The 63,491-nt window shown below is 53.5% G+C and overlaps 1 protein-coding gene across 1 annotated transcript; it reads right to left on the bottom strand.

Annotated features, from left to right (window-relative positions):
* Nucleotides 1-5,376: 5,376 nt before the first annotated feature.
* On the bottom strand, nt 5,377-42,836 carry FIBCD1 (fibrinogen C domain containing 1). The gene is made up of 7 exons (XM_023544832.2): nt 42,765-42,836; nt 32,124-32,603; nt 27,146-27,305; nt 26,504-26,640; nt 12,802-12,898; nt 6,306-6,485; nt 5,377-5,687 (listed from the first exon to the last, which is right to left on the bottom strand). The coding sequence occupies exons 1-7, from the start codon at nt 42,834-42,836 to the stop codon at nt 5,428-5,430; spliced, it is 1,386 nt and encodes a 461-aa protein (XP_023400600.1). The 3' UTR covers nt 5,377-5,427.
* Between the last annotated feature and the right edge of the window lie 20,655 nt (nt 42,837-63,491).

The raw sequence follows: 63,491 nt of genomic DNA, 5'->3' as shown, positions 1-63,491 counted from the left end.
GGGACCAGTTAGGATAGAGGGGGAACTACCCAAGTGAGAGAGGAGGGGCCTGGATGAGGCTGCTGGTCATGGAGGTGGAGACGGGGCAGATTCCAGAGCCACTGAGCAGGCAGAATGCTGAACATGGTGGTGGGTGGAAGGAGAAGGGAGTCCGAGAAGCTGGGGAAAGAGCAGGAGTGAACGAATGCAGTGTGAGCAGCGGGTTTATTCCAGTGGAAACTTCCAGTGCCTGTAGGAGAGTGGCAGAGGCTGGAGATGTAGGGAAGGGGCTGCCTCAGGGTGAGGAGCGCAGTGTTTGGTGACATGTTGCACACACAGCAGCAGATCCTGGCGAAGGACAGAGAGATGTGGTGGTGCGAATGTCCATCACTCCCTGGCTGGGTCTCTAACCTCTACACATTCCATGTGGAGAGCAGTCACGGTCAAGTGCGTCTGGTAGATGCCAGATGAAACAGCCACACGGCTCTTTCCCCGACAGAGCTGTGAACACATGTCTGCCCATGTGGCTCTCCACACTTGTTTGACCGAGAGCACGTCATGGAGGGGAAGAGATAGTGGGATTAATGTTCTCTGAACCTGGACTCGGAAACTGCTGACCTTGGTTCCTGAATCTCTTGTAGTGCAGACTGAGGCCTCTCTGCGCAGCAGGATTGGGTGTGAAGATGAGGCTCCAGCTGCCCCTCCCCATGCAGGTGCGGAGCAGAGGCCAGGACGTCAAGACTGCTGGCAGGCAGAGCTCATGACACACTCGTCATGGGTTCTTCCCCCCGGCACTGCACAGGGCCTCCAACACTGCACTTGATAAATATTGGATTCTATTAAATAAACTCAGGGGATTGTTTTGTCCTTAAGCTTCAGATTGGTTTTATGAATAAATAGCCATTAGGGACTGTTAGTTCTTAATAACAAGGCTTAACTCCTCAGAACTCCAGCCCTGGTCACAAGAGAGACCCACAGGGACAGTTTATTGCCCTCGGACTGATCAGATGCACAGATAGGGCATCCCAGAAGCCCAGCCTCAGGAGGATTAACCCTTGCAGTGCAGCTAGTGTAGAAGGCTGACCTCACTTCTACCTGCCAGAGCGGCCCCTGGGCTGCCAGCCAGGCCTGGGCACCATCTACCTTTACAAAACCCAGAGCTGGCTTAGCCAGAGGATCCTGGACCGTCCTGGGGGTAGAAAACTATCTAGGAAAGTTTGTTTGGATGCTGTAGTAAAAATTTCTGGGGAAGAGAGAAGGCAGTCTGGGAACATGAGGGAGTCTGACCTGGGCTCTCATGTGGGTGCCAAGTGGGCTTAGAGCAGGGAGCAGAGACAGGTCACCACTAGACTTTATTGGAGATGGGAACAGACACCAAGCACACACAGCCTAGACTAAACACTGCTCCATGCCAGCTCCACCATCCATCTGTCCATTGGGCCTCAGGTGCTGTCCTGGCCCTGGAACTTCCTCATCAGCCCTGTACCCCATGCACCAACGGGCCTTGTGTGGCCAGGATCAGGCACTCCCATTGGTGCCTTGGGAAGGCTTAAGTAATGGGTCTCGGGTCAGAGCCCCTCCTCCACCCTTCCCGACAGGGATTTGATCTCAGCTCTGAGGTTTTTTTTTTTTTTTTTTTTCTGAGTTAGCAGAGTCCTGCCAGCTGCTTGGCCCACTCACAGTTTGGGGAGTGGTTTGAGAGAAACATGTCCCTGCAAAGAGATGAAGAAACTAAGGCCCCAGTCACCTGAGTGTCCCATCTCCTTGCTCTGGGTTCTGTGTGCCCTCCTCCCAAAACTCCACAGGTTAGAGCTCTGTGACTAGGCCACGGGCCTTGCATACATCCCCCCTGCCCACCATCTCACAGCCACGGCTCCCTTCCTCCTCCCTCCCCTCCCGGGTGCCAGGCTGCATTGGCAGATGCGGGTTGGTGGTTCATGTTGACGCGCCCCCACTAACCCTCCAAATCTCTGCTCAAAGACATCCCCCAGGATGACAGGGCATCGTGCTCCCAGTTCCCAACTCCCAGACAGCCAGAGGGCCTGCATGGGTGAGGGCAGGCCAGGAAGAGGGTGAGGGCGGGCATGACATTGTTTCTGCCCCAAAGAAAAACATTATAAAACCTATTTACGTGCAGCTTCAGGGGGAAAACGCAATTTTAAAGCCACTCAGAGCTCTGTCCTTATCTCCCATACTGAGGCCACTAGGGTAGAAACTAAGGGTCCCTCCACCCTCTGGATTCTGGAGCTCAGCCAGCTAGCTGATGGCCTTTGGTTCAACTCTGAGGTGTGTGCTAAGTTTGGGGGCAGGAATGAGGTCACTGGCTCACTCCGAACACCATACCTGTGCTTGTCAAGAGGAAGCTTCTGGGGAGGGGGCTAAGTGCATCGCCTCAAGATCTCAGTATGGAGCCCCCCACCACCACCTTGGTGTGCTCTCGACATCAGAGGAAGAAGGAAAGGGGGAGGGGACTTGGTCAGGGGACCACAGTTGCCCTATCATTAAACGTCCGACTGGGCCCAGCGAGACAAAGCCTGGGAGCGGTGACCGTGGTCCCAGGTGAGCCAGGTTGCTGGGCCTGGTTGCCAGTACTCATCCCTCAGGGCTCAGTGGAGCTCCCCCTCCCTCCCTGCTTATCCTAGAATCTCCTTCTTCCTCCTGGTCAGAGGATGGGGCAGGGCTAGCCAGGGGTTGCAGCCAGCAGTGGGTCACCAACGCACTGTGAGGCCTTGGACCCTCTCTGCACCTCCTTTTCCTTGGATGTAAAACAAGAGGATTGGGCCCTGGTTCCCAAGCTGTGTTCTGCAGAACTCATGTGTTCGAGTGTCTCAGGTGACTGCCATTTGTGCTGACCACAGCTCCAGGTCAACCAAGGTCCAGGTTGGCCTTGCTCGCTGCAGCCTCTCTGGCTGAGAGCAGGTGTGTGGTGAACATTTGTCTCAGCACCAGCCCTGGAGGGACTGCCCTTTAGGAAGGTGGCGGGGTGCGGGTCCCCTGGCCTTGGCTCTTCCCACCACAACCTGGGGGAATATGTTCATCCAACCAGCGTTTGGCCCTAGTGGTGCTGGCCCTGAGCTGGGAGTGGGGTTGGCGTTCTGGACTCTGGAAGGAATGGGGGTCTCATGCAGCTAGATCTGGATCCCAGGCCCCTGAAGGCCACCCCACCCGTCCCTCTGCCAGGCCCAGAACTGCAGCACGCCTGTTCCACAGCCAGACCCTGGCACCACCACTTTGTGTTTCCTGATGCAACACACATCTGTGAACTCATTAGCATCACACTCACCAGGAGTTTGTTTGATGACAGATCAGAAAACACTTGGTACTTCCAAAATAGCACCTGGCATGACATAGCTGGCAGCAGCAGACAGCTCCAGCCTAGGGCCAGGGGCAGGACAACCTCATGGGACAGGAACTTGGGGGCCCACCTAACCTCTGCTCTGGGATGAGAACAGGGTGCCGGCAGCCAAGCTGGGCTGTCTCTCTTGCTTTCTAGAAGACAAGAGAGGCGCCAGAGGGTGGGAATTTCTTCTGGCCCTTGTGTGGTCCTTCTGCACACATCTTCCCCTGCCTCTACTCCCACCTCATCTGCCCCTGGGCATCTCTCCCCTCTTCCCGCTCTGGTCACAGTGGTCTGTAATCGCCTGTTCCTTGGCCATCTCTGCCTCCAGCTGTGAGTGTCCAGAGGGCAGGGACTGTCTTGTCCAGCACCCAGATCTCTGCCCGATACAGCACATGTCCAGCAAATATTTGCTTAACACTGATGACCAGGCGGGGCTTGAAGGGACTGCCCAGGCTCCGTGGTGAGGCAGAGGCACCCTGGGTCTTTCCTGGTGCCTCTGGCCGACCCCAATTTTATTCTTATTCTTATGTAAGCACAAACTGATGGGAGGGTAGGGAGAGCAGGACCACCTGTCATCACTGCCACCCCCCCGCCACCTGCCTGCACTTGCCTTTAAAGGACAGCACTCACTCCCTTCTGCCTGCAGAGGGGTCAGCTGGTGCTACCCATTGTTGGGGACCCTGCCTCTCCTTCACATCAGGTCTCCACAAGCTGGAACCCAAGGCTGTTGGGCAGGCGATTAAGGGCTGGAGTTCTGGACTCAGACCAGGATCCCAGTCCTGTCCTTGGCTGGTGGCCTTGTCACTCCCCCTTGGAGCCTTTGCTTCTCACCTATGTGGGTGGCAATAACAGTACCTCAGGTGTTGGAAGAGTTAAATGAGAGAGTGTCTATGGGGTGCTTGGCCTTGTGCCTCAGTCCCTCCACCACCCCTGCCCCGTTTGCCCAGTGGGGCCCTCCCTTCCCCCTGACCACTGGGCCAGGTTTGGCAAAGGTGGCAGTGCGCATAGCCACCAGCAGGGGGCAGCCTCTTCGCAGACACAGCAGCCTGTCGGGGTGGGGAGCGGGGGATAACAACCAACAAAACCCTCCAGGCCCAGGCCTCCACTCTCCAGGCTTGTGCTCCCAAGGATTCTGGAACCCCTTTAAAGCAGTGGTGAGGGGTGGTACATGCCCTGCCCCAGCCCGGAAAATCAAAAGATTCCTTACGGTTCAGGCCAGACCAGAGTTGGCGGGATCTGCCCCTGCCTTCCAGAGGGAGGAGGAAAAACATGGCACTGAGGTCCCCTGCTGCCCCAGGCAGGAGGAAGGCAGGAGGCTGGGTAGGAGCTGACTTAAATCTCAGTTGACAGGTACAGCAGCCAAGTAGGCTGGAGACCTCCCTGGCCTGCAGGACGTAGGGGTGGGTGGGCTCCAGAGAACCAGCCTCCACCTTGTGTCCCCACAGGCAGCTGTGCCCCGGCCTCGTTTTAGGGGCATGGTGGGGCATGGCAGCCCAGTCCACGGCCACCATTGGTGGCCCTCAGCACCAGCCACTCCACAGTCCTCCAGGGTGAGTTGGGATCTCCAGGTACCATGGAAGCTGAGCGTGAAAGCCAAAGAAGCCTGGCCTAAGCGAGGCCCAAACAATCCCTCTCTAATTTGCTAGAGGAAGTCCGGGGGTGCGGTCACTCCCTACTCTCTGTACCCCCATAATGTTGAGTGCATGGGCTGGCAAAGTGAAGGTGTCACGGGAGGTGGAAGGGAGGGGGAGGCACCGGCCTCTGGCCATGTGAAGACCTGTTTGTCCTGGCGGGAGACGTCAGACACTTCGCGGAGCAGTCTGGCCAGGTAGAAAATTTTGGTAGTCAAGTTTGCCTCCCACGAACAGAGGCAAGAGATAATGCTTGCTGCCAAATTGCAGGATGAGAGCAGTGATAAGGTGAGGTGTGACCTTACCCACCCAGGGGGCTTAGTGTCGGGGGCTGGCCTGCCTCACCCCGACTGGAAAGTGGCTCAGCCATGCGTGGACCAGAGGGCAGACGAGCAGGAAGGGGTGGGTCGGGACGGAGTGGGCGGGGTCGGGGCGGGACCGGAAGGTGGGCAGAGCCGGAAGGTGGGTGAGGCCAGTCTAGCTGTCCTCCCGGACCGGCCGGATCTTCATCTCCGAGAACTTGAGAGAGTACTGCCAGCCTGTCCAGGAGGACCACTCGACGCCATCAGCGTAGGAGGCGTGGGCGCCTCGCAGGTACTGCCCGTTGAGGTTGGACGTGTGGCAGTTGCGGTACCACCAGGCGCCACGGTAGAAGGCAGCGCAGTTGTTCTCTGAGTGGTCACTGTCGCGGTCCTTGGTGGTGAACCTCATGCCGCTGTGCTTCAAGAGGGAGTCACCTATGCAGGCACGCACACAGGTGTGATCACATGGGGCACATGTACGCACATGCCAGCATAGACACGTGTGCACTCCCACATTGTTACATGCATGAGCACAGGCACACCGTGTGTACACACATGCCCCACTGACATGTACACCACTGCACAAATGTACACCCACACCTGCATTCCACACCTGAGTGTGTCCATGCAGGCTCACATGCACACACGGTGTCCTAATGGAGCCCTGGGGTCTAGGCAACCTCGATTTTTCCTCCTGACTTTGACACACTTCCTTTCCTGCTTTCCTGACACCAGCTGAGAGATGAAAAACCTCAGTCCAAAGAGGTTGAGCTACTGCACTTTAGAAGCCCAGCAAAGCCCAGACCCCACATCTCCTGATTCCTGCCACTGGGCTCAGTTTCCTCATCTGCAAAATGGGTGAACAATCTGGCTCTGCTTTGTGGCTTCATGTCGCTGAGGTATAGACCAGCCTCTCTGAGTGAGAGGCTTTAATCCTGACCCCAGAGGGCAGAGATGCTTGGTTCAGTGGACCTCTTTTGTCCTCCCAGGTGAGGAGACTGGTGGTCTACCCTTTTCCCTTCCCCCATTCCCTGCTACATCCTGGAGCCTTACCTGCAGTACCTGAGTAGTCGGCCACAGTGAGTGGGTACCCGTCTTCCTCCGGGTCCACAGAGAACAAACCTACGCCAAAGCTCCCATAGCGGGCATAGGCCGTGCCGTTGTCAAAGTCCTCCAGGTCCACGTGCAGCTCATAGGCAGCCTGTGTGGTCAGGGCGTGGATCCTCTTGAGCCCTGCAGCAGGGGAGAGAATGGCAGGAGAAGTTGGGGAGCTCAGAAGGTGACCCCCCTGGAGAGAACAGAGGAGAGATGAGAGCTATGCGTCTGTGGTTGGTGACAGGAAGGGACAACCACCACCAGGTGCTTGAGTTTGTTCCTGAGCTACTTCTTTCTTGCTGCAGGTCTGTGTTTGGCAAAAACTGAGGACTGACAGTTGATGGTTTTTGGCTTTCTCTATTCTCTTTAAGCTGAGCTATGCTTTCCAAACGTGGGGGTCCCTAGCTGATTGCTGGTGGAAAGATTGCAGGAGGAGTCTGGAGGATCTTCTGCGTTGGGGGTGACAGCCCCTTATCCTCCCTCACACTCTGGGCTCCAGCCAGACCAGGTCTGGTACTTGCACCTCCCTGAACCTGGCTTTGAACCTGGCTTTGCACATCCTGTTCCCTCTGTCTGGGACACTTCCTCCCCACCTGCCTACCTCCTGTTCATTTTCCAGGTCTCACCTCCTCAGGAAGACTGCCAACCCTCTGCCAATCCAGGTGTTCCCCTAGGTGTCCCAGCTGCCTGTTTCTGTGTCTGTCTTCCCTCCAGGCTGGACGCTCCATCAGAGTAGCATGTCTGTCCTATGTTGCTGATGGGGTGGGACCCAGCACATTACAGGTGCTCAATAAATGCTTGCTGGCTTAGTGGAGGAGAGGTGGAAGGCCTCCTGCTGTCTCCAGGGGCTGATTCTGCACCCCCATCACCCCTCATCCACTTTCTCCCCCTTCTCCCTCTGCTCCTCACCAATCCTATACCCATCCTAGGGTTCTTACTCCAGCCACCCCCCCAACCCATACACACTCTCTCAAGGTACTTCCCTGTGGGTCTGATTACCTCTTGATTAAGAGGGTATTTAATTAAACGCCTTACGAGTTAGCAGCAGTGAGTGACATTTCATCAGCCTCTCCCCACTGCCTGCCTTTCCCAAGCTCCAAGCCCCCCGTGGGTCAGCGTGTGCATCCCCAAGGGGCGTGAAGGCAGGGGTGGATTATTCAATAAGCAAGGTAAGCATGGGTTTACTTGTGCTTACTTACTAATCCATAGTGGACAGCTTCATGTGGGTTTCGCCACGCCACATCAAAGTGAAACCCATGTGAAATTGTTCACTACAGATTAGTAAGCCCAATAAAGTCCGAACTTACCTTGTTTACTGAGTCATCCGCCCCTGTCAGGGACTGTAAATGTGAAAAGCGGTTTTGATTCTGTAGGAAAGTGCTGTGGGGTTGGGAGAGAGACAGATGCCAGCTATACCTAGAAGCAGAGACTTTGATGTGGTGAAAAAAATGTGAAATTGTTCACTACAGATGATTAAGTAAGCACAAGTAAGCCTGTGCTTACCTTGCTTATTGGATAGTCTTCCCCTGTGTGAAGGCAGTGTGTACCCGTCCCATCCCCCAGCCACTGAAGGAAGTAAGTCTTTGTTCTGTCCCATCCTCCAAGTCCAGGGAACAGGAGAAGGAGAGGTAGCTGTGAGCAGTAACAGGGATAACAGCAGACTGCACCCAGCACTCTCCCTGCACTCCCAGGTTCCTCACCTAGCATCTGGCCAGGTAGTGAGGACATAACTTGGAGAACATAAGGGTCTTGTCAAGGTCCCTGTCTCCCTGCCTCTCCTGCCACCCTCTAGGCTGGAGTCTCCAGGCGAGTTGCTCTCCCTCTCTGGGCCCCCAGCTCGAACACCTGTAGAGTGTGCCTCACAGGGTCGAAGGGAGGGGGGAAGGTGGGAAGGGCCAGAGGGGCTTCTTCACAGACTGTATAGGGCAGAGAGGATGTAACGATGACAACCACAACCAGGCGGCTGGCACTTAGGCTGGCCAGGCACTGTGCTGAGTACTTCACGCAGATTAATCAAAGCGAATTAGAATGAGTCAAATTTAATTAAAGAGTCCCTGCACAGCTCTTAGAACTGTGCTGGCCCATCACACGTGTGATCCCAGTGTTTGCTGCTGCTGTCATTATGATCCGATGAGGCAGGTGCTGTTATTACCCCCTTTTTGCCACTGAGGAAACTGAGGCACAGGGAGGTTAAGTGACTAGCCCAGGACACACAGTTGGTAAGTGGCAGAGCTGGGATTTGAACTCAGGCAGAATGGCCCAGACTCCTTGCTTGTATTCCATTTGTACACAGGGCAAATGATATCCACGAATAGGGCAAGAGGGAGACTAACCCAGAGAGGATTCTGGAAGACTCTTTTCCTCACCACTAAATGGTAAATGGTGGCTGGTGCCCAAAGGTGCACCATTAGCACACAATTCCTTTGGGTTAAGCAGTGCCCTTCTCCTGACGTACCTCCCCAGTCTCCATGAGGGGCTGCCAGGCTGTGTCCCCTGAGGGAGGGGCAGGATGGAGATGCTGGGGCCTCCAGGTTCCTTTATGATTCAGGGCTCACTCTCATCTCCACCCTTCCTCCAGGTGGGAGGTTTCTCCAGTCCTTTTTTTTTTAGTATTTTATTGTGTTTTTGGTGAACATTTACATAAGAAATTAGGTTCTCATTTAACAATTTCTATACTTATTGTTTAGTGACATTGGTTACATTCTTTGCAATATATCAGCATTCCTGTTATTTCCATTTTGGTTGTTCTGTTTCCATTAATCTAGCCTCCCTGTCCCCTCCTTGCCGTCTCATCTTTGGTCTAAGGTAAATGTTAATCATTTGGTTTCATCTAGATGATTATTTTGAGGAACACAGTACTCACAGGTGGTATTTATTTTATGGGCCAATCTGTTATTTGGCTTAAAGGTGACCTCTGGTTGTTTCAGTTCCAAGCTTAAAGAGTATCTGAGGGTGATAGTCTCAAGGGTTCATCTAGTGTCTACTGGTCCAGTAAGTCTGAACGTTTTTTAGGAATCTATTTTGTTCTACATTTTTCTCCCATTCTATCCAGTACCATCTATTGAGTCCCAGGTCTCTCCAATCCTTATTGATCTGCCAGGATTACTACCCTCCATGTTAACTGCATCTCCCCACTTCCCTAGGCCCTTGGATGGTGAGCAGAGTGCAGTCCCCACCCTCCCTGAGAGTTCAAATTATAGAGGGCGAGGGAAGAGCCAGCGGGCAGACCAAAAGAGAGAAAAAAAAAAACCCTTAGACCCATGGCATTCCCCACACCATCACCCCAGGTGAACTTTCTAATAGATTAAAGAGCTGAACCTAAAAAAGAAAAATAAGAAAGGGTAAAAAGATACAATAGGAGATATTTTCTAATAAAACCAGTAAAGGGAAAGCAGAGCCAAAAACCCAGAAGATATGAAGAAGAAAGACTGGCCAAATTGACCATATAAAAATTTAAAACTTCTAGGAAATAAGTAATAATGTTACAAAAAAAAACAGAAAAAGCTGAAAGATGAATGGCTGGGAGTACGTGTACATCATGTGTATCAGACAAAGAATCAATAACCTTAATATATAAAGAGCTCTGATAACTCAATAGGAAAAGACAAAATGCTCAGTGGGAAGGTGGCAGGGGAATGTGGAAAGCAGAAGGGAGGCCACAGTGCAGGGAAATTGAAGGGCTGGGTCTTGAGTTGACACTCTTGTCAGGGCTCCCCTTCTAGCAGCATCTGCCAGGGGCTAATCAAAAAAAAAAGGACCCACTTAAATGCTTCCTCCTGTACCTTCTGTGGCTGCTGAGAGATTTCAGTTAAGATGACAAGGAGCAACAGAGACACCAACACTCCTCCAAGGGGGTGGGAGGCGATGCGGGGACAGAGCCCCCACCTGTCCATCTTCTCCCTGTCTTTACACACCCACTTGGGTGGGGTAGGGGAAGGAATATCCCCACCAGAGAAGCTTCTCTCCCTTGACCCTCATCTTACCCTGGCTTTTCATTCATTCAGTACAGGGTAAAAGCTTGGTTGGGCTCTGGTGTGTGAACCCTACCTGACTTCCCCACCCCAACATGAGTGCATACACACATGCATACATTAAATATACACACACACCTATACCCAGACACATATGCACACATGTGTATATACCCATATAGGCACATATATCCCCCACACATACCTATACACACAAAGACACATACCTGTACACACAAAGGCACATATGTACACACACGTACACACTCATATTCCCACACATATACCATACACATAAAGGCACGTACACGTACATAAGCACATACACACATGTACACACATACACGCTCACTAGCACTTTTCTGAGCCTGTTTCCTCACCTATAAAACGGGACACAGTAGGTGCACAGTGAGTTCACACAGGGATCACTAGGTCACACATTTATGTGTCTGGCATCTCCTATAGCTGGTACCCATGTGGATACCAGGGACACAGTGGAGGTCAGGGCAGAGAGGATCCTGCCCTCAAGGACCCCAGGCCAGGGCAGATGAGCATTAAGCAAACAACAGCACAAATCACTACCCAACCTCTGCGCATGCAGGGGAGGGGTGAGGACCACCCACTCCTCTCTCAGGGGTTTCTGTTAAATCCCACAGACCAGGACTCCTAAGCCCCCACCTGGTGCCCAGACCTCTTACTCAGCCCTTCCAGCTGGTGCTTCCTGGCAGCCACAATGGCCTCTGCCCGTCCCCTCATCGGGGAACTTCCCAGATATCCATGTGGAGAAGCAAGAGGGTGGGGTGGGAGGTGCACGTGGGACATGGAGGTGATTCACGTGAGGCTCGGGCAAATATTTCATTCCAAGGCCTATGCATTTATTTTAATGTCTATTAAAAATATAAATGGGGATCACCCCACCTGGAGCAAGGGAGAATGAAGAAAACCAAAGACATAACGGAAAGATTAGTCCCAAGGACTAATGGACCACAACTACCACAGCCTCCACCAGACTGAGTCCAGCCCAACAAGATGGCACCCAGCTACCACCACTGACTGCTCTGACAGGGATCACAATAGAGGGTCCCGGATAGAGCTGCAGAAAAATGTAGAACAAAATTCTAACTCACAAAAAATGACCAGACTTACGGGTCTGACAGAGACTGGAGAAACCCTGAAAATGGCACCCCTGGACACCATTTTAACTCAGTACTGAAGTAACACCTGAGGTTCACCCTTAAGCCAAAGATAAGCCAGGTCCAGAAAACAAAACGAGGCTAAATGGGCACACCAGCGCAGGGGCAAGGACAAGAAGGCAGGAGGGCACAGGAAAGCTAGTAATGGGGAACTCAAGGTCAAGGAGGGCAGAATGTTGACATATTGTAGGGCTGGCAGCCGATGTCACAAAACAATACATGTATTGACTGTTTAATGAGAAACTAATTTGCTCTGTAAACCTTCATCTAAAGTATGATTAAAAATATATATATAAATGAGGAGTAACTGCTTATGGGGTTTTTTTGGCGGTAAATATCCTGGAATCCATGGTGATGGTTGTGCAGCCTCACGAATATACTAAACATCTCTGAATTGTATATTGTAAAATGATGAATTGTACTATATATGATTCAATCTCCAAAAAATCCACCTCAGTTCAAGCCACAACTCCCCCGCCCAATACACCTATATATAATTAGGACCTCAGACCTATGATTTTTTAGGACATTCTTGTTTAGAATGAAATTAAATAAGGCATTTAAATGTTTCAATAATGAATTTAAAGATAAATATGAAGTAAATAATAGTAATAATTGCAGTAACACTCATGTCACTTCTTGAGCCCTTGCTTAGTGCCAAGCACAGACTATGTGGGGACGTGCAGACGGGCTGAGCTGGGAACCAAGTGAGAGCACCGTCCAGCCCCTCTGTTGGCCACTATGCCCTTGGTATCCATTGAGCCACCAGGCACTGCACATTCTCCCAAGTTTAGGTCTTGCTCCCCAGCAGGAGCCCTGGGGACAGAACAGTACTGGGTCATCAGGGGCCTCCAGCTGTTGGGAGGATGCCTGCATCTGTCCATAGCCCACTTGATCCAGGATAGTGACTGCATCCCAGGGCATCCCCAACAGGCAAAGATCCCACTGCTTTCTACTTCAGGTCACTCCAACAGCTCCCACCCAGTTTAGAGGGTGTGAGATCCTCACGCTCTCATCTTCCTTTCCCCCGTTCATGTTTATAGTCACACATCACCCTTAGCTCATTCCCCACCAGCCATATTGCCTTTGGCTTCATTCTCATTGACCTCATTCATATCAAACTTATTTCTCACCTTTACATGCAGCACACCTGAGCTGACTCTGGTATGGCAAGGCCGGAGAAACCCACATGCACAACACTGATAGAGGGGGTTTCAGTCAGACAGGAATGGTCCTGCTCCCCCCACCTGCCCTGCTGCACCGGGAGAAGGGGTGGTCCGGGGGTCTCACCCAACCAGTGCTCCCCGGTGAGCCTGCCGAAGCCTTCCCGGTACGCCTCCCAGCCACGGAAGAAGTTCACAGAGCCATCCTCCCGGCGCTGAAACACCTGCCAGGGGAGAAGATGGAGGCGGACAGTTATGCTAACCATCCTAGGAACCCCAGCCCCCACTCTGCCCCATACTGTCCCCCCACTCTACTCCCCACCTGCCTGCTTGGCAAGGGCAGGGGCTGGGTGACTCACAGGGCCTGGGACAGAGGAGGGGCTCAGGAGCCTGGTGGTGCCCCATGTGGGACTGACCGGATACCCCCAAGTCCCTGAAATGTCTTCTCAGGAAGGAATCACTGTGGCTGGGGTGGAGACCTGGTATCCCGCCCCCCCTCTGCTGCCCCACCATGGGACCCATCCAGGTCCCACCCCTGCTCTGGGCCTCAATTTCCCCACTTGTAAGAGAAGTGGGGGGTGGGGTGGGCAAGAATCCTGTTTTTTTTTTTCCAGGTCAAAACAAAAGTGAACAAAAACCCATTCTTGAGGTTTTAAAAACCAAAAACACCCCTTGAGTTTGGCCTCCGGAGTTCCATCTCTCCACATGTCCATCAGCGTCATAACCGCCCCCCCCACACACACAAAAAAAATTTTTTAAAGTCTAGGCAAAAGGATGAGTGGGGGCTTGGGAAACCAGAGCCCATGCCACCTCTCGGGGGAAGACGAAGCATCCGCAGCCGGGCTGGGTTGTGACTCGGGTGCCAATGAGCCTCTGAGCTGCCTCTGTTCTTCATTTTAATAACATTCTTGATTTGGGAGTCAGGAATCCCATCGGTTAAATTGCTTTGAAATAAGTACCATGATGGTCCAGGCCAGAGCTGCCTTGAGTATTTACAAGATTCGCTGACAGTCCTGTTTCCGGCTGTCTCCTCGCCCCCTCCCCACCGCAAACTCCCTGTTTAACAAGCTCATTTGCCGAGACAGCAGCCCATCCCTCAGCCTGACCTGCCTCCACCTGTGTCAGTGTTTGATGTCTTAGAGATTTGGCTGTGGCAGCAATGAGCTGCCAGTTTCGTTACTAAGCAGCCTGATTTCAGTCGCTCGGAACCGCCCCGGGTGCTAGTCTGACCAGCAATGTCTGCTGGGTGAGTGTTTGCCGGATGCTTCGCATCCGCGGGGACATGTCAGTCACAGCATATGGGCAGCTTTGACGTCAAGGAGCTGGAGGGAGATGACACCTCTTTTTTCTTGCTCCACTACCTCAAACGAGGCCCAGCCCTGGAGTCTGAAAGTCTTCAGAAGGGACCAGCTCGGCGGGCGCGAAAGGAAATTCGATAAGGCTTGGTGAGATCTGAGAGGCAGTGGAGAGCCATATTGATGGCTGCACATTGGGACCCTGAGCACGCGCCCTTTGAAAGGCCTAATCCTGGTAGAGACTCAGGTGCTCCCAGGAGAAGGAACTAGGCAGCCAGGGCTGTTCCCGGCCGGAGGAGGGGAGCTGGAGGGACCAGCGGGGCTGCAGGGCCACTGTCCTGGGGACTCCGGCCCTCCTGGCATCTGTCAGGCCTCTGAGCACCCCTGGTGCTGAACGGAGGCCCATGACAGGTGGAATATCACAGCGGTTAAGGACTTGGGTTCTAGTCACTCCACCTCTCTGAGTCCCAGTTTCCTCATTTGTAAAGTGGGGGTCACAAGCACATCCTTGTGGGCTTTGATAATCCTCCAAGATTAAGTACACTGCACATAACTGTACCTAGTAAGTACTCAGTAAATTTGAGCTGATGATCAATATCATGGAGATGAAGGCCTGGCCACTGCTGCTGATGGGGCCCAGCCCTGTTGAGGCACACTGGTCCCCTCTCCTTCCCGGTCCCTCAGCCCCCTGACCCAGGTCACACCCTACTCCTCCTTCTAGAATCGATGACAAACCACAGGCAGCTGCTGCAGTGGCTCTTGACCGCTCCACCTGACCAGCCAGGCTGGAGCTCCCCGACCCCAAAGGCCCTGCATATCCCCTCCCTGGGCCTTCCTGAGGGGTCCATCCAAGCCTCTTCATTCATTCAAACGTTCCATTGAGCACCTCCGTGCCAGGCACTGGCTGGGGAAACTGAGTCAGAGGACAAGTAGCCAGAGCCCTATCCTTAGGGATCTTAGAGGCAGAGGAATGGAGGGGAGAGGTGTGTCCTCAGGGGGCCTCCCGCCCTGTGGGAAGCAGGACAGACCTGGGGGGTGAGGAGAAAGCTCAGGGTGCCAGGCTTTCGGGAGGGAGTCCAGGGTGAACCTGGAGGAAAGGCAGGGTCCTATCCCAAGTTTGCCTGCCATGTGACTGGGTGAGTCACTTCATCTCTGAGCCTCACTTTCCTCACTTACTGAGAAGCCTCTCAGGGCCTCCTTAGCATTGAATGAGGAAATGTGTAAAGCACACAGCACACGGCTGATATTAGTACCGCTGTCCTTGGTTATTATTTTTCCTGCTACTACTGTTACAAAGTAGAAAGGGGTGTACTAGCTTCCAGGCAAGGGCAAGGGATGAACCCTGGGTACTGGGAAGTCCAAGCCAGACAGGCAAACACAGGGGATGTGAGGGGAATGGAGGGGTAAGGCTGAGAAGGGCAAATGGGGGTCTGCAGCAGCCAGCACCATGCCCAGCCAAGGCTGTGAGCAGGTAGGACCCGGTTACACGGGTGTCCAGCTGTGCCCTCCTGAAGGCTCAGGGTGACTGTGTAGCCTTCCAGAAAGAGGGCAAGGAGCCCTGGTAGTCCCAGACTGAGCCTCCAGGGCTGTGCCTCCTACTCAGAGCTCAGTGGAGGCCTGGCTCCTTACCCCTTGCCATCTCTCCCCTTTGTTCCTCTGCCTCTATGGTCTCTGAGGAAAGGGTCCTGGCCACATGCCCTCTGACTTGTTTCCCCTGCCAGCACCTGGCACAGAGGTGCTCAATGGGAAGTGTGAATGAATGGAAGAGGCTTGGGCCTCTTACGATGCTGTAATCCAGGTGACTCACCCAGACCCTATAGACCAAAACCAGTTGCCATCGAGTTGGCTCCAACTCATGAGGACCCCATGTATGTCAGAGTAGAACTGTGCTCTATAGAGTTTTCAGTGGCTAATTTTTCAGAAGTAGACCACCAGGTTCTTCGGAGGCACCTCTGGGCACAACTGAACTGCCAACCTTTAGGTTAGCAGCCAATCCCATCAACTTTGTACCACCCAGGGACATATTCCCTCTGATGAGCCCAGTCTAAGAGTCTGAATGAAGCAGCAGGAGGGGCCTTCCAGGTCAGGGAGCTCAAGCCAGGCTTGCTGGACATAGTGGTCAAAAGCCTATCACAGCAGCAGCTAGGGTTGAACGTCCCTCACTATGTGCACGCATTCACCAAACAGAGCTGGGGGTCTGTTCCCTGTGCCCCCTTATAGGTGAGCAGACGGAAGCTTAGACACAGGTGGCCATGAGTAGAGGAGTGGATGGTCAGACTCGGACCTCAGGTCCTCAGCCTAAGGACAGACTGGACTTGTCCTTACTGCCAGCATCTGAAGACCCAAGTCCTGCCACCCAAGTCTATGCCCGTGTTTGCCACTGGCCAGGGTGTCTGAAGTCTGGGGCCTGTCTCCCTGCCCAGGCCTCTCTGCCAAGAGCTGACCTCCAAGCCTGCAGTCCTGGGGTGGGTTCCAACCACAACATGACTCCTGAATCCCCCCTGGGGCTCGGCACATGTAAGGGAGGTGCGTGATCTATAAGCGTGGGCACATACTTGGGGGCTGCCTGGGCCTCCCAGCTTTTCTCCTTCACTCAAGAAAAACCAAAAACCAAACCTGTAGTCATCGAGTTGATTCCGACTCATAGTGACCCTATAGGACAGAGTAGAACTGCCCCGCCTTGGGTTTCCAAGGAGTGGCTGGTGGATTCAAACTGCTGACCTTTTGGTTAGCAGCTAAGCTCTTAAGCACTGTGCCACCAGGGCTCCCCACCTAAGAAAGTACATCTGAAATCAAATGAGCAGGATATACATTCTTGTTGAGATAGTTTGACTCTACCTCAACTTAGAAACCATAGCGATTGTTTGCTAGTGTGGGCACCAATTGTGACCCACCCTCCTCAAGGGGCTGAGCCACATCCAGGACATGACTTTTAAACTTTCTGACCATGACCCAGAGTTAAAATACAGTTTACATCATCATCATCATCACACACAGACATTTATATATGAAACAAAAGCTTCCCGAAATACTTACCTTACTAAGTGTATTCAGAAAGACACCCTCTAATATTTTGTATTCTGCTCTATTTTATTTTAAAAAATAGCACTGATCACAACCCATCAAGTTGAGTTCACTACCTTCCAATGGATCACGACCTGCAGTTTGAGAAACACTGTATTCCATGTGGCCGACCTTTGCACCAAGCTGTCCTCATTCATTGGTTCAAACACCGAGTGGCTACAGCGTGCTGGACGCCACGCTAGGATCTCAGAATCCGCAAACCCTGGGTTTGCCCTCCAGCCAATTATGGCCCAATGTGACCCAACAAGTACCAGGTGCCTCAGTGCCCATAGAAGGTCAGGTGGGTTCTCCGAGGCTCCCAGGCACATGGGCATGCCTTGTCTGATTCCGAGGCCCAGGGTGAACTGCAGCTGTGGCTTCTGATTTCTGGAAAACATCTGGATGTGATGCTGGATGTCAGGATGTCACCCAGTGGGAAGGCCTTTAATTACAGCAGCAATCAGCCGGCCAGGAAGACACCAAAAGAGGGGCGAGTAATGACCAGCGTGTTCACCTCTCCCTCCTCTGCCCTGCCCATAAAATGTTTGCTTAGGCAAAAAAGGAAAAAACATAATTATGAGTTTTGAGGCTAAAATATTCACTTGTCCAGCCTGGGGGCTTCTCCCTTGGGTTCTGCTACAAAGCACCCGCTGCAGACGTGCTTGTCCTGGACACCACCGCCACCACCCTCTTGGGCCAGAGCCACGAGTGGGCAGACAGACAGTGTGTGTTCTCCTGGTGTGGATTCTCAAAAGCCAGCCACCTGCCACCCGGCGTGTCTTCGAAGTGCCTGCTGGGGGGCTCTGCCAAGGGAGCCTTGGGCCCACATGGTGCTGCAGATGGTGCTGGGCGGCTTCAAAGGAAGGAGCAGCTGACGTCCGTGTTTGCCATACGGGCCCGCGGGCCAAGGGGACTTGGAGATGCTGAGTGCCTGAGCCGGGGTCTGCGGTCATCAAAGGCACTGGCCAGTGCTTTACAGACAGCCACACCCCTCCCCAGCACAGTCCCTGAGGGAGGGGTTTTGATCCCATTTGGCAGACAGGGAGACTAAGGCCTGAAGAGGTAGGGCAACTTATGCATAACTGGAGGTGCCTGAAAAGGCTAAAAGGACAAAACGGTACTGGAGGTGCAGAAATGCATCAGCTGAAGGCAGCTGAGGGGTCCCCAACTGCTCAGTAGGGATGGATGGTGCTCCCCCACGCCTGTGATTCTTTTTTTCCCACTGAGCCCATCCCGGTCCTCATCGTTGGTTAAGCCAGCTGGTCCCAGAAAGCCCTTGGGTGGCACCCAGAAGACTCGAGTTCTATCAAGACTCCAGCCAAAGGCTGGGTGACTGAGTTCTTGACTTCCCCTTCTGCAAACCAGAGGGCACTGGGTGCATAATTGGGCTTACAGGGATGACTCCAGCCCTCAGAAAGCTCACTGCCCCAGGACAGATGGACACACAAACCAGCTAATCACACAGCAGAGCAGGTCCCCACTCCCCTGCACCTCGGTTTTCTCATCTGTGACATGGAGATTGTAACAGCCTCTACTCAGAAGGTAAGGAGCTTGGTGCAAGCAGTTTTTGATTAGCCACTAACCTAAAGGTTGGCGGTTCAAACCCCCTCAGAGGCTCCTTGGAAGAAAGGCCTGGAGAACTATTTCTGTAAAAGATTACAGCCAAGAAAACTCTATGGAGCAGTTCTACTCTGTAACACATGGGGTCGCCATGAGCTGGAATTGACTCCACGGCAACAGGTTTGGTTTTGTTTACTCAGAAGGGTATGGTAAGGGTTAAATGACTGGGCTGGCCCACTCTTCATAAAGGTCCCAGCCTTGTTGGCAAACCATGTTTGCCAGGAGCTCAGAGGAGGAGCGAGCCATCCTGCTGGGGTGAGCGCGGGTGGTCCCAGAGGGCTTCTGAGAAGGCTGGACTGCAATGTGAGCAGGGGCTTGCCGGTGGTCAGAGTCGTTGAGGCCCAAGGGACAGGGGCTGGTAGGTCCAAGCCCTATGAGATGGATTGGGGGGTCACTGCCAGCTTAGGAGGGTCCCCAGGAGGCAGCGTGTGGGATTTTTTTCCTAGATCTGATGAAGTGGCTGCAGAAACCAGTTACAGGCAGGACCATGTTGGTTGTGTAGCAGAGGCCACCAGCCTCTCAGGCCTCCTGGGCAGGCGATTCTGGGAGGGGAGGTGGAGAGACCATGCAGAGGCAGATTCTTGTTTTTTACGGAACAAAGAACTTGGACATGTGGGCAAAAACAGTCCTTCAGAGGCAGCCCCCAAGGATGCTCTGCCCATATTCCTGGAAGGCTGCTGCTCCTTAAATCCTTCCTGGACACCTCTAGGAACTGCCCTCTGGAGGCCGCTGGGCTGTCTTCACGGGCACAGGTTCCGGAATAAGGCAGAACTGCATTCAAATCCTGGCTCTGCCTCTCACTGGCTGTGTGACCTTGGACAAGTCACTGAACCTTTCTGAGCCTCAGTTTCCCTTCTACAAAAAGGCACCATAAGCAGCCCCTCCAGGGCTGCAGTGAGGATGCACCAAAGGTTTAGTCAGCTGGGCAGCGCACAGTAGGTCTAACTAATGTCCCCCTCCTATCCCTTCAGAACCAGCTGCCAAGTCCAGAAGGAAATCGGGCCCACTCCTTGTTTTTGACTGAAAATGGTACCCCCAGGCTTGGCACCCTGCCACACTTCCCAGGCTTGGCAGCCAGTGCCTGCTGGCTCTTGGCAAAGTACCCATCAGAGTTGCCATTTATCAAACACTGAGCCACGTGCCAGGCACTGGGCTGAGCACTTCACATATGTTACCCCATTTACGCTAAAAGCTTGAAAAATCCAAACCACTCTCCACGGAGGCTGGCTTTCTCTGCATGGATTGGTCAAGGAACGTGGGGTGTTGTCAATGGTCACCGTGGTCATTATTAAGGAGTATGGGCTCCAAGGACCACTCCCCCAGAGCAGTGAGGGACCAGTGTAGAGCCAGGCAGCAGTGTGGGGACACCATGGCCCTTACTGTCACACCAGGTCCCTCTCCCAACCCAACCTCAGGACAAGGAGGGTCAGCTGCAGCCTCGGCCTGAGCAGGGAAAGCCAAGGTCTCATGTGGCAGAGTCTGCATCCGCCTCTGCCTGGGCTGGGGAGTTTTTTACCTCCAGGGCCTGGTTACAGCAGTGGCTGGCCAGGCTCCGCTTAGTGGCGGCTCCTTTGATGTTTTCCAAGTGAGAGAAGGATTTTCCTCCCCTCCTGGAGAGGCCAGGTAGGGAGCTGGGGGGCCGTGAGGAGGGCGCTTTGCTCACACATAACCAATTAGAGGAGAATATGAACCTGCTGACCCCACACGAAAATAAAACGCCCAGTAGACACAGCTGCTGTGCAGAGAGGGCTGGGGCCACCGGCAACAAGGAAGCTGACCGAGCTGCAGCATGAAGCGTATCGATTCCGCTCACAAATCCCTGCTGTAAAGCGATGTGGAAATGGACCTGATCTGTGTGACCCTGGCCAGTGATTATGCAAAGACGAAGGCTTGGCAATTAGGCCCCGGTGCTAGCACTGCCGCCTTGGGAGGGTCTTGGCAGGGGTAGGCTGTGCTGCAGTCCAGAAAATGGGACTGGCAGGCCCTGGGGCAGAGAGGCAGGGCAGTGGGGGTGGTGGGGCATCCACTGACGCAGAGCAGAGATCCTCCATCCTCCCACCCAACACCTGCAACTCCACCTGAGCACAGCCACCCTGTTCCCCAGTCCCTCCGGGTCGGCAGCGCAGGGCATGAGGCTATCCCAGTGGCCAGAGGAGGACCGAGGACAGGGACACTCTGCGAGGGGATATGACTGCCCAGTCTCACACAGTTGGCAGGAGGTGAGGTGGAAATGGCCCACTTCATCCCACCATCACCTGCAAATGAGGAAATCTTCCCTGTGGCTTTAAGAACACAGCTAGATTGCAAGATCCTTGAGGGTGGAGCTGGGTTAACTGAAATTCCCTGTGTTCACCATGGCCTTCCCTCCTCCTCTTTGTCCCTCACAGATGAGCAGCCTGAGAACTCAGACTCTCCCCACATCTGTGAAACAGCACTGTATTACCCCATTTTACAGATAAGAAAAGTAAGGCTTACAGAGATGAAGTCGCACTGCCAAAGGATGCCAATATTATCCAGCACGTGTTTAGGGAGTACCAATGGTGTGCAGTAGTTAAGAGCTCGGCTCCTAACCCAAAGGTTGGCACTTTGAATCCACCAGGTCCTCCTTGGAAACCCTATGGGGCAGTTCTACTCTGTCCTATAGGGTCGCTATAAGTCGGAATCGACTCGACAGCAATAAGTTTTAATGGTGTGCAGGCACAGTGCTGACCTCTATGCTATACCGGCCGTGTGATGATGGGGTCCCTGCTCCATGAACTCACACTCTGGCTAGGAGACAGACAGGTAAACACACAGACAGATGGGTGACCAAGCTGGGCCTGGAGAAGAAAGCCTCTTGCCCAGGGTCACACACCCAGCCTGGCCGCAGACATGCAGGAGTGAAGGGTTTACTACTCGAGGCCAGGGTGCCTTCTGCCAAGAGGAGCAGGCCCCTCTCCCTCCTCCCTTCCTGGGGCAAAGGTGGGACGGGTGGGAATGTCAAGTTCAGGGGTGGCCTTGATGAGCGGCGTGACTTGTGGGGCCTGGGCCACCGTGGCCTTTGATGAGTTTGGAGAGGGGGCTTCGGCTAAGCCAAGGTCAGCAGCCACATTGGCTGAAAGGCCACCTTAAGGCGTTTGTCCATTAGCCCTGAGGACTCCCCACCCCAAGGAGCCATATGTGGCCCCATTCCCACGTGGCAGCTCCTACTCTCTGCAGCCAGGACTCAGGGAGATGTGGAATTCACACTTCCTGAACTGCCCCCTCACCCGCAGCACCCCTAGGCCCCGTCTGTCTGGGTTACTTTCTCTACTGGAAATCCAGTGGACAGTAGGAGCCCACTCTGCTTTCAGGAGAAAGCCCAACTCCTAACGTGCCTGCATCACCCACATGCCCCAGCCCCTGCCTGCCTCCCAGATCAGAAGCCCCCTCATACTCAACATACCAGCAGCACGCAACCACCCACGGCCCCAGAACAAGCTACATCATCAGCACTTGCTGTTCCCGTTGCCTGGAAAACTCTTCCCCATCTCAGTCAGCCTCATCCCTGGGTGGCAAGACCCCGCTCATCTGGGAAGCCTCTCTTGGCTGCCCCAGGCTGGGTTAGGGGCCCCTCTTCCAGCCCTCATGGCCCCCAGCCCTGCAGCCATCACACTACTTGGAAATTGTCAGCTAACCTGTCCTTCTCCCCACCAGACAGGGAGCTCACTGGTCCGCCTTATCCCCCGTTGAATCCCCTGTGCTGGGCACCTTGCTCGCACTCAGTGGTTGAACACCCAAATAAATGACCCCTACCATGTGACAGTTAATTCTACTGGAGGAGGCCTGGGTGCTGCCCTAGCCTGGACACTTGCTTGCTGGGTGACCTTGGACAAATCTCTTGCCCTCTCTAAGGCTGCCCTGCCAGCCTCCAGGGATTGGAGGGAAGTCAACGCAATGCCAGGAAGGACAATGATACATGAAGTATAAAGGGTCCCTTGGGTTGACAGGACTGCTAGCCTGCCTGAGGCTCACGGCTGTCCTTGCCCACTCAGTCTCACTGGATAGCAGGTGTCCAGCAGCCCCATGGTCTCTGGGGCACAGCTCTAGGCAGCCTGTCCACTAGGGAGGATGACCTGGTGTGGGCACTTGAGGCCAGGCAGTTTGGACATGAGGCCTAATGGGGATAGATGGTATTGGGGTTCAGAAAGGCAGCAGCCCACTCCCTCCTAAACAACAATTGAGTTTCCAAGAGATTCCATGTGGCAGGGCAGTGATGCTGACAGATGCCCGTAGGTACCTGGGAAAAGATTGCTTTTGACAGAAGCCCAAATGGATATTAACGTTTATCGGCCGTGCGAGCACTTCTCAGATGGTAATGGCGCTTCTTCCGTGGCAACTCAGGGCCCAGAGCCCCTGATCCAGGTGTCTGAGCACCAGGGTTCGGTGGGGTGCTGTTCCTCATCAGCTCCTCTCTACCCACCCCGAAGCCCGGGCCGTCAGAATTACCACCTCCTGGCCCAAATCCTGATTGACTTCCCCAGAGATTAGTTTCAAGTCCACCCAAGTGGAAGACACATGGCCTTGACTGGTGTCTCGGTCTTTCATTAATTCTATCCTAACCCTCAACTCTGATGTCTGGGCTCCAGCTGGTATGTTTGCACTGTTCTACCCACCAAGGGGTTTCCGGAGGCAAATGCCGTAACTCAGATGCTCTCAGAGTTAGGAAAACAAAGAGCTTTTAACCCCCAGACACAGATCCAGCACATTTAAAAGCTCTCCGTTGGAGTCTGAAGACAGGTTTAGAGATATGTCTATCTTTGGGGTCTTTGTGGAATTCTCATCTGCTCTTTCACTGGCTCCTAAATGGCTGGCTTTGCCCTGTCAGCTCACCTCGCCCCTGCGGCCCACCTTACTCATGTCTCACCCCTGCTCAGACCAGCTAACCCCTTTCAAAACTCACCCAGGCTGCCCTCGCCCTAGCATCCCACCATGTAATCCTCTCACAAGGCTTCCCTCTCCCCTCTTCTTCTCAGTCACTTGTTTTATCTGAAGTTAAACTCTTCCTCTGGAAATCAATATGCTAAAAATAGTCAACACCAAGATCCTTGGTGAGAAGGTGATGCATCCTGCTGGCCTCCCTCATGCCCAAAGTGTCAAGATGGAAGGCTGGGGAAACTTCTAACTGAACACCTCTGGAAGCAAGTGAACCCCCAACTCCCATCTCTTCATGTCCCCTGTGAGGAATGTGGACTGTTCCCTGGAGCACTGTAGACTCCTGCTTGGTAAAAGCTCTGTGAGGGCAGGGTCACATATCTTGGTCATGGTTGGGTTGCCAGTGTCTTGCACAGGGCATGGCTCATTGTGATAAATCATAATTGAACAGTTACCAGCTCCTATGCTAAATGCTCCACAAACATTTGGTAATGGAAGCCTAGGTCAACCCTATGGACCTCTAAAGTGGACAAGTGTCTTTTTGGTTGTCCTTCCTATGAGGAATTCCCCATCTTCTGAGGATTGGTGGGAGGCAGAGACCAACCCCCACTGTTAAAACCCGTTGTCATCAAGTCAATTCTGAGTCATAGTGACCCTACAGAGCTGCCCCATAGGGTTTCTAAGGAGTAGCTGGTAGATTCAAACTGCCTACCTTTTGGTTAGCAGCTGAACTCTTAACGACCAGGGCTCCACTGCAGCTGCTAAAAACACCAGCCACTTGCCTTCCCAGCCTGCCTTGCAGTGAAGGTTATAGTCATGTGACCTAGGCACCAATCAGAAACACCCAGTGACTTTGAATTAAGAAGCAGTGACAAAGGGAATCCCTTCCAAAGAGAACTGTGAGATTTTGCCCCAGGTACAATCTTGGTGGGGGTATTCGTGTCCAGGGTCAGCTGTGTCCAGTGCTCAGTGGCAGCAGCCCCGGGGAAGTGGGGTTCTCACCAGACCAACGTGTGACCTGGTATGGGGGGCTCTGCTCCAGGCTGCATAGCCCTGAGCTGGTTTCTCAGTCTCCCTAAAGTACATTGCTTTTCTGATTAAATCAGCCACTTTCTGTTGCTTGCAGTTAAAACATCTAACTGATGTAAGTGGGTATCCCCGTTTCATAGCTGGGGAAACTGAGGTTCAGAGAACTTAAGTAACTTGCCCAAGTTCACACAGCAGGACTGAGAGCCACAGCCCGTTCTCTCCGTGGATGATGGAGCCCAAGTGTGTAAACCTCTCTGGTGGAAGGGCTCTTATTAAATGCCTGTCAGCTGAACAAGTGAACTGCCTCTTCCCCTTCTCTCTCACCACTCTAGGACAGGCACAGTCCAGTCATGGTTCTGAAGTACAGTTCTCATCCCATCTTTCCTCTTTCCAGCACCCTCAATAGCTCCCCAGTGTCTGCCCCAAACCCCACAGCCTGGGATACTGACCACCGTACCCTCATCCCTTCTGTGCGCCACATATCCCAGAAGACTCCCTGTTCCCTGAATACGCCATGTGCTTTCTGACTCCCATGGCCTCATTATGTTGTTTCCTCTTCCTGGGATATCTTCTTTTTCCTGCACACTCAGAAACCTTCCCCACCCTCTAAGGCTCATCAGAAACACCTCGTTCTCCAGGAAGTGGGTTCAGAGCCTCCCCCACATCTGCTAACAGTGACTTCCTCTACCCCAAATCCCCAAAGATTCTAAGTTTCTTGGAAGAACCGGGACTGAGCTTCCCTATTTCTGTACTTGTCTAGGACCCGGTACCCAGTAGGTGCTCAAACATGTATGTCCAGTCGAAATTACATGTGAAGCTGAGAATCCTTAAAGAACCAGTTCCTACTGGTCCTGCTTCCCATTGTCACTGGGTATCCCAGCCACAGCCACCTTGGGTTGGGGGGTGGTAAACAGCTTTCAGGGTGGTGCACGGGCCTCCGGGGATGGTGGTACAGGTTGTTCACTGCTTAAGGGCACTTGGCACAGGGGACAAAGTGGGTTCAAATATGGCCCACATCTGCCTCCTTGCCAAGCCATGCACCGAGTATGGTCTACTCCTGCCCAAAGGTAGGGATATGGATTTTTAAAAATGTGCACAAAGTCACCTGATGGTCAGTGGTAGGTCCACCTCCAAGCCTGAGCCACAGAAGAGGGTCAGAAGCCCACCAATTCCTCACATCCCTGTTAGGAATCCTCTGGCTTTCAAAGGGGGCTTGCAAACCGCCTATGGGCCAAATCCTGCCTGCTGCGTGTTTATCTCGATATCTTTATTGAGGTATAATTCAGATACCATAAATTCATCATTTAAAGTGTTCAATTCCATGGCCCTCAGTATATTCACAGAGCTTTGCAATGATCCGCACAGCCGGTTTTAGAAGATTTTCATCACCTCAAAAAGAAACCCCATATCCTTTACATGCTGCCTGTTTTTGTAGTGCCTGTGAGCTCAGAATGGTTTTTACCATTTTTTAAAATGACTTTTCAAAAATTCAAAGAATATATGAAATTCCGATTTCGGTGTCCGTACATACAGTGTTACTGAACATAGCCAGGCCCACGTGTTTCCATGTTGTCTCTGGCTGCTTTGCCACTACCACGGCAGAGGTAGGTAGTTGCAACAGAGACTGTCGAGTCTGTGTGGACCAAAAGCCTCAAAAGTGGACTATCTGGCCCTTTGCAGCCAGAGGTTGCAGACCCCTCCACTCTTTCCATTTCAGAGCTCTCTGGAGAGATTATGACCAAGCCATGTGGAGGTTGGGGCAGTAGTACCTGCGCAAAGCCCGACCAAGGGAGAAACACTGGGGAAGAGGCTGCTCAGAACACCCTGGGTCCAACTGCATGGCCTTCTAGGCCCCTCCAGGGCCCCCACTGTCTGCAGAGCCGAGAGGAAGCCAGGTCTGGCTGAGCCGCCACCAGCAGGGAGACTCACCGTCCAGCCGCCACCGTCAGTGCTCATGTCACAGTAGACCTGGAAGCCAGCGGGATAGTGGGTGGGGAAGACCGAGTAGATGCCGTCTTCCTGCTGTCCGCTCAGGAAGACGTCAAGACAGTCGCGGGGCCTAGAGCCTGCAGCAGGGAAGACTGGTCAGGGGCCACTGGGCCTAGGCTCCTGAGTGCCTGCCCACCTCCCTCCCTCTGAACCTGTCCTGGAGTCTCTCTGACTTGTCTGATCATTGGGCAATGTCCTGAGTGGCTGAAAATGCAGGCCTGGGTTGGGAGCATTGGCTCTGCCATTTCCTATGTGAGTTTGGGTGAGTGAATTACCCTCTCTGAGCTTTGCTTTCCTCATTTGGGAAATGGGCATCATGACTCCACCTTGTAGGGTATGGGAGAGGCTCCATGGGAGGGTGCAGATAATGTGCTCAAGTACTGCCTGGTCCGTAGTCAATGCTCAGTAAAAAACACAGGGCTGTGGGGTGGGTTGGGGAGGCTAGAGGGTAAAAATGTGGATGGCCGTGGGACCCAAGTTTGGGCTCCACATGTCTTGTGACAGGGCAACCATCACCCCAGCTTTCCAGCTCCCCAGGGCTGGGCACCCAAGTGCCCCCAGGGAGGCAGCCCCCCCACTCACCATTGGCACAGCCCCGGGGCCGAACTCCCCTGGCAGGCGCCCTCTGAAGATCGGCCTTGACTCGGGGTCTGCCCAGCCCCCGGTCTCTCTGCAGGGCATCCAGAACATCGCTGACGGAGTTGACCAGGTGAGCCATGTGGCCTTGGCTCTCAGAGAGAAGCTGCAGGGCACAGGGGGTGAGGCTCTGGTGGACCTCAGGGACCACAGCATATCACCTCCCAGGCTGCCTTCCTGTGCCTTCTGTGCCCTCCCCGAGACAGATGTGGGCTCCAGGTGTAACAACAGCCCTGGCCCTGCTCTGGGTCTGAAGGGCCAGCTGTGCTGGGATGGAGCCTACTTGTCGGGACAGTGAGCACTCCGAGGACAGACGGCTCAGGTAAAAAGGGACAAGGTGGCTCCAACAGGCACCTGCTGCTCCTGCTGCCCCCCAGCTCTGTTCCTTTTGCCATTTCTGTGCACGGCCCAGGTGAGAATAAACTGGTAGGGGGCTGCTGTGCAGCTAAGACAGCACCTGGCACCAGGTAAACGTGGGCTCAAACCTTAATTCATCCCTGTACCAGTCATATGACTTGGGGTGGGTGGCTTCTCTCCTCTGCAAACAGGGGTAATGTGACTTCCCTGGACAAATTGCTACAGGGACCAGTGACACCATGGGGGTGGTGCCTGGCATAGCGCTGGTGCCACAGTCCATCTCGTTATGTGAATTTGTACGGCACTCTGCAGGTAACGAAGCATCCTCCCTTCCTTGGTCTTTCTGGGCCCCATTCAAGGTCATGAAGGCAGGGTGATTCATCTGCACCTGACAGATGGGAACCCTGAGGTTTGGGAGGGCGGGGGCCTTAGTGCAGCCCCTGTGCTCAAGCTGGGCCCAGAAATGAGGACAGTGATATCCCATCTACTCCCATGCAAACCTCACTTTGACTGTCCTCCGCTTTCTGATGTCCACGACTTCACCAGTCCACCCCCGCCCCCACAATGTTTTAAACAGGTAGGACTTAAGTTGTCTCCTTGATACAAATGTGGAAACTGAGGCCCAGAAGAAGAGGCCATGAGAATGAAGGACAACACGGGACCAGGACTCACACCAGTTCCCCAGGGCTGATTGGTAGAAACGGAACCCAGGGCTGAGGTCACTGTGTAGCGAGTCCAGGCTCCAGGCAGCACAGGGCCTGGGGGCAGTGGTTTCGAGCCAGACCCTAGTGTTGGTCACCTGGGTTTTGACTCCAACTCCTTCCCTCACTCACTACCCATGTGATTCTGGGAGCGTGAACGAAGCCCTCCACACCTCACTTTCCTCCTCCCATATACCAGAATAATGAGACTTATTTTTCTGGGGGGCAGAGATTTATGATAACCTGTGTTGGAGCCTTTGTGCTCAGCAGCGTTACCTATCTTATTGCTCCCACCACTGCGGCCCCCTCCCATCACCGGAGCCTGTCTCTTCTCACAAAGTGCAGCACAGTTTCTCCCTGGCGTCTCAGCTGTGCCAGCTGCCCGAGGGGTCTGGGACTCTTGCCTCCCCACTCTGGGCCCCAGGAAGCAGCAGGGGAAGGCAGGGTCACGGGCAGACCGCAGCTGGCTGCCCAGTGAGCATGGAGCTGGCTGGGTCTTTACACACCAGATCTGTCACTGGGCAGATAATAGCCCATCCGAGGAAGGAGACTAGAAATACACAGTACCGGCAGTTTACAAAATATAATACTCCAGCTTATCGCAGGCAGGCGCCCTGCAAAGCTTTTAGTTTCCCTGCCAGTTTCCCCTCTGCTGAGCAGGTGATACAGTGAGGGCTAAGCCTGGGGGCGCAGAGGTGTGCACAGGGACAGGGAGAGCCTGGCCAGGTGGGGTTCCTCCCTGGGCTTCACTGCACAGTCCTGTAGACAGGCCCTCAGGGGAGCCCTGCAGAGGGACGCGTGTGGGTTGGGGGTGAAGCCAGCCTACAAGGCGTGGGTGGCAAAGATCTCCTCGGGCTCAAGATTCACTGGTTTCCACTACACCTTTCCTGTCTGAGAACCATCCTTCTGAACTGACTCAGCCACAGAGGAGGAGCTTGGCCAAGACACATTCTAGAAACTCAGGCACAGCCCCTTCTTGCTAACGGGCAGGAAAGACCTCGGTTTAAATAAGCAAATGATTAAACTTGAAAATGTACATATAAGCATGACCCCATTAATGGGGAAGTCAGTCCCTGAGTGCTGAGCTGTGGACTTTGATAAGGCTTCTGGAGGCAGCGAAGTCAGAATCACTGCTTCTGGCACTTAGTTGTGGGGCCAAACTTAAACAAGATACTCTGCTGCTCGGAGCCTCAGTCTGCCCCTCCATTGAATAGGGGCCATAATTCTACTTACTTCCTGGGGTTATTGTGCAGCAAAGAGTATAATACATGGTGTGGGCTCCAAACCCCGTTGCTGCCAAGTCAATTCCGACTCATAGCGACCCTAAAGATCAGAGTAGAACTGCCCCATAGAGTTTCCAAGGAAAGGCTGGTGGATTTGAACTGCTGACCTTTTGGTTAGCAGCCATAGCACTTAACCACTATGCCACCAGGGTTTTCTTAAGTGGTAATTTTCACCATTACTGTTATAAAATCGAAGGAGTCCCTGGGTGATGCAAACGGTAATGCACTCGGCCGCTAACTGAAAGGTGGGAGGTTTGAGTCCACCCAGAGGTGCCTCAGAAGACAAGCCTGGCGATCTACTTCCAAAAAACCAGCCACTGAAAACCCTATGGAGCACAGTTCTACCCTGGCACACAGGGGGTCACCGTGAGTCGGAGTCAACTCGGCGGCAACTAGTAAACTGGTCTTATAAAAGGGATTTTAAATGGTATCTCCCCATAGCTCTAAACTTCAGCTTACAATTTCCACCCTAAGAACAGAAAATAGAAAATAATAACAGACAGGAAACGTCTCTCCCTGGCCAGACGCTGGCCAAACCCATTTGCACAGTATGGTGCTCAGAGCATCTCATCAGAGGTGTACCACATCATCCCCATTTTACAGGTGGGAAAACCCAGCCCAGAGAGGAGACGGGACCTACCCGCGGTCCCACAGCTGGAGCCTGGATCGGATCCCACGTGTGCTGACTTGAACTCGCAGTGGCCTCAGAGGTTAGTGCATATACGAATCACCTGGCGCTCTTGTTAAGATGCAGATTCCTGCCCTCTTCCCCTACTTAGGATCTAAGGGATGAGGCCCAGGAACTTGCCTTTTAATAAGCACCCCTGGCAATTTGGCCCAGGGTACCCAAGGGCATATCTTGGAGGAGCCCAGGTCTCAATCAGCTGAGGGTCTGGGAAACTTGAAGTAGAGGAGTTAGGAGCTGGCTGGCTGCCTCTGAATGAGACACAAAGACAAACTGTCTCTGAAATCATCCTGAGTCTGTGCGAAATGAGTCAAATTAAACATTCCTTGAGAAATAAATACATCAGGTGAGCCGGAGCACTCCTGTGGCCCAGAAAAGACATTAGTCTTTCAAGAATAGTTCTAGGCCTTTTCATAGGTTATGGGGCTGGGGATTCCAAGGCTCCACCCCTCCCATCACCCATCCATCATTAAGAGTGAGCATTTATGGGCTGACCTCAAGCTGACCTGGGAATGAGCTTTTGGAGAGAATGGTGGGGACTCAGATCACCCAGAAAGTTTGGAGGTCTCCCCGAGCCTTGCTGACAATGCCTGGGGAAGTCACAGATGGAGGGGGCAGCAAAAAGGCCGACTAAACACCCCCACCCCACCCCAGGAGCGGGAAGCCGCCTTCCCATCCGTCACTCAGACAGGGTGATGAGGACTGTAATTTCTCCAGCTGTAGCCTTCAGAAGGGGGGAAAGGCCTCATTGCTCACCAGCTGTTGGGTGACCAGATTGCTTGGTCATCGGAGTGTCTAGGTGGGGAGGCAGGGGGCAGGCAGAAAAGGATGGGGCAGCTGGGCTGGCAGGACTGCGGGGCAATGTGGGAGGCAAGCCTCCCACCCTCTAAGAATCCAAGTTAGAGGGATGACAGGGTGCAGGGTTGGAGGCTGGGCAGGGCACCGGCAGATTAGATTCTAGGCTGACCTAGCCACTGACCCTTGAACAAATCACCACCCCTACCTGGGCCTTAGAAACCCTGGTGGCGTGGTGGTTAAGAGCTTTGGCTGCTAATCAAAAGGTCGGCAGTTCAGGCAGTTCTACTCTGTCCTATAGGGTCACTAGGAGTTGGAATCAACTCGACAGCAACAGGTTTGGTATTTGGTTTTATCTGGACCTCAGTGTTCTCTTCTGGAAAATGGGGAAGGCAAATGAGATGATCCTAAACCCCTGATTCCATGAAGGGGAAACTTATTAGCACTTTGGTGTGGTCTCTGAGCCAAGATTGGAAACCTTTCACCTACACCCACCTGATGCTTGCCAGAACCCTGGCTTGGCTCAGGAGTGGGGCTGGGGATAGTTTAGGACTGGCTAAGGGTCCAGCTGGGCTCTCTCAACTGGTCTCTCCTTGCCTGGAAAACCGTGGGCATCACTTGGCAGTAGACAAGAGGAGCAAGGGAGAGGGGGTGCAGCTCTCTCTGGTATGGTGACATTGGGAAGAGGGCTTGCCACTGCCCAACCTGTGTCCTTGAGCAAGTCACTTCCCCTTTGGGCCTCAATTTTACTTACCTATTGATGGGTCACTGTCCCCCTCACCTGCATCTCGGGGCACCTGGGGAGCAGACCTTGGGGTTGGCCTGACTATTGAATGCCCCAGGGCCACCAGGGCAGCATGAGAGCAGAGAAATTGGGTTTGAGTGCTGGCGCTGCCAACCAGGAGCTGTGTGGCCTTGGATAAGAGTCTTTCCCTCTCTGGCCTCATTTGCTCGTCTGTGAATGGGAATAACCCCAGCCCAGTGCCCAAGCACTTAGGGATTTAGGGAAGTTGTGGACATCAGGTGCCAGCACAGGGCCAGCATGCGGTGACAGCAACCCCATGCCCCCGCCAAGACCCAGAGGTGCAGAGCCTGTCCCTTACCTGGATGAGGCGACCCTGCTCACTTTGCAGGGTGTTGAGCCCCTGACCCAGCATGCCATGCCCCTTCCGCAGCCCCACACACTCTGCCTGCAGCTCCGAGGCCCGGGCCAGCAGCCGAGGCAGCTGGTCAGCCAGCGTGTCCAGCAGCGCCTGCTCCTGCTCACCGCCCAGCTGTGGCCTAGCCTGGTGCTCGGTCAGTGCCTGTAGCACCGAGGCCTGGGCGCCCTCCAGGCGGGTGAAGCCGTCAGCGAGGTCAGGGCAGCGCGGGTCGATGAGGATGCTGAGGCGTGAGCTGTCGGCCCTCTCCACGGTGACCAGGGCGCTGTTGGGCCCAGCCGGCCCGGTGCTGACGATGGGTGGGGGGGCCGTGCCCGGCGTGTGTGTGTGGTTCATGAAGAGCACGGCGCCTGTGACAGCCACGGCCAGCAGCACAGCCAGTGAAAGCAGCACGGTGCACAGCACATACCCGCAGCTCGGCCGCTACGGGCCCGCACAGGCACACAGACAGACAGACAGATGGAGAGAAGGGACACCACGTTAGAGGCAGGCTGGGCATTGGCTCCACTCAGGAGGGTGCAGGCAGCCCCAGGGATGAGCCTCTGGCCTTTGTGAGGCCGGGACAAGGCTCAGAGGACCTCCTTCCTGGGGTTAGGGGAAAGGAGTTACAGAAAAGGCAGAGGTGAGAGAGAGAGTACCAGAGGGAGACAGATAGGGCCACACACCAGGATGTAACAAGAGTGAGCAGGCAGGACCACAGGTGGACAGAGAAGATGGAGAGAGACACCCAGAGGGAAAGAGACAGAGAAGAAAGGGAAAAATCCTGCGCGAGGGATACAGGGAGGCAGAGATGGAAAGGGACGGAAAAGAGAGACTGAGGCAGAGAGACAGGGAGACCGATGGAGAGAGATGCACCTGCCTTGCCCCGTGTGTGTCCCACATGGTGTGAGCACAGTGACCCCTTCCCTCCCCTCCCTTTTGTCGCTTCTGGCTCCTGCAGGCCACAGATATTGGGGGAAGAAACACAAAACTGCAGACATAGTGTCTGCACGCAGGAGCAGCCCCGCTTGCTGGGTGGGAAGACGGGCACGCGCCTGTGACGTATTTAGGTGGCCAGTAGGGACCAAGAGCATCAGGTGCTCTGCAATGGCTGCGTCCCTAGCAGGTGTACAGGAGCTGAGGGTTTGAGGAAGCCAGGAAGAGGCCAGGGAACTCTGAGGGTGGACAGGAGGCAGGCATGGGTTTAAAGCTATCCCTCGAGCCCTACCAGGTCTGGTAAGGGCTGGAGGTGAAGACTCTGGCTCTGTAGCCAGATGGGACTGGGTTTAGGACCCTGCGCTCCCATTTCCATCTGTGTGACCGCAAGCAAGGGACCTCACCTCTCTGAGGCTCCGTTTCTTCACCTGTAAAATGGAAGCAATAATGATACCCACCTCTCCGGGTTATTGAGAACCCACGAGTACCTGTAATTCAGACTCAGGAAAAGAGATCAGGAATGGTGATGATGTTAAAGCCATCACACTGTCACAGCAGGATGACTGCCTTGGAGGTAGTGAGCGCCCATCACTGAAGGTCCCTTCCAACCTGGGGTATCCACGTCCCAGGAATCCCCAGCAGCCTCAGCAGGCCCCCGAGGCTGGCTCTCCCGTCCCGTGGGCACAGTGTGGCTGACTGAACCCCTATTTCCTTCACTTTCCTCCTCTCCTTCACAGAGCATGCCCCTGGCAGGACAAATACCAAAGGGCTGGGCAGAGTGGCGCTATGGCCACTGTGGAGAAAGGGGCGTCCCCACCTCCATCCAGGCCAGGGCTGGCCAGTGGGGCACGAGGAATCCCAGAACAGAGCAATGAGGCAAAATGGGAGAGTGGAGGCAGTGCAGGCGTGATAAAAACTGGCTCCCGGGACTGGCAGGGCTTACATGGGCCCTAACAGCAAAGGAAGTCTAAATGCAACTTGCAATTAAATTAGGTGTCGCCCCTAAAAGGAGCCCTGGTGGCACAGTGGTTAAGTGCTTGGCTGCTAACTGAAACTGAAAGGTCAGTGGTTCTAACCCACCAGCTGCTCCGAGGGAGGAAGACGTGGCAGTCTGCTTCCATAAAGGTCACAGCCTGGGAAACCCTCTGGGGCAGTTCCCCTCTATCCTACAGGGTCACTATGTATCAGAATTGACTCAATGGCAGTGGGTTTATGGATGGTCCCCAAAGCATGTAGCAGGTAGCTCGATCTACAGGCAGTACCACATGTGGAAGCAAATGCTTTGGGGGCCCAGATTCACTGGATTGAATCACTCACAGCCCAAAGGGAGCGTGGAGAGCAGCTACTAAGCATTTGGCACCTGAGGAACCTGAGGCCCAGAGAGCTCAAGGGGCTTGTCCAGAGTCACACAGCAAAACTGGAGGCAGAGCTCAGACTGGGCCCCACGCCTCCTGCCTCTCTCCCAGGGCCAGGCTCTATTTCTTCAATTCTAAGACACACAATTCCACCCACATTTTAAACTTTCTGAATCCGAGATGCATCTTTAAGTGAGTTAGTATATTAAAACACTTGGAGCTGAGCCCAGCACATTGTGTGTGAGCGATAAATATTAGCGGTTTTTATTATCTCATGATCAATGTTTACAGCACATCTGGAGGGGATTTTTTTTTTCCACCCAAAGTGTTAGTTCTGTGTGTGTTTGATGCTGGAGTGCACCTTCTTCTTTTGCACATCCCCAATGTTGGGGAGCACCTTACACTTGCAACTGGCAGCTTTTTTTTGGAGACGTAAAATAGTAATGCCTCTTACATCATCGCAGCTTACTACTGAGGAAATACGGTAGCACAGACAGCTTCCTTTCGTAAATCTGAATTGTACAAGTCTCTCCTGAATCCCCTACTTGGCACCAGAGGTGGATGGGGCATGAGGTGAAGGGGACAAGCAAACCCCAAGGAAGGGGTCCTTTTTGTTGGCAGGGGAGGGGATCCCTTGGCCTGTCTCTGCAGTGATAGTGCCCCCTGGCTCAGTGCTCCACTCCTCCTCTCTCCACACACTGCCCAGGTTCCTTGGGGCCCACGTTGGTACCAACCAATTTACACCAGCCAGACCAGAACATGTTACGGTTTCCCTCGGTTGGCTCTGCACACTGCATCCTTTGCCTGGAGCATGCCCGTTTCCATATTCCCCCGCCACAGGCCCTACTTATTCTCTTCCTTCAGGTCTCAGTTGACGAGATATCACCTCTACCAGGGAGCCTTCCTTGCCTATCTCATCATCCCTCTCCCCAACTTATAAGGGACTCCTCCTCTGTGATCACAACCCTCTGTGCTTCCGCGTAGCGGTGCTTATCAAGACTGATATTCATTGTCTGTTTATTCATTCAAACATCCATTTGACATTCACTGGGTCTCACCATGAACCAGGCTCTAGGCCACTCTCTGAGGAGGTAGCAGTGGACAAGTCAGATCTGGCCCCTGCCTGAGGGAGTTTATATCCCATGGATCGTGACCCTTAACCTTTTGGGGAATGTGGATCCCTTTGGAAATCTGATGAAGACTGTGGACACAATTTCTGGGGACTGAAGGCCAGTGAATCCCAGGTCCAAGAACCTGGCCATATATTGTGAGCCCCCCGAGGGCAGAGACCTGGTGAGTACTGTCCTGCTCACCACTGGGTACAGAGCAATCCTGAGGGCTGTTTGCTGGAAGGATGGAAAAAAGAGAGGAAAAGAGGGAGGGAGAGAGAGCAGATGGACTAGGTCATGTCTCCTAGACGATGCTGGCAAGGGGTGGAGGTGGAGGCATTGCTGGGACCTGCAGCACTTGCCATGGCAGAGGCTCAGGACCTCCCTGCTAAGCCCTGGATTCCCAGGCAAAGCCACCTCTGACTCTGTGCCCAGATGGCATGGCATGGAATGAAGGTAGCCTCCAGGCTGCCCCAAGTCCCCAACCACCACAAGACAGCAGCTTCCAGACAGGCTGGCATCACAATCTCGCCACCATCCCTTGGGCAATTACTATGTTCCCACCATTGAAACCTCCAAAACCCTCTGCGGTCGGTGCTACAGCTGAATTCATTTTGCAGACAGGAACACTGAGGCTCCGAGAGTGGAAGGCCCTTGCCCAAGGTCACACTGGGAGCCAGTGATAAAGCCGGCACTTGAACCAGAGGCTGGGTGGCTCTGGAATCATGCCCATCTATGCCAGGGCTGCTTGCCGAGCTATCTCCTCTGTCTAACGTATGGCTGGGATTTGAGTGACAAAGCTCTGTGTCAGCAAGTCCCTGTTTTGCCCGCTCCCCAGGTATGTCCATCCAGAGAGACACCTTGCCCCGAGCAAGCGGCTCTGAGCGCATCCTCAGACTGAATGGCATTAAGGTCCCCCAGCCGGTGAGGCAGGGGTTGGGCTGGCAGAGGGGCCAGCATCTCTCCTCTCTGTCTCCATCTCTGGGATGCCAGCCCTATCGGGTGTCCTCTTTCCACCTCCATCCCAGCCACTGGGGGAAGGGCAGAGGGTGAGGAGGAGGAGAGGGGCTGGAGAAAGCCACAGGGGGTCTGTAGAGGGGCAGGCGGGTGAGCAGAGGATGATGGAGATTGGCGATGAAACAGGCCACTCAGCAGAGGAGAATTAGTCTTTGGAGACCACCTTAAAGATGAAGTACTGTTCGCTTTTATAGGCTTTTACGTGCCTCGCAAAGAAATCTGCCTGAGATAATAAGGGGGGGCTTTTGCGGTTTGCAGCCCAACTGAGTCTGGAGCTTATTAATCAGCCTTCGGCCTCAGCAGAGCGAGGTGCACAGCCTGGGGTCTTGGGGAGGCACACAAAACACTCTGCCTCCCCAGGAAGGCATTTTGAGGCAGCGTGATGTGGGAGGAGTCAGAAGCCCTGGGTTCAAAACCCATTCCTACCACTCCTGCCTGAGCTCCCAGCTGGGGGTGCCTGGCTTTGTTCCCTGGGTGACCCCCAGCCCCTGGCCCAGGGTCAACAGCTCCCCAGGAAACCCTGGTCTTAGTAAGGACAAGGGCGGCTGGTGACAGGGTGGAGGCAAGAGGCAGGCATCCCCAGAGGGTCCTCAATTGCAGTATGACATCTGCAGAGGCTGCCTCCTCTGAGTCCCCAGCCTCCAGCAGAGACCATGAGGGTCTGGCAAAGGAAGGGAGGGCTCAGAAGAAAGAGACTGGGCACCAAAGTGCCCTGCTAAACAATCCTACCTAGCCCCACACCCTCCCCTTCTTCCTTGTTTTCTGAGGGAGCTGGGCTGGGTATCCCCCTGGGCAGGACTGAGAGATCAAATTCCTTGGACTCAAGTGAGAAGAAAGTCTCCTCCCCCTGCTGGCCTTGAAAGGGAGGCCAGGCAAGGTTTGATCTAGGTGCAGGCTGATCTGAACACCTCCCCGCTCTGTCTCCCAGGAGTACCCTAGCCAGGGCAGGATAGCTGCTCATCATAACAAAAACACATCTTGGGGCTTTGGGTTGGAAAACTAAGGGGGTTGAGCAGGTACTCTGGCATGGCCTGTGGGATCAGTGGGGAGGGTGGGCACCAATCCCTGCCCCAATCCAATGCCCCTGGGGTTCTTCCTCACCTCTCCCTGGACAAATGGCTGGAACCCTGGTTGAAATCCGAGCCCCTGGGCCCCAGTGGGAGGTCCTGGAGAGCCCCTGAGAGTGAGGGGCTGGCTCAAAATCCTAGGGTCCTAGGGACTGAAGGGGGGAGGGTCTGTAGGCCTTTGAGGGAGAGCCCCCTGTCCTGCTGGGCCTTTTAAATGGAACTGATAATTAGGGACATCTGAAGCTTCAGGTCCCAGGGTGGGTCCTGGGAGAAGTAGCTGCAGGTGTCCAAGGGGACAAAGAGGCAGGGCTTGGGGAGCTGTCCCCCTTGGAGGCTCCAAGCTCCCCGAGCTCTCTCCCTCTCCAGGGAGCAGTCGGCTCCAGGCCCATTTCTCAGGGGTCTCCAGATGTCTCCTGTGAGAGTCTTGTCCACCTTCCCCACCCCTTCCTCCCCCCTTCCACCCCCCGCCATCACAGCACTTGACCTCCCGGATGGCCCAGCTGGGTCTCATGCCCACAAACCAGGCATTTCTCCCCCGAAACATGAGCCCTACTGAGTTTCCCAATCTGGGGATAGCCCCAACACCCACCAGCTACCCCTCCAAAGTCAGGTACCTCCCTGTACTCCACTCCTGCAACCCCCAAGCCCAGCCAGTCACCTGTTTCTGTTCACTCCACCTCCTCCAATTCCCTGTCAAAGAGGTTCCTATGGCCCCAGCTCCTGCCCTGGTCTAGGTCCCCTCATCTGCTTCTACATCACTGGCCTCTAAATCACTTGGACCATCTCCCCACTGGCTCCCTACTGCCTCCTAGCGATGTCAACCCATTCTCTAGTGGGCCCCTAAGGGCCTTTCCTAAAAGCAGAGCAGATCAGAACACTGTCCAGCTTAAACCCCTCTGGGGCTACCAAGGCCTCAGGAGCAGGCATTGTTTGTCCGCAAGGCCTAAGGCACCCTCAGTCTCCCCAGCCCCAGCCTCACCTTCCACCCCTACTTTGTTCTCTCTGCCTGCCTTGATCTCTTTTCATTTCCCCCTAACACACCTGGACCTCCCTCGAGTATAGACTCGGCACATGCTATTCTCTCTCCTGGGGCCCCCTCCACCCAACCAGACTCTGGCTGAGCTTAGAAATCACCTCCTCCAGGAAGCCTTCTGTGCACCCTGCCCCTAGCTGGGCTTCTGGCCTCCCCAGCCTCCCCCATCACAGCCCACACCACTGAACTAGACATTTGGGTAATGATGAGTGAAGGAAGACACTCTTGGCTTCTAATCCCCCATGGGCCTCTGCTTCCCTTATTTCACGACTATTTGGTGACCTCGGTGCAAACCACAGGGACCAGGAGGAAAGACGCTCATATTTTTTTCTTTATGGCAGTCATCACAGCTTGTAATACCTGACTTGTGAGTTTATTTGTTCCCCCCATGAGACTCTAAGTTCCCTGAAGCACAGACCATATCCACCAGATTCACGGCTGTATCTCCTAGCTCAAGGTAGGGACTCTATAAAACAAAACCAAACCCAATGCCAACCAGTCTATTCCAACTCATGGGGACCCTATAGGACAGGATAGAACTGCCACATCAGGTTTCCGAGGCTCTAAGTCTTTACAGAAGCAGGCTGCCGCGACTTTCTTCTGCAGAGCAGCGGGTAGATTCAAACTGCCAACCTTTTGGTTAGCAGCTGAGCTCTTAACCACTGTACCACCAGGGCTCCAGGACTGTATAAATAGTTGAGTGAATTAAATGTAGAAGGGATTTAGTTCGACATCAGGAAGAACTTCCCAATGAGAAAAAAAAGATTTTTTTTCTTTCTGGAATGTTTTTAGAAGTTTTAAATGTATCAGAAATACACTGCTTGGGATGGGTGGTCTTGGACCACTAAGGTTGACTTCCTATAGGTAGCGTGGATTGAGACCTGCTCAGAAACAAGGTGGCTCTGGAGGAGGTGTTTACAGGATGACTCCTGCCCCGAACTCAGGGAGTAGAATAATCCTGTCTATTTCTAGATCCTTTCATCTAAGCAACCCCAGACTCCTGGCAAGTATCACTTCACTGTCATCTCCCTGCTCCAAGGGTATGAGAGCCCCTTCCTTCTGTAGGTGGAGAAGGAACACTAATGAAGTCAGGCAACCTGTCCAAGGTCACCCAGCAAAGGAGTAGCTGAGGCTGGACAGGGTGGGGCAGAGCGGACCTGAGGCAGTTCCTGAGAGTGGGAGCACTTGGACACAGGCCCTTCTGTGGCAGTGGTGCTGAGTGCCCAGAGAACCACGCAGCCCTGACACCGAAGGCTCTCCTCGTGAATTACATAACGCAGGCTGGATAGAGAAAGGACAGCCAGCCTCTCTTCCCTCATCTTTCCACATTTTCCCACAGAGCCATGGGCCCTGGCTCCAGCTCTCTTAGCCTTGGTTTCCTCATCTACCAAATGGGTTAATCATCGCACCACCAACCTCCCAGAGTGGTTATGACTAAGAAATGACAAATGTGGACGTGTGGCCAACTGGTGTGCAGAGTGGGGCATTGGCCTTTATTCCCCTAGAGGAAGTGCCCTTAAAGAACCTCTGCCAGGTCCTTCCTCTGGGAGCTGGCTGGTTGGATCCATTGCTTTCCCTGATGGGGGGAGGGGCGACCAGCGTACTGATGGCTGGTGAAAGGGGACAGGCTGCTTCTGTCCTCCTCACAGGTGCAAAGTGCTTTACAGTCTGCAAAGCACATGCGAATTTCCCTTGACCCTCGTAACAGCCCTTGTGAAGTAAAGAGGAAGCAGGGACTGCTGTTCCCATTTTACAGGTCCAGGCCCAGGGACGGGGAGTAATAACTTACCCAGAGTCACACAGCCTGTCAGTGGTGGAGATGAAACTAGAAGCAAGGGAGGAAAGAATGTGGGACCCAAGAAAGGGCTGGCCCAAAAGAGGGCAAAAGAAAGGCCTTGCCTCTTGTCTGAAGCTTTATACAAGCCTGGGGCTGGCATAAAGGACAGCCTGTCTAATGCTGGGTCACCAGGGGGTGGGGAAGGGAGGTGGGTGGTTGATATTGGCCCAAGCCCCTGGGGCCACAGCTCTTGACTACCTCTGATGCCAGGGGGCAGATGTCTGGGCTCTGGACTGGTGGCAGGTGGAATCTGTGCCCCCAGGGAGCAGCAGGGAGAGGCTGGGCCCAGCCCAAGAGGCCTTGAAGCCACATTTCAAACAGATTCCTCAGAAGCCACCTTCCCTTCAGACAGAGCAGGGATTGCTGCCTTCTCTCCTGAGGCTCCTCCTGCCCGGGTTTCATACAGTTCAGTTCTGCAAATACCCCTCCGTTCCCTACCTGAGCGCATGGAAGGGCTAGGGTCTGGGCCCAGGTGGAGACCTAGAGATGGGCAGTGTCCAAAAGGAGCTCCAGATCAAGGCAGGGCCTCAGGACTAGGGGACACGGCAATAAGATAAAGACAGCCAAAAGGCAGGGTTAAACTCTCCAGGGACATTAAGGCACAGGCACCAGGCATCAAGGAAGGCTTTCCTGAGGAGATGGCATTTGAACTGGGTTTTGAAGTATATGTAGAGTTTCCGAGTGAAGGGGTGTGTGTGTGTGTGTGTGTGTGGTGTGCACGTTGGGGAGCTTGATAGGGCCAACAGGATAAGCAAAGGTCTGGAGGTGGGGCAGCCTGATGTGGGGCCCAGGGAGTCACTACATATAAGGTGACTAACGGGAAGGACGGATGTGCCTGGCTAGGGACAGCCTCGAAAGATAAGTCCAGGATTTGAGACTGCTTTTGCTAAGGGAGGAGAAAGTCAGATCTCAGTCGGGGGTGACTTATTATCTGGGGACAGCCTGGGTGTGGACCTGAAGTGGAGGAGGAACAGACTATTCCTGGGAGGTACAGAGAGATAGGCTTGGCTTCAGCCCAGGTTGGAATCCTAGTTCTCCTTCTAACATGCTGTGTGACTTGGGCACAGCCCATGACCTCTCTGAGCAACCATTCCCTGGTCTGTGACATAAGAATGTGCATCCTTGCCTAGCTCCCAGGCTGCTGTGGGAAGGGAGGTGGTGCACATGGATAGGAAAGGGATTTACAAACTGTAGAGGCCTGGGCCCCCCACACCGTGGCAGCGTCAGCCCAGAAAGAATGAGCAGGTTGCAGCTCCTGAGAATGAGGGGTGGTGAAGCCCCGACACCACCGCCCCCTTCCTGCCTCTGCAAACACGAACTGTTCCTTCCCCAGTGACATCTGTCTGGGAGAAATTTAAAATTTAAAACGGGCAGGCCCATTATTTCTTCTCCTTGGCGAGTAAAAAAAAAGGGCCTCCTCATTTTGCCTGCTTGCCCCAGTCCCCTAGCGCTTGGCCTGGGGCAGCCCCAGGGCAGCCCCTCCACCTCAGCTTCCCTTCTCCAGCCTCCTCTCTGGCCAGCCCTGGTGCTCTGCTCTCACCCCCTTGTGGGACACTGCCCTAGGCACCCTCCAAGCCCTCCTCCCCTGCCCCTGAAGAGGCAGCAGGAAGTATGGAATGAACCAGCCCTGGAAGGCACAGACTTGGGTTCAAATCCCAGCAGAGCTGAGTGGCCTCAGGCAGGAGCCAACCCTCTCTAAGACTCCCTTTCCTTGACTGTGAAAGCTAGAGAATCACAATACACCGCGTCTTACACAAGACAAATATTTATTGATCCCTCCTGTATGCGGGGGCGTTGGCTAAAACCTGAGTATTCAGAGATACAGGGGTCAGGTCCTGGTCCTGAAGCTCAGGTAACCCATGCCAGGCGCCTCGCGCAAGACTGCGCCCAGAGTTGGGACTTAGTGAGAGACTAATATACCCATTACAGAGCCGATGAAAACGAGGTTCATGAAGGAGTGTGATTTGTCTGGGGTAACACAGTGAACTAAAGGGCCAGTATTACAACCCCTCCCCCTCCGCACACGCGTGCACCAGAGGTCTCTGCTGCGGGCGCCGCCCACAAGCACCCTGAGTTCAAGCCTCGGTGGAAGGAGGAAGAGAGGAAAGTGCCCGCTCCGAGCCTCCAGCGCCTTCCGTGGGTGCGCCCCAAACTCCAACCCCCGCGCTTCGGCGCCCGCCCCGCCGGCTGGAGCGGCCATCGCCTCGCCAGCCGCGCGGGCCCATGTCCCGTGCCCCGGGCCCGCGCGTACCTGCGGCTTCTCTTGCGGCCGGTCCTCAAGTTGGGAAGCGCCGCCCATGGTCTTCCACCGGTCGTTGACCATCTTCCGGCAGGAGTGGTGGGGGCGCCCGGCTAGGCGCGCCGCTGCAGAGCGCAAAGGCGCCGAGTGGGCGCAGGCTGGGGCGGCCTGGGCGTGCGAGCACGCGGGTGAGGGTGTGTGTGAATGTGCGTGTGCGCCAGTGTGTGCGCGGCTGTGAGTGCGGGCGAGAGAGGGAGCAGGAGCGCGAGAGCGCCGGCCGGCTGCCCGCCTGCCGCTCGCGCTGTGCGCGGTCCCCGCTTTCCGCTCCCGCGCCTCCCCCTGCGCGCTCCTCTCCCTCCCTCCCTTTTTTCTCTCCCTCCCTCCCTTCTTCTCAATCTCGCTGTCTTTTTTATCTCGGACTCTCTTTGCCTTTTATTTCTCTCCCGATCTCCCCACCACACACACACACACACACACACACACACACACACACACACCCCGCGGGCCGAGTTAAACTCCACCTCCAAAAAGGTCAGGATAAAGGGGGCAGAACACCTACCTCAGCACACCCGGCAGCCCGGGAGGGCAGCAAACAACCGCCGGCGACCGGGCTCTCGCCGGCTCGCGGTTGGTGGGGGGGGGCCTGAAACCCCCGGCGACGCCTCTGCACAAACTTCCTCCCAAGGCCGACTCGCACCGCGCTCCTCCTAGCTCTCAACGGGCTGACGGCGCAGTGCTCACTCCGAGACTCAGGCTGGGCAGTGGAGGTGGGACGACGGCGGCACGCCCCCTGTGGGTCTCCAAGGTCTCAGTCTCATCCCGGGGCAAGGGCGCGCAGCCTGGGAGCTTCCAGCCCCTGGGACCCTCCTCCCTCCAGGCCACAGCTCTGGGAGCAGCCCGGCCCGCGTCCCTAGACCTGCGCCCGGGCGCACACGGACAGAGAGCCCCCCGACGCCTCCGTGCCCAGCCAGCCCGCGGACTGAACGGGCGACCCCCAGTCGCTGCAACAGCTGCGGCCGCGGCGGTCTCGAGTACGAGCCGCTCCGCGCACTGCCCGCGCTCCCGGCCGATTGCCCGCGTTCCCCAGGCGCGCTCCGCGCCGTCTCAGCCCCCGCCTCCTCCTCGGCCCGGGAGAGGAGGGATTTGTGCCGGGAGGGGGGGTTTTGTCGTCCGCTCCCACCCGCAGCACTTTTAAAAACGTTTAATCCGCCGGGAGCAGCCTTCGGAGGTAATTGACAAAATCCTTAATCTGCGCTGTTAACGAGCTGCTATTGTGGTTTCTGACCGGAGGCGCCCACACGGTCCAACGCCGCGTTCTGGCCGACTTCCCCTCCCGCGCCCCTTTCTGCAGCCCCCTATCTTCTACTGCTCCTCTACCTCTAGAATAGACGCCCCCGTTCTCCGCCTCCCGCTTCTCCCCAAAGATGTTTTCCGACTCCCGGGGCGCCTTGGCCCGCCACGCTGTTCCCTGGCACTGTCTTCGTCTCTCCCCCACCGGCTGCCAGTCTGTCGCCCCATCTTCATCCCTCCCGGCCCCTTTCAGCCCCATACCGGCGGTGCAGGCTGCCGCGGGGCGCGGGGGATAGGTGGTGGTGCTGCGCCTAGGCCGGTTGGGTTGGGTGGTCCCATGTCCTCTGAGGAGGCTGTCACCACCTGCTAGCTGCTCGGTTTACCACCCTCCTGCTGTTTGTCCACAACCCTCTCTCCCCTCGGAGGGCGTCCTGCCTGCCTTATCTCCCTCATCTGCAGCCCCAGCTTGGCTGCCCACTTGGGGGCTACCCAGGGGGAGGGGACACTGGCTGAGAGTCAGCAGACTTGTGCCCCAGAGTTCTTCCTAGACGGTACCTGCCCTTACGCTCTCTTGCCCTCTTCCTCTTTCCTGAGCTGTAGGGCCTTCCTGCTCTGGCAGAGGGGTGTGGTGGAAAGCACACCTCCCTGGCTCTGTGGCCTGGGACAAGTGACTGCACCTCTCTGAGCCTCAGTTTCCACATGTATAACAAAGGTTTAACAGCGGCCTCTTCAGAAGGGCTCTTGTGAGGTTCTCAGAGACTGGGTCAAACAACTCAGCAATGTGCCTGTGCAAAGTAAGAGCTCACACTTTCCAGATTTCATGGCCTCTCTGAGACTCGCTTCCTCCTCAAACAAGGAACGGCAGCCTCCCCTCCCCCTTACTGGTGACATGTGAGGTTGGCAGGCCCCTGCCCAGTGTGAGAAGCAGGCACGAGGCCGTAAAGCTGTGATTCTACAGTTTGGGGAGAGGATGTAAACGCCAGACATGCCCTACGCACAAGTAGGAGATTGCCCTCCACCCCTGCCTCATAAAGCCGACGGTCTAGGTGGGGAGACCCTGAGCTGAGGATTCAGGGAAGGGCCAGTGGAGGTCTCATGTGCTGTGCTCCCGGGTGGTCAGGGAAGGTATCCCGGAGGAGATGGGCATGAGCCAGAGTGTGAGGGCCAGGAGTCTCTGGACAGAGAAGGAAACAGGCTCTTCAGGTGTGGGGCTGCAAAGCAAAGGCGGAGAAAGGGAATGATAAGATGCGAGGTGGGCGGGCAGGGTGCAAACAGAAGGACTCTCTGGAAGATCTCTCAGGCCTGCAGAAGGGAGGGTAGACAGGTAAGCTGGAGCCACCTAGCGGCTCCTCCTGGCAGTGTTTGCTGTCCAGTCATCTCACCTGTTCAGCTGCAGTTTCCTCAACTCTCCTGTCAGCAGGAATGTAGTGAATATGCGTTTGAGTGGGCAGGGTGTTCTCACCCTGTCACCCGCTTTGTGGTGATGCCTCTACTCAGTACCCTAAGAGAACGGCCAGCACTGACGCGGCTCTGGCATTTGCTCAGTGCTTTACGCAGCACTCACCTGATACACCTGGGGCCTTGCCTCCAGGAGAGGAGGAAGGCTGCCTCCTGTTCATGGGACCCTAGGGGCATGGTGGAGAGGGAGTGAGATGGAATTCGATCCCAGGCAGGGACCCAACCCATTTCTACCCTCCACCCTGAGATCTGTGTGAGAGACGATGCCGCTGATACACAGAGCGAACAGTCTCCCACGCTCTGATTTGTCTTTGACAAGGCTGGTGGCTGCAGAGCACCCGAGATGAGCCCAGTTGTGCTTGGCAGTCTCCCCAGGGCAAGATCAGGGCTTTCCAGCTAGCCCAAGACAGGGGTCAGCCACGACCTCAGGGGAGTTGAAACCCAGGACTCTTAGGCTGCATGAAGTTAGACCTGCAGCTGCCCTGGGTCCTTGGCTGCTTTCTACACATTCACCCTCCTCCTTTCTCTAGCTTGCAGATTCTGCACCCACCTAACTTGCCTGTCTGTGACCACCTAGACATGATGACCCCATCAACAGGCAATTCTCATCAGGGATTTTTAGTTTAAATTCCAACAAGAAAGGCTGTGATCCATCCCGGTCCTCATTCTGAGCTAGGGCATATTGATCATAGGTTACAGCTAACCAGAGCTGGCTGTCTTTGTCAGGTGCCCATCCAGGTCCAATGCTGGGAGGCAGAATGTGTTACAAGCATGGCTTCTGGGGTCCTGGGCCTGGCTCAGGACACCGCCCTCCTTAGCAGGGAGCAAGTGCAGAGCAGGTAGTGAGGTGTGCCCACATTTGGGAGATGGAAAGGAAGGGAGCCAGTGAAAGAGATAAGAAAACAGCTGGAGATGGGTGACAACAGGATGCTGGCCACTTGACCAGCTCCTATTTGCTGAGCTTCACTCCTGTATTCAGCCCTGGGCTAGGCATGCGTCATCTTCCAGTGACCCTAGTAATTGGGAGCTGTTGTTATGCCCATTTTATGGATGAGGACACTGACTCAGAAAAGTAAGTTACGTAACTTGGGTAATAGTGATATATCACAAATATGGTATAACTAATAGCTACCATCCAATAAGAATTTTCCATGTGCTGGATACTGACACCACCTTATTCCACATAATCCTCACCAAAAACCTATGGGTGTTATGAATATCCGCATTCTATAGATGAAGTAACTGAAGTTCAGAGAGGTTATGTAACTTGCCCAAGGTCACACAGCAATCAGTGAGGTCAGAATTTGAATCAGGTGTGTGTACATCCAGATCCCATCTCTCTTTCTCAAATGCCTGTTAGTCTGCCAGAGCCAAGCTGAGACACACCGAGCTGATGTGCAGCGGAGGCTCAGCGAGCGTGGCTCAGATGTTGAATGGGCTTGTCTCTTGGGGCCTGGAGAACTAGCTGGCCAGGAGGTCAGGATCTCTGGCCCTCATTTGCTCAGCCTCTGCCCGACACTGCCAAGGGCACTCAGCTCTCACCATAAAGCTCTTTCAACTTAACTCTGACAGTCACATTTATCATTAAAAATAAATTTATCTTGGCTTCCTGTGGCATGGAAAGCTACTGTGCAGTGATTCAATGGGCTTGTCACCCCTCACGGTTAGGCACGGGGAGCTGAACAACTGGATGGTCTCCAACGTCAGCTCCTCATTTTCTGCGGCTGGAGCCAGAAATGTACAGTGGGCTGACATTTAATTTAGAATCCAACATACCTTGACATAAACCCATAATACAAAGGCGGGGGCGGGGTGGGGGCTGCCAAGCCCGAGGTGGGGGCCAGTGGGATGGGAGTCCAAGTGACAGGGTGAATTTCTTTCTTTCTTTTTATTTTTTATTTTGCTTTGTCAACACTGACGATGACAGACTAGAGGCCACAATCAAAGGCGAGAATTAGCGTGGAGTGAATGAGTGTGTGTGTGTGTGCGTGTGTGCGCACATGCCTTTGTGTTGACATGCTGTGCATGGGTGGTGGGCCTGCTCCCCGAGTCCACTGGGAAGCTACCTGTGGCACCTTGTGGCATGTCTGCCAGATGTAACCGGAGAAACGTGTGCCAAGGCCAGGCCGTGTCAAGGCTAACACTGGAACCCAGGAGCAGGACTGCGCGGTCCTTAGAGACAAGGACCAAACCACCTCGTTCGTCTTTGTGATCCAGCGGTTGGCACGGGTCCTCCCGACACATAGTTAGTGTTCAATAAATATGTAGTAGGAAGAAAAAATTGTGGTTCTAAAGGCTGGAAGCAGAGTTCCTCTCAGGGAGAAACCTGTTTTTCATCTAGCAGAACAGCCCGATGGACTATTTAGGTGTAGAAAGATGAGGCTCAAGCCTGACCCAGAGGAGAGGGCAGAACACAGGGGTGAGGCAAGAAACCCAGGGAGGAATTTGCTTTTGGTAAAAGCACCTGGAGGGGGAGGGGCTCAGGAGCAGAGAGAAGAGAGGCTAAGAGGGAGCGAGAGAGGAAGGGGCCAGGCAGCTGGGGGTGGGGTGGGCTGGGAAGAAGGCTGGGCAGTGAGAACCACAGTGCTGGTGAGCAGAGAGATGTTTGCGCCTGCATTGAAAGTGGTTTTCAGGGTTGTGCTGCAGCGGAATCCCATCTGTTATCCCCTAATCTTCCATAGAAGTTGGCTCTGCCCGGCAGCCTTGTGTTTGTGGTGCTTTGGGGAAATGAAAGGAGAGGGCCCTGGCCCATAGCAAGGTCAGCACAGGGGACAGGAGGGATGCTGCAGAGGTCCAGGATACAGTGAAAGCAGGAAATCCGACCAGGAGGCAACGAGCGAACACATGAGCATGAGCTGTTTTAATTTACATTTTAGAGGCATCATGACAGCTGCCATTTTACTGTGCCAGGTGCCGTACACGGTACTTGGATATTCTCATTGAAATCCTCCCAAGAATAGAAGAAACAAATCCTATTATTTATTATCCCCATTTTACAGATAGACAGCTGAAGTATGTGGAGGTCAAGTACCTTGCTCAAGGTTATACGTGTCATAACCTCAAAGCTTGAAGTTGAACTCAAAGCTTAATATCTGACTCTAGAACCCAGTCTAACCTCATAACTGCAGAATTTGGTACCACCCTGGGCAGCAAACACTTGGGTTACCAATGTTGCTGTTGAATGAAAGGAACTGGACATAGAAAACAAAAACCTTACTCACAGGTCTGGATGCAACCATTGACCACATCCTAACCTACGAGTGAACAAGCTTTCAAAACCAGCATGCCTTAGTTTCATACTTCTTTTACATTCCATGTACTGTGATATACTGTGTGAGGCCCCTGAGGTGCTAATCCCGTTCAATGTTATTCTGACTTTCATTCATGGTGTCATAGTTTTGACATGATTTGTAATTTTGGGTTGTGAATTTCATCACTGTCAGTGCTTTATCTGTGGGAATCCAGTGTGTTCTGAGCCAGGAATTTGTCCTTTCATGGGGGATTTTCTTTTGTTTTTGCTAGGCACCCCAGGGCACTCTGAACCCAGGACCACTCTAAGTTGAGCTCTCTCACCTTGCACATAGAATAAATTCAAACTCCAGATCTTCATGAGAACATGCCTGTGGTTACTAATTTGTAGGGAGAATTTTTTCTTTGTCATCGTCCTTCTTTTGCAGATGAATTTTGCTCCTACCCTGCCCCTTCACTGATGGTGTAGCCCTGGCTTTGTGTTGACTTCTGGTTCCCCGCCTTGTTGGAGCCTAAGGTCCTAGACCCTGAAAACACAAAGACATGGTTCCCATAACTGGCAAATGCCACTGGGCAGCAGGTTTCTGACCCCTTCTTTGTTTTCTGGCCCTGTTGATTTCTCTCATTTTTTTTTTTTTTTTTTTTTGGTGAGTTTAGCTATACAGTTAAAAGAATATTTGTGATATCCAACAGTTGTAGTAGAGTTTTTTTGTTGTGGGTGTCTAGTTTACTATATTATCGAAAACAAAAGTTCCTTCTTCTCTCATGTGTATTTTTCTTTTCTTTTTTTACCTAAAAAATAATTAATGTCTGAGTGACATATAATAAAATGCACAGATCTTAAGGGTACAGTTTAATGAGCCTTGACCACGACCTCAATCAAGATATAGAACATTTCCATCAGCCTAGGAAACTCCCTGAGCCCTGGTGGCACAGCGGTTAAGTCCTTGGCCACTAACCAAAAGGTCAGCAGTTAGAACCCACCAGCTGCTCCATGGGAGAAGAATGTGGCAGTTTGCTTCCATAAAGATTTACAGCTTTGGAAATCCTTTGGGGGAAGTTCTACTCTGTCCTACAGTGTTGCTACGAGTTGGAATGGACTCCATGGCAGTGGGTAGGTACAAAGTTCCCTAACGCTCTTTCTAGTCACACCTCTCCCCACCCCCAGAGGTAACCACTGTTCTGATTTCTTTCACCATAGCTTAGTTTTGCCATTTCTTAAACTTTGTGTAAATGGAATCAGATAGTGTGTCATCTTTTGTGTCTGGCTTCTTTAACTCAACGTTAGGTTTGTGAAATTCATCCACGTTGTTTTATGTATCCGTGATCCATTCCTTTTTATTGCCAATGGTGTTTCATTGTATGGCTGTGCTACAATTTGTTTAGCCATTTTCCTTTTGATGGACTTTTTTTTTTTTTTTCCTAGTTTGGGGCTGTTAAGAATAGTGATGCTGTGAACCTTTGTATATCCATCCTTTGGTGCACATGTGTATACAGAGTTTGGGCATACACTTAAGAAGGGAATTGCTGGCTCATAGGGTGGGAGTATGTTTAGCTTTATAAGAAACAGCCGGATTGCTTTCCAACGTGATTGTCCTGTTTGACAGTCCCACTAGCAATGCTCCAGGTGCCCCTTATCTCACACGGAGTTTTGCCCAGTGTTCCTTTGAGTGCCACGGTGAGTGATGGTGTTGTGGTGTGTCTGCCAAGTGTCCCATCATTCACTCACTTATTCATTCCACAAATATTTTCTGAGCGCCTCCTCTGCAGGCCGGCCCACCCTGCCTTGCCAGAGCGCAATCCAGGCTTGCAGGTCGGTGAGACAGCCTGTCTCCAGGCGCAGAAGCTTGGCTGTCATCTGTGCCTCCAAGGAAGTTGGTGCCTTGGTCAAACCTCAGAAATGTGTCAGTGCTATGGAAAGGGCTGCCAATCACCATTATATTTCCCAGCTCAGCCCCTTGCCAGCTTCATTGCCCAGCACTTACTGACATCCAGGACATCAAGCTCCAGGTCTCACTCAGGCCCTCCTGCCTGGAGGGACAGGTGAGGCTGTGTAGTGAGGGCCAGGCAGTCAGGCTGGCCTAGGTGAGAGCCCACCTCTACTGCTCCTCGGGGTGAGACCTAAGCCTCAATGGGAATTAGGACCTCTCCTTGGGAGGCCTAGCACCGAAGAGCTGTCCCTCTCATGGAGTCAATACTCACTCCTGGAGACTTACCAGAAGCTTCCCCCACCTTCTGAGCTCCCAGGGAGAGCTCTCCATCTCTCGCCTCTTGTAGCATCCATCCTTAACTCACCTCTTCCCTCACTTTCCATGTCCAATCCACCAGCAACCTCTTTTTAGCAAGTACTCATTGAGCGCCTACTATGCGGAGCAGAATTCTAGTGGACAAATAAGGTACTTTCAAATGCTGATATGTGCTGTGAGAAATGAAACAGGGTGCTGCCATACAGAGTTGGTGGGGGAGCTGCAGAGGAGGTGGTGTTTGAACAACAAGAAGGAGGCGCTGGGGGAGGTTCTGAGGGAATAGCTCTCCAAGCTGAGGGAACAGCAAGTACAAAGGCTCTGAGGCAGGAACAAGACTGGCATATTTTAGGACTTGACAAAAGACCATGTGACTGGGGCTCAGTGGGGAAGGGGAGGGAGGTGAGGTCAGAGAGGGAAGCAGGGATGGAGCATGCAGGGCCTTGCAAGCCAGGGAATGAATTTGGATTCCACACTGACTGCAGTGGGAAACTACTGGAGGATTGTAGGCAGGCGCAGAGGTGATCTGATTGATGTTTTTGCAAGTTCATTCTGGCTGCCACGTCAAGGATGGAGTCCATGGGGCTTGCAGGGCAGGGTCAGTGAGGAAGCTGCCGCAGCCATCGTGGTGAAGGATGGAGGCAGCTCTGACTGGGCTGTTACCAGTAGGTTTCAGGGTGGTCTGACATGGGACAAGTTTTGAAGTAGAGCCAAGAGGTCTGGCTGATGGAGTGAATGTTGGGAATAGGGTGAAGAGAGAGAAAAAAGATGATGCCCAGGTTTAGGTCCCAAGACACAGGAAGATTGGGGTTCTACTTACTGACCTGGGGAAGAGGGGCTGCAATCAGGAGTTCTATTCTGCCCATGTTAAGTTTGAGAAGCCTATTAGACCTCTAGGAAGGGCATGGAGTAGGCAGTCAAATACCTGAGCCTGGGGCTCGGGGAGATCCAGCCTGGAGATACAAGTTGAGGCCTCATCAGTTCTGAGCCGTGAGACTAGATGATGGGTGGGTGGTGGCTCTGGAGTTGTTGTTGTTGTTGTCAGATGCCCTTGAGTCAGTTCTGACTCATAGCAACCTTATGTATAACAGAAGGAAATGTTGCCCAATCCTGCGCCATCCTCACAATCATTGCTATGTTTGAATCTATTGTTGCAGACACTGTGTCAATCCACCTCAACGAGGGTCTTCCTCTTTTTCACTGACTTTACCAAGCGTGATGTCCTTCTCCATGGATTGGGCCTTCCTGATAACATGACCAAAGTAAGTGAGACAACCTTGCCATCCTTGCTTCTAAGGAGCATTCTGACTGTACTTCCTCCAAGACAGATTTGTTCAGTCTTCTGGCAGTCCATGGTATATTCAGTATTCTTTGCCAACATTACAATTCAAATGTGTCAATTCTTTTTCAGTCTTACTTATTTATCGTCCAGCTTTTGCATGGATATGAGGCAATTGAAAACACCATGGTTTGGGTCAGGCACACCTTAGTCATCAAAGTGACATCTTTGCTTTTTAACACTTTAAAGAGGTCTTTTGCAGCAGGTTTGCCCAACACAATAGGTCATTTGATTTCTTGACTGCTGCTTCCAGGGGCGTTGTTTGTGAATCAAAGTAAAATGAAATCCTTCACCCAGTAGTGAGGATTTTTATTTTCTTTATGGCTCTGGGGTAGATGGAATTTTTGCTCTCAATTCCTCTCTCTCCATGTTAGAAAATTACACACCCGTATCTTTTGTCTGGTGACTACCGTGCCTCTCACTCCATCAGATTGAACTTGGCCTTGTGATTTGCTTTGGCCTGTGGAATGTGGGCAGTAGCGTGGAATGCCATTCTGAGCCCAGACCCTTACAGGCACGCCCTCCTGCACTTCCCTCAGAGCCATGAGAAGAACATGCCCTGGGAAGCCTCTTGTCCCAGAAGTTTGAGAAACATGTGGTGCAGGCCTGAACCCAGCAGACCCACAGGCCAGAAAAGTAAATGCTGTTGTACGACATTGAGTGATAGGGGTGGTTGTCACACATTATTGCAGCCCTAGTTGACTTCTGGGGAATCTGTTTGCATGTTCTAAAATGCAGCATAAATGGGAAAGGGAATCTTGATGTTAGTTTTGGGGGCAAGCCTTTGGGGTTATGATGGGAAAGTTATCAGCAGCATTTATTCAATATTTACCATGTACCAGTGCAGCAGACACTGTTGGTTCTTTGCCCACATCCCCTTGGCATTCACCATTCCAGAGCATGTAAAGACTTGAATTGTCTCTTCCGTCCCCTGTGGGCAACACTTGGCCATTGATGGAGAGTGTTAGAAGAGTTAGAGGATAAATAGGTCAGCTTCCTCACCCTTTGGGTGGGATAATGTTGAGGGGCGTGTTCTACAATGTTGAGTCCCCCAGTGGGCTTGAGCCCCAGTTGCCCACAGGTGCAGTCTGATACACAACACCCAATATTGGCTTTTCCCCTTCTCTCACTCCCCCACGCCTCCTCTACTGCTTCCTGGATTCGCTTCCCAAGTAAACCACTTGTATTTACATCTTTGTCTCAGCATCTGCTTCTTGGGGAAGCTGGCATGAGGCCACTACCCTTTCCATACATCTCCCATTCCTTCTCACAGTCATTCACCAACTTCTAACCTAACCTGTGTTTTTGTAGCACCTCCTGCTACCATGTGCCAGACACCGGCCACTCTAGGTGTAGTGATAGAGGCCACACGGTGTTTGTGCCCCAGGGACCGGGTCTTGCCCTTGACCCATAGAAGGGCCTCAGGCTAAAGCAGAGGTGGTCGTTTCTGGCACACATCAAGATTTATTAGCTTGAGGTTCTACAATAGACTCCATCTTATGACCTGATTGTGAGAACTTTCTCATGCTGTTAAAAATTGATAAACTCCTTGGTGCAGTGGTTAAAGTGCTCAGCTGCTAACAGCAAGTTCAGTGATTTGAAACCACCAGCAGCTCCATGGGAGAAAGATATGACAGTCTGCTTCCGTAAAGATTTACAGCCTTGGAAACCCTATGGGGCAGTTCTACTGTCCTATAGGGTTGCTATGAGTTGGAACTGACTCGGTGGCAGTGAGTTTGGGTTTGGTTTTTCAAAAGTTAAGCCCTTTTAATAATACAATTAGCTAATATGTATCAAGCACTTATCATATGCCAGGAGCTAACCTTGGCGTGTTACATATACAGACTCATCTAGTCATTACAGCGACTCCATAAAACAAAAAACCAAACCCATTGTTGTTGAGCCGATTCTGACTCGTGATGACCCCGTGTGTTTCAGAGTAGAACTGATCTATAGAGTTTTCTTGGCTGTAATCTTTATGGTAGCAGATCGCCAGGCCTTACTTCGTGATGCTGCTGGGTAAGTTCAAACCACCAACCTCTAGGTTAGTAGTCAAGTGCAAAGCATTTGCACCACCCATAGCTAAGTCCTATTTTTATTCCTGTTTACAGATGAGGAAACTGAGGCACAGAGGCCACGCATCTAGTGGACTGGAGATTTATACCCAGGTCATTTGACTCCAGAGTTGGGGCAGAGGGTGGTGGTGGTTGTAAATCTTCCTTATTTTTGGACATTTATTTCTATTTTCTGGTTATTGTAAACAGCATGCAGTGAATAGCCTTGCCCTCAATTGCTCTCAGCCTCACTAATTATTTCTTTAGGGTGGATTCCCAGGAAGAGAATTACTGGGTCAAAGGGCAGGAATGACTTTAAGATTCTTCATCCCTGTTGCCCAGCTCTGGCCTTGCTTTTTGAAATTTCCCACCTTCTTTCCCACACTGGCGTGAGCCTCCTCAATGGAAAACATCTGGACAACCGCAGGCAGGGGGCGGCAGAGAAAGGTCAGGGCTGGCGGCACCCTGAAGGCCCTGCAGTGTCAGGAAGCACTGTGGGAGGGTTTACTTGAGAGACCTGGCCTTACCCGTGCCCATCTGGACCCCACGTGTGGACAGAGGACCGTTGCTCTGACAGCCGTAAGAATCCCAGTCCTTGGGGCTTACCTGCTCTCTTCCTGTTCCCCCTTTTTTAGCTGTTCTGGGGCCCAGCTCCAACCTGCCTGTCCACACAGGCACAATGCCATGGGGCCCCAGCTCCTGGCTCTCCTCCTGGGGGCTTGCCATGCCCCTTTGGCCTGAGCTTGGAAGTGTCAGAAGCCCCCAGGAGTGCACCTCTAAAGACAGCCCACCCTGTCAGCCCTGTCTACCTCTCCGTAGCCCATCTTGCTGAGTTATATGTTCCAAAATGGGGCCGGGGAGGAACACCCCAGCCCTGACTTCCCACCCTGTCCTAGGCAGTGAACAAGGCCAACTCTGTCCCTTCCCATGCTCAGGCCACGGGACAGTGATGAGCTAGGGGCCGTAAGGAGTCAGCTCAGGCCCGACTGGATGCCCTCAGCTCCCTGGCACCAGCTCTGTTCTGCCCAGAGCCCTGAGTCTGAGCCCTCAGCTCAGAGCAGACAGTGCAATAATCCTATCCCAGGCTGGTGGCCGCCCCCAACGGGGAGGGCGAACTAGCCACCAGGAGAGCAGGTCTGGAGTGCCGGTTAGTCTTGGATGGTGCTGTGGTGCCACCCAGGAGATTATCCACACCCAGCTAGTCCCCGGCAGCCAGCCCCAGCGCCTGGAAAGAAGGAAGCAGGCTGTTAGGGAGATTCATAGGGAGGGGGTGAGGAGGGGAAGAAGGCTAATCAAGCTGTCCTGATTGTAATTGTCCGAAGGTGCTGGCCTCACTCATAAACACGCCCCGGCCTCTGCAGGACTTCTCCCTGCTGGGACTGCGCTGGGTAATGTTCTTTCAACATAACTCTATTTAAATTCACATTTCCATCATCCCCCAGAGGAGCCGGCGAGAGAGCTGAACTGCGTGGTATAAGCTGGGAAAGGATTAGATGGGGTGGGTGTTATTTCCTTCCTTTTATTTTTCTTTAGTAATGGAGATGGAGTGATGGTGGTGATGGTGGAGAGGTGGACTCTTCTAAAATCCTGCAATAGCAGGGCTGGAAGGGCTGTTAGCGACATGTAGCTCAGCCCCTTCAGGTGGGAGATAGAGGCATGCCCAGCAGGGGCCCTTCCCCGGTTCCTCCTAGTCCAGACCCTGGGACGGGTGTCAAGGAAAACCTTGGGGTGGGGCCTTATGGAGGCTTTAGACCTGGAGCCCCAGTGTTTGCACCTCTGCTAGTTGGCAGGCGACTCAAATTCCCTCCAAGTTAATGTGCCGGGCAGGCAGGCAGGCTGAAGTCCCCAGAGGCCCAGGCCCTTCTCTGCGGCTGTGCTGAGCCCAGGAAGGGGGCCAGCAGCCAGAGCCCCACGTCATGAGTCACCTCTCTCCAGAGCACAGCCAGGGCCCCATTTGCTCTGCAGGAGGTCCCCGGGGGCTGGCAAAGGCCATGGCCTTTCTGGATCAGAGGAGGGGGCAGGTAAGGGGGGAGCAGTCAAATGTGGGCCCAGGCACAGGGGCAGACCAACTGGCCAGGAATGTGGCTCCCGGGGGAGGCTGGAGCCAGATCAGAGCTGCAGAGATGGAGCACTTGGATGGACAGATAGAGAGTTGGGGGCTGGATGGGGGTTGTAGGCTTAGGTGGGCCACTGAGACTGCAGGGAAGTACAGGCCCATGCTTCTGGGCTGGTGGGGCCTGCAGTGGGCGGAGGCAGCGGGGGGAGGGAGCGAGCTGCATTTGGGATGAAACTCCTTGTCTTTTGAGTGCCAGAAATGTTCAAAGAAGCATCTGGTTTTGTATTTTCTTAATTTCCTCCATCACCTACAGCTTGGGCACTGTGGAAGGGGCTGCAGCCCAGCCTGGATTTCCGTTCTGCCAGGCAGCCTGGCCACTAGGGTGGGACAAGGGGACTCACCTCCTCCAAGCAGGCTGGGCAAAGCCCTGTGATTCCGGGTCCCCATGGACTGTGGCTCAGCCACTCTCGACTCCTTGTGTGAGCCCAGGAAGCTTGCTTTATCTCCGAGTTTCCTCCCCTGTAAAATTGGTACCAGAGGGAGAGTTTGGGCATGGTCGCCAACAAAACTGCCACCCAGCGGAATGTATTGGGACTGCTCTCCTCCGGGAGTGAGGGCACATTCCGTCCTGGGCAGGGAGTGGCGGGGGTGGCTGCCCTCACCAATCCCGATGTTCTGGGTCACCACCGCTTGTGTCTGGCATCACTGTGTCCCCTCCTAGGCTGCAGTGGACTGAGCTTTTCTCATGTGCCAGGCCCTGCTGAATCTTGACTGAGGCTCAGAGAGGTTGAGACACTTGTCTAGAGTTGCACAGTCAAGAAGTGTCCTCATCACTACCTTATGCTGCCCCCATCCAGGGCATCTCTCCTCCCTACAGTGAACAGTCTGTCAAGCCAATGGCCCTGGGTAGGGATGTGGGAAGAGCCTGGGTGAGAATCAAGCACTATGGTCTTAGCCAATCACCCCCTCAGATGTGCTCTGTGACCTCCTCCATCCAGTCATGTCCCCTCTCTGGCCTCAGTTTCCCCATCTGTTAATCAGGCCTACCCCTTAGGGCCATTTTGGAGGTGAGTAGAGATAGAGACATGAGATCATTTTGCAAATGGGTTAGTGAGGAGTCACAGACTCAGATGCTGACAGGGCAGGAAGGTGACCAAGTGTTTGTGATTGCCCAGGGAATGTCAGTTGCAAGGGTTGGGAACACGGGTGTGCCAGCTTCCTCCAGTGGGCCTACCCCTTTGTGTCCCTGCAGCGCAGACTAGATGTGAGTGGTTAACACAGTACCGGGTAGGCAGACAGATGTCGGCTCTATTCACAGACTTGCTACTTACTACCTGACTTAGGCAAGTGACTTCACCTCTCTGAGCCTCAGTTTCTTCATCTGGAAGTGGAGTTGATAATAATAACACAATAATAAACCCCCTTGGGTGGCCATGAACATGCCAGAAGCACAGGGTTTGGCAAATAGCAAGGGCTCAATAAACGCTGACTACTATTATCATTACCACCACCATTCCCGTTACTATTACGTCTACCACTGCCACCTTCACCACCGTCACCACTGTCAGTGTCACACTGCTACTACCACCACTACCACCACTATTACCGCCTCCCCATGACTTTTACAAAAAGGTCCTGACTCCCCATCTTGCACCCTGACCCCTCTCAGATAGATGCTCTCCCAGGGCCTGGACCAAACCTGAGCAGGCCCTCAAGCAGTGCCCAAAGAGTTAAAACTCCCTGCCCTGCTCCCAGGGCCCAGCCATTGATTTCTTGATTACTGAGCTCCCCAAAGCCATCCTGGCTTGGGCCCACCCATGAGGGACCTGATTATGAAGCAGGTGCGTATTTTTGACCCAGATTTGCTACTGACACCGCCACCTACCACTCTGTGCCCCTGACCTTTCTCCATAGATTATTGATGTCAGCGCTGAGGAGGCTCACAAAGGGCGGGATGGAATCAACTGTTGTCATCACCAGCCCATGGTTCCACCCCAAAGACACTGATAGGCACCAGGTGAGACCCAGGGGACACAGAAAGGAGTGAGACCGTTAGATATGGTTTGTCCAGGAAACTGGGAGTCATCCAGGCCTGGAGGGAGACAATGACAGTGACAGGGAGGTGAAGTGGGGCTTGGCCGTTGTTCTGTCTAGTTTCAAACAACTGAGGCCTAATCCGCCCAGAGGCAGCTCAGCTCCCTGACCTCCAGATGCCCACTTTGCATCAGTTCCTACCCATAGGCCCCAAGAGAAGTAGGCCCGAGAACTAAGGCCAGAGATGGTTGGCTTTGCCCTCCTGCCTGGAACCACCCATCTGGGCCGACGGCCTCAATCTTTATGCGAGTCTGGGGACTCTCGAACCCCAGGAAGGAAAAGAGGAGAACTGTGGTGGTGTGTTCTGACAGTTCAATACACGGTGACTGCCCTCAAGCAAGGTGGCTCCATCCAGGGCCTGGGACCTGCCTGTCTGGATGACTGGACAGGTTTCCTCCATGCCCTGGATGGGGAAAGTAGCGGTGGAGGTCTTCAAACTCCTTGTCCCAAAGCCAGCAGCTGGGATCTCACCCTGGAACTTTCTTTCAGCTCATGGGAGTGGTTGGAAGCACTCCGCTGCCCATGTGCCTTTTTGCCTTGGATGAATCACTGACTTCTCTGCGGCCGCCCATCCCCCTAGACTTTGAAATAGGAATCTCTGACTCCTAGAGTCTTAGAATCGGAATCTCAGGACCAGAGAAACTTAGAATCATGAAATCACAGGCCTCCCAGGATGTTTGAGAAAATTAAAGGGGAAAAAAAAAAAAAAAAAACAGGGAGGGAGAGAGATAACAAATGGCAAAGGAATTTGAAAATGCTTCCCAAATGTGAAGACGGCTGGTTTCTTTGTGAAGACGGCTGGTTTCTTTGTGCCGTCTCAGAGGGTGGGTATGGGGTGTCTGGTAGGGAGTGGGAACATGAAGGGGGCTGGAGAGACATTAGAGGCTGCCAGGACACCTGCTTCTTCTTGAGCAAGAACCCAGAGATGTGACACACCACTCCAGATGTCCCCGAGTTCCTCCACTTTCTCCTGCTAATTTCCATCCCTGCTGCTGGGTCCACACTAGCTTGGGACTCTGCTGTGACCTGGAGGAGCAACCTCGAAGCTACACTTTCCCCATCTGTCCAATGAGGTGTCTGGAGTCCATCAATGGCTTGCAAATCCTTATTAGCTGTAATACCCTGTTCAAACGAGATCTTATACAGAACTACCTAGGCTAACACCAGAGCTGTGCAAGTTGAGGATGGGGGTTGCTAAAGGGCCCAGGGCCCCCAGCTAACCCCCCAGTTTCTATTCTCCCTCAGCCCCTCCTGCCTTCAGCACCCCAAAGTTGCTCCATGAAACCTAAAACCACAGGCTGCATTTTTAAGCACTGCTTAGATGAACGCTCTGTAGGGGTGCCATCCCAAACTCCCACGAGTCAGAGAATGTTGATTTTGGATCCTTAAATTGGGATCCCACCTTGGGACCTTCAGATTCTGCCCGTGTCTACAAATGGCTGAGCCCTGGCCCTCAGATGGTGGCCTGGGGGAGGTGTCCACAGTGTGGGGAGGGTGGCCTGGGGAGAGAGCTTTGTGCTTACTTCCTGGGGAGAGCATGGGCAGGGTGTAGAGATCAGAGATGGTGAGGTGTGGGGTCGTCTGCTCAGTGAAGGGGCCCTTCTGAGGGTGGACTCTGGGTCCCATGAGGCCATGCAGTGTGCTCTGGGGTCCAGGTGACCAGGCCCAACCCACAGCAGGTGCTCCACAAACAGCAGTTGAGTAGATGGCACTGACATGGGGTAGCCAATATTGTGCATCTCTGCCTGACCCCAGGCTCCTGGATGATGCAGTGAGTTCAGAGTCCCTGAGAACTGGGAGCGTCAGCGGGGCTTACGTCTGGTGCCAGGGGTCAGACCGTAATCACTGGTCACCCCGAGCGGCCAAGTTGCCTCTGTGATGAGTGTCTTGAGGGAGAGAGACCTGGTGCTGGGGGAGCTCCCTTGGGGGTCTGACCTGGTCAGGGAGGGCTTACTCCCCTACAAAGTGACAAGGACAAGATGGAAAGAGCTACCTGGTGTTAACAAGGTGGGAAGAGGGGTAGGGTGAAGACAGGGGCACAAGAAGGACAGTGTAGCTGTGATGGAGAGGAGGGCGTGAAGCGGCAAGATGTGTGTCCCCTGCAAGACACTTCCCTAGAGAACTAGGAACTTCTTGTGCTAGTTTCCTAGGATTGCCATAAAAAAGTACCAGAAAGTAGGTGGTTTATAAGAACAGAAATTTGTTGTCTTGCAGTTCTGGAGGCAAGGAGTCCAAATGGAGGCAGAGCCGTCTTCTCTCCCAAGGTTTTGGGGAGAGATCCTGTCTTGTTCTCTTTTAGCTTCTGGAGCCCCAGCCATTCTTGGGCTTGTGGCTACAGCATAGTCACATGGACATCTTCCCTCTGTCTCTCTGTGTCTCTTCCCTTCTTTTATAAAGACATCACTTGGGTTGGAATAGTACCCACCCTGCTCCAGTATGATCTCATGGTAATTGATAGCATTCTCAAAACCCTATTTCCAAACAAGGTCACATTCACAGGTACCAGGGGTTACGACTTCAAGCTATCTTTTTGGGGAACACGATTCATAACACTGCTGAGGAGTTTTAAACAGGGGCTGACGTGATTTGATGGGTGCTTCAGGAAGTTCACTCTGAGTGTGATGGGCTAGGAGAGGTGATGGTGGTTTGGACCATGATGGAGAGGAGCCAAGGGAGCAGGAAGGATAGAGTCAGTGGGTTCTTAGGAAGGACCATGCTATGGTCCTGAAATGGGTGGAGAGGGGGGCATCGAGGGTAACCCCTTGGCTAGCCTCTGGTCCAAGCGTTTAGATGAATGTGCTATTCACCTCTACAGAGAACCCTGGGCAAGGTCCCAGCTTGGAAAAGGAGACCCAAAGTTCTACATTGGACATATTGGGTAAGGGGAGCCTTTGAAACACAGGGGAAGTCAAGAAGGTCTGGAAATAGGAGGTGGCCGGGCTACAGGTGTCTCTGCACAAGGGGCAAAAGAGGATGTGACGGACCTGGATGAGACAATGACGGGGTCAAAGTTGAGTCTCAGGGACTTTATTGATAGTTGCTGTTGAGTCGGCACAGACTGAAGATGGCAACCCCATGTACAACAGAACGAAACACTTCGTGGTTGGTCTACACCGTCTCCGTGATTGTCAGTATGTTTGAATCCATTGTTGGAGCCATTGTATCAGTCCATCTCATTGAGGGTTTCCCTCACCTTCAACAGCCCTCCACTTTACCAAACATGATGTCCTTCTCTAGTCATAGGTCCCTGATGACACATCCAAAGTAGGCTAGTCGAAGTCTCGGACGATATTCTATGATCTATAAGGCTTTCACTGGCTGATTTTTGGAAGTAGATCACGAAGCCTTACTTCCTCGTCTGTCTTAGCTCCACTGAAACCTGTTGCACAGGTGACCCTGCTGATATTTTAAATACTGGTGGCCTAGCTTCCAGCATCATAGGGACACACGAGCCATCACAGTACAACAAACTGACAGATGGGTGGTGGCTTAGGGATTTGCAGCTTGAGAATTTCGGTTACCGAGAAGCTTCCTATGTCAAGGGACCCGGGGAGGACATCGTAAGGGCTGATGAGTTTGTTGTGAGACGTTCTCAGGGACCCCCAGAAATATCTAGGGTGGCTTGGAGTGTAGGCTACAGCCCCAAAGTAGTATAGATTGGGCCCCAGTCAGCAAAATGAGGGTCCTATGGCTAATGTGGCTTCTTTAGAATGTGCAGCAGAGACCCTTAACACCCCAGCAGAGACCCTTAACACAGGCAGGGAGATCAGAATGGTGGAGGGAGAAAGGGACACGAGCAGACCTCGGCGTCTGTCCTGCAGAGGGGATGCTTCTTGGAGTGGCGCCAGACAGCCGGAGTTGTGGCCCTGCTCTCATGGCACATCAGTCATCTTCATAACATTAATAATGAAAGGGCAGCCCCCTTGGAGACCGCAGGCGCCGTGCTTAGCTCTGGCAGGAGGTGGAATGCCAAGTCAGCCCGGGGATGCCACTGCAGACAGATGAACAAGCGGGGCTGCGGCTGTGCTGGGCAGGGCGGCTCTCCAGGCAGCCTGCCCACACCCCCAGGGGCTGTCTGGGATGTCTTTAAAGATGCTTTGTTAAGTCCTATTAAATATGCATCAGCCCCTGTTAAACTTTAATGTCCCACTTTGAGGTGTCACATTTTCCACCTCCTCCTGAGATGTGGGAGGGTTGAGCTGCTGAGAGCCTGAGATGTGGCACTAGGGGTCTAGGCAGGGGCTGGGGCTGGGGGGATCCTGGCTAGGCTCCCTTTGGCCACCATGGCCTTGGAGAAGACCCAGCTTGGGATGCCTGTATGGTGGGACCAAGCCCCAAACCTCAGGCCCCTTCACTTCCCCCTGCTGGAGGTCTTGCCATCAGAGTTACCCACTGGGCTAAGCAGGGGTCGATGGCAAACTTTTCCTGTGAAGGGCCAAAAAAAAAAAAAATTCTGACACATGGTGACCCCATGTATTGCAGAGTAGAACTGCACTCCACAGGGTTTTCATGGCTGTGATCTTTTGGAAGCAGATTGCCAGGCCTTTCTATGGAGGTACCTCTCAGTGGGTGTGAGCCGCCAACCTTTAGGTTGGTAGCTGAGCACTTAACTACCCAGGAACTCTTGTAAAAGGTCAGACAATGGGCATTTTAGGCTTTGCAGCACAAAAAATTTTGACTCTGTTGCATATCCCTCTTTGTTTTCTTTTTACCACTCTTTAGAAATGTAAAAGCCATTCTTAGCTCATAGTCTGAACAAAAGCAGGCAATGTGGATTTGGCCCATGGGCCATAGTTTGCCAACCCCCTGGGGGTTAAGACACCCTGCCTGGAAAGGGAGGAAGGAGTAAAGGGGCTTTGGAATTAGACAGAGACAGGCCAGGAGCAGTGACATTGAAAATGTTTAACAATCTGTGTCCCTCTGGCTTCTGCCAATCAGAATAGGTGTTTGCAACTA

This window comes from Loxodonta africana, chromosome 9, assembly GCF_030014295.1.
Source record: "Loxodonta africana isolate mLoxAfr1 chromosome 9, mLoxAfr1.hap2, whole genome shotgun sequence".
In the NCBI taxonomy this organism is placed as follows: domain Eukaryota; kingdom Metazoa; phylum Chordata; class Mammalia; order Proboscidea; family Elephantidae; genus Loxodonta; species Loxodonta africana.
This window is presented reverse-complemented; position numbering and strand designations above follow the sequence as displayed.

Excerpts from the sequence above, each read along its gene's own strand:
- FIBCD1 (XM_023544832.2), bottom strand. The coding sequence starts at position 42,836 with ATGGTCAACGACCGGTGGAAGACCATGGGCGGCGCTTCCCAACTTGAG. Across the intron at positions 27,306-32,123 it reads AGCAGGGTCGCCTCATCCAG|CTTCTCTCTGAGAGCCAAGG; the intron begins GTAAGGGACAGG and ends TGTGCCCTGCAG. Across the intron at positions 5,688-6,305 it reads CGACTACTCAGGTACTGCAG|GTGACTCCCTCTTGAAGCAC; the intron begins GTAAGGCTCCAG and ends GTGCCTGCATAG.